Below are 61,015 nucleotides of genomic sequence, written 5' to 3' on the forward strand. Positions count from 1 at the left end.
GATTACTTACGAAAACAGCTTATATCCTATAGAAAACAATATAAGTTTATTTTATCTTTTGTTATAGAAATAACCGATATATAAGTGCTTGTCATGATAAGCGCTTATGATATAAGTTGTAAATTAAGTCATTTATGCAAACAGGCCCATAGTGTATAGGTTATTAGTACATTTGCTTGTGTTTATCTCAAGCAGGGCCATAGTGTATTAGTACATTTCAAATAAGCCAATCCAAACAAGCCCCTAATGTTATACATTTGCTTGTGTTTGATCAAATAACTCAACTAAGAAGCTTATGTATGTTTTTCATATTGATCAGATGGAGTAGCTCCACGAGCGAAAATGAACCAGCAAAGGACTAGACGTTTTAGAACAGCCAAAGACGAAGAAATGCGTGTAAGTATTTCATCTATTTGAAACAAATAAAAAAATTGAGCTTATAAAACAGTTGAATGATTAAGGCTTAATGATTATTTGAATTAATATTTTTTTTGTATTTATAGGAAACCGAGGAAGAGAGACTAAGGAAGGAATTTGAAATGGAAGGCAAACAAGTTCTTCCAAAACAAGAATGTGAAGTGTCAGATTCAAACATAATAACACCAGGGACTGAGTTCATGCACCAAATTTCAAAGGCTCTGAAGAGTTATATCTCTTCAAGGATATCCTCTGATCCATTATGGAAGGGTATTATGGTATGATATAACACAGTTAAGTCACTATGTTTTACATTATTATAAATAGTTTATTGTTGATGTTTTGCTACATTATTAAGTTGGTGGTAGTATTTCATTGTTTATTAATTTGGTTAATGTTTTTTGACTTAGGTAATTTTATCTGATGCTAATGTTCCTGGAGAAGGGGAACATAAAATTATGTCATTCATAAGGAAACAGCGTGGTCTTCCTGATTATGATCCGAACACGGTTCACTGTTTATATGGATCGGTACCAAATCTTAGTTTTTTTTGTTGACATTGCTAATTTCCTCTGATCTTTGAAATGTTTGAGATGAAACTTTTTCTTTTGGTGTGCAGGATGCCGATCTTATAATGCTTGGACTGTCATGCCATGAACCTCATTTTTCAATTCTAAGAGAGGTTATTTTGGCACCATATTTAGTTATTTATCGATAGACTATACATTTAATATTCTATAGTTTAAAATGAAAATGAAAATGAAAAATCAAATACGATGAAACCCTTTACCCTTTTGGCTTTAGTAATGTGATTGTGAATCAAGATGCATAAATTCATAAATAAATACCTCTTTGAAATCTACGAAGCATTAAAGAAAACATTGACATCGGACTCAAATAATAATTTGAGAAGTAATTGAATGTAATTACACGTGTTGGTGTCAGACATTGACATGTGCGAACACACCTTCAATCTAGAATGTTTGTTCTACATATTTTGAAATACATTTTGCTGATGTGGTTCAAAATTAATTCTTTGCATATGCAGGATGTGCCTAACTACTATGAGAAGCTGCAACCAAATGCTCCAAAGCGGTTCAAGGTTTAATCATAGTGATTTTATTTAGTTTATAACTTTGAAGTTGATATAATGATTCTGATTTTGATCTATATGCTTGCTTGCAGCTCTTGCATATTTGGTTGTTGAGGGAATATCTTGAGATAGATATGAAGATACAAGATCCTCCCAAAAACTTCGTCTTTGATCTTGAGCGGATTGTTGATGATTTTATCTTCATTTGTTTCTTTGCTGGAAATGATTTTCTGCCTTACTTGCCATCTTTGGATATTCACGAGGTATTTACAAACATTTTTGCCTATAGTTAGGTTGATTATACGTAGATTATAAATATGTAGTCGCGTATGTTCAATTGTTTGGTTCCATTTTGTTAGGGTGCAATTGATTTACTTATGACTGTTTACAAGAAAGAGTTCAGTAAACTTGGTGGATATCTTGTGGACATAAACAAGGTAACACAAAATAATGTCACAGCCTAATCCCTTATTTATTTTTCTATATTTCCATTAATTAAAATTTTATTTTACGAGTACTTTTTTTTACGTGACCATTATATGAAAACAGTTAGCGGAGAAACATGGTGCTTATCTGAAGCTATCAAGAGTTGAAAAATTCATTCTTATGGTTGGTACATATGAAGAAAAAATCTTCAACAAAAGAACTGCGATTCGAGACAAAAAATTGAGAAGGCTTATTAGTGATCATGAACAGTCAGTAAGTTCATGCGTATACTATTTGAAAAATGGATTAATTATGCATTCATGGACTCATTGGATTCTTTTTTTTTTTATTCAAGAAGCAAGAACAGAATGCATGTGATTACATGGATTTCGACAGTGAAAGCAGTTCAAATTGCGCTCTTCGAATTAAAAAGGTTCAAGCTTCCGACAATGTTTGTCCTCAGTCTGATGAAGTAAGTATTCATATTGGTTGAAATTCTTTAGACTAGAATGTAGTATTGGAGTTTGGTGATGTTGAATTGTTGATAATTTTATTGATCCTTGTTTTTAGATTTTGAAAAACACAAAGGATTTGAAAGAGAAATTAAGCAAATGCATAAAAGATAAAGGAGACTTGTTTAAGAGTGGAGATTTCTTGACTGACAAGGTATTCACTTTTTCCCTCGAGGCCTTTTACATTTGTTCTTAGTTTTTTCCTTGTTCTTCTTGTTTTTGTTATCTGATAAATGGCTATGAACTTATGATGCATTATTATGTTAAAATTCAATTCAATATATGATTGATTAGTAAGTGTCATTACCATTCTTTTTAGATTAAATTGGGAACTGTTGGATTTAAAGAGAGATATTATAAAGAGAAATTTTCTGTGGAAAGCTCCACCGACATTGAGCTAAAAAGGAAAGAAATTGTAAGTTTTTCTCAATAGATACTCTTATTTGGTTTTGTTCATTTTCCTTCTCATTTTCTATGAAACACTTTAGACCGACATGTAAACACCAAGAATAATTTTAAAATACAGCAGTCTTTTGCACAACAACATTCAATCGTGGTGATTAAAAATTGCAATTTAATTGTAGGTTCAAAAGTATACTGAAGGTCTGTTGTGGGTTCTTCAATATTACTTTTCAGGAGTTGCTTCATGGACATGGTAAGTAAATATCAATGTTTTAAAGTAACTGGACTGTATCAAATAGGCGAGACCTCAGAGTAATGTTCAAACCGGCCTTAAACTACTCGAATCTAGACCGCTAAAGTAACTGGACTGTATTAAATTATGGTTGAATTGGTGGAACTGTCCGGTTTGGTTCGGTGTTTAAAACATTAGACAATATAGTTTAAGAACTAGCTTGATTTCTTGTATATCACTTTGGTTTCTTGATTTCTCATGCATTTTATATGTGGAAAATGAAAAATAATCACCGCAAAATACAGGTTTTATCCCTACCACTATGGTCCATTTGCTTCGGACTTAAAGGGCATGGGGCAAGTGCGAGTAAATTTTCAGAAAGGTGTTCCATTCTTACCTTTTGATCAACTTTTAAGTGTTCTCCCTCAAAAGAGGTAATTTTCTTAATTATAATTATGTTATGCTATCTTCTATCAAATCTAATAACATTCTTTATCCATGATAATATTATTTGATTTCACTTCTATGCAGTGCTTATGCACTTCCTAAATCCTATGCACGATTGATGTTGGATGAACAGTCGAAAATATTTGACTTGTATCCTCAGGGTAAGCTTTTAATTTTTCGAAGTATGTGATTCTTTGAACTTGTTTTGTTGTTCTTATTCTATTTTTGTTTTATTTTGTAGATTTTGAAATTGATATAGAAGGAAAGCGCTTCATGTGGCAGGTAATCTCACTCAGACACCGACACGACACCGACACATTAAAACAATTAATTACTTCTATTTTCTCAAGTTATTAATATTATGAATGCCGTGCAAATATATATACCGACAGAAATTAATGATATTTCTCATTTAGGGTGTATGCAAACTTCCATATATGGACGAAAAAAGACTTTTAGCTGAAACCAGAGAACTCAAGAATGAATTATCTGTACGAATTACTCAGCCCTCGATTTTTTTTTAACCATTAAATTTTAGTGTTTTGTGAATTCCCTTTAAATTTCCAACTATGTTAATGTAGGAAAGTGAAGCAAAAAGAAATTCAGTTGAAGTTGATAGGTTGTTGGTTAGTGGCACTACCAAGTTAGCAGAAAAAATTTGCTCACTTAAGTTAAACAAATTGGATACAAGCATAAGGTTTGTCATTGTTAAAATTTGTTGTGCCTAAAAATATGTGCAGCTTCTGCATATATAGTGTTAGAATTAAGGAAGAGTTTAGTTTTTCCTTTTATCTTATTTTTTCTCATATTTTTAGCAGCGACGGCATTGGAGGGGTCATAAGTCTTTGCCACGAGTGTGTCGAGAACAACAAACAAGAAGATATTGTATTGTATGCTATTAAACATCATTTTCATTTTGTTGTTTTATTTATCATTTGGCCTTGATTACATTTTTATATTGCTTTATGCCGCAGCTGTGTCAAATACGAGCATCCTGTTGGCGGTACGAGTCATGTTCAACATCTACTATCTGGTGTAAACCTTCCGGAAAAGGTAAAAATCTTGTTGGTTAGTTATTAAACAAATTAGGATCTATTAAACAAATTTCTGATCCAGAAAATTTGTTAGCTAATGACAAAATTGATTAGGATGGACAAAAGGAAGGATATAAGTAATGTGACCTTATATTACCTAATATTACTAGGGTTTAGGTTGCGATATGGTATCTTGGTCTCTTGTGGTCTTGGTCATTAGCGTAAGGATCTCGATACTTCTTGAAGACCATTCCATTTGTTTTGCAGACTATCATTGAAAATGACATAAATGAGACGGTACTGTGGCACGATCAAAGTCAGCAATATAATCGTTTTGGGAGGTACGGCTTATTTATTTGCTATCTTTCCCGTTTACTTTGTGTGTGGATTGTTATGTGAAAATCCAAAATAGACCAATTACAGTCGGTTTTATGTGGCAGCCGACTGTAGATTGTATTACATTAGACACATAATTTTACCGTCAACAGCTTGTTGCGTCATAAAGCCAACTACAGAAGATTCAATTTAAAAAAATCTTGGACTAACAAAATTGAATATTCAGGTCAAATAATCAAGACAATTGGAGGAATTCAAGCAGAGAAGGAAATGTTTCAAAATTTCCCCCTAACTCGACTAGTTTTGGTGGAAGAAGCTTTTCACGAAATGCACCTCCGGAATCAATTCACAAAGGAGCTGGTGTTGGATGGGGTTCAGGCAGAGGAAAACCAGAAAGGATCGATCATGAGATTCTAAATGAGAGAATGTCGTCGTTTTCTCCTTTTCATAAACAACCTAATGATCATGGAGGATCGTACCATCATCAACGTTCGAGTGCGCCTTTTGGTCGTGGACGAGGTCGGACTCAACAGAATTTCAATGTGTACACATGGAAGAGTGTTTCTTCCAATTCCAACAGCTCATTTAGGCCTCAATGGAGTGATTCAAAGGATAGAAGTCGGTGGTAGAAAGAAAGATATCTCAGAATGCTACCTTTTTGTTTTGTAAAGTGTTTAATGGATGTGGATTTGTTTTTTGTTAAATGACATGGTAAAAGTGAAAACAGTTGGTTTCATTTTTTTACTGAAGAACATTGCTTTTGGTGGTTGAAATGATTATTTTGGCTTTGGGTTGTATAACGTAACAACATTTACTAATTTTGTGCTAATTGTTATTTATAGATACACAAAATTAGTGTTAAGTTTGTATTTTGATTAAACCACAATTAGTGGATTTGCCTAACCCTGCTGCTTTAATTCTTAATTTTTAGACTAACATACTTAAAAAAATAATTCAAAATTTATAACTTATGTTTTTCTACCAATCTGCTAATTGAATTTTTCTAAATATCTATAGCTATATTAAAAGGAAACCAGTTTACGCTACCAAAAAAAAAAAAAAAAGATGCGACTTTTGGTATAAACATTTTTTCTTTCAAATTTACTTTTTATATTTAAAGAATTTTATCTATAATCTTATCATTCTTTATTTAATCAAATATTTGCATTCAACTTTGTAATATCTATTTTTATCAAGAAAAACTTAGATTAAATAAAAATTACATTTATTTGGAAGAGATCAAATTACTTTTTCTTAATAAAACAATTAAAAATTATATCCTATATTTATAATTAGATTAGATGACATGAGTTTTTTTTGAAGAAATCAAAATGGAATATATTAAAACCACAAAGTTATCCCACCAGCACAAGGTGTGCCAGAGAAATAGACAATAATTACATCAATGTTCTATGGACAATAAGATAGACAACATAACAGCTAACCATTACCCAAACAATGAAAAGGGTTCTGGCTCCAATCATAGAATTTATAATAAAATGAAACATAATTAACTTTAAACCACGAGAAGGAAAGAAGCTTAATATTTTCTAACAGCTGATGCATAGTGCTTTCTGTCGCACGAAAAAGTCTAGCATTCATTTCCTTCCAAATTACCCAAATGCTTGCAAACCATAGTAAGTGCATAAAAGAGCATCTAGATATAGCAAAACCTGAAGAAGTACGAAACTGAAGATAATGGTCCGAAATTGTTAAAAGGTTTACCGAAGAAACACCTAACCAATGACGGACAAGATACCAAACCTGCCCAAACATATCACAATGTAAAAATAGTTGATCCGCCGATTCAGTCAAACCGCAACCAGAAACACACCCCCGAACGTCTTCTTGAATGTTATTCCTTCGAGATAAATTGTCCTTTGTAGGCAACCTATCCCGAAACAGACGCCAAGTAAACACAGGCACCTTCAACGGGACATCTTTCCTCCAAATACTAGGCACATCCGCTGTGGACAAGATACCAAACCTGCCTAAACATATCACAATGTAAAAATAGTTGATCCGCCGATTCAGTCAAACCGCAACCAGAAACACACCCCCGAACATCCTCTTGAATGTTATTCCTTCGAGATAAATTGTCCTTTGTAGGCAACCTATCCCGAAACAGACGCCAAGTAAACACAGGCACCTTCAACGGGACATCTTTCCTCCAAATACTAGGCACATCAGTTGTAGATGCAGAAGGCATGACAGTCATATCGGCCAGAAGAAAATGGTATGCTCCTTTAACCGTATAACCTGCTACTGGATCCGGCACCCAAGACCAGACATCATTTTTGTTAACCTGCGGCACAACAAACAATAAAAGCAACCTACACTCCACTAACTGCTCCTCCTCCCAGGCCAAAAGTCTCCTCCTCCACTTCCACTCCTCACTACCCTCACCCCATCACAATTGGAACATTTGAGCTACGGTTAGTAATTTATTATCACACAACTCAAACAACCGACGAAAGCGGACCTGAAGAGGAATCTCCCCAACCCGCCTATCCAGCTAAAATAAGGTGTTTGCACCGTTTCCAACCTTTAATCTAAAGTTGTCAGGAAACCAAGTACCCACCACCGACCCAACCCCATCCCGCATATTGGCAATTTCCTTCCACCACGCCGAGCCATCCCTACCCCGAGCCTAGATGCGCCCCCCCCCCCCCCCCCCCCCACCCACTATACCATACCTATTAGCCAACACATTAAACCATAGCCCATGTCTCTCCATCACCACCCTCCAACATCACTTCCCCAACAAAGCTAAATTAAACTCCCTAATACTCCTTACCCCCATCCAACCTCCTTCTCCAAACAGATAGTATGCCAATCAATCCAATAAATTCTCCTATTATCCTCACGACCCCCCAAAAGAAACGAATAAAAAGAGATTCGATAGAAGAGATGATACCTGAGGGAGCTTTGAAGAAGGAAAGAGCGTAGACAGGTAACGAGGTCAGGATAGACTTCAAATGAACGAGGCGACCACCAAATGAAAAGTACTTACTCTTCCAACTGGACAAACGGGACTTAATGTGAGCGCTAACAGGATCCCAAAAATTCAACCGACGAAAATCACCCCCATAGGAAGGCTGAGGTACATAATGGGCAAGGAAGTGACTCTACAATTCAACACCCCCGCCGCTTCAATAAGCCAGGACCGGTTTACATTCACCCCCACCAACTCACTCTTGTGGAAGTTCACTTTAAGGACAGACATAGCCCCAAAAAGATGCAAAACAGCCCCCATTGCTCTGACATTCGCCTAACTCTTTTCACCCAAAATCAATGTAGCATCAGTAAACTGAAGGTGGGACACCAAAAAATTCCGATCCCGACCCACCCGGTAACCAGTAAAAATGTTATTAGTAACCAAAGCCTCCATCATCACATGAAAACCCTCTGCCGCCAAAAGAAACAAGAACGGGGACAAAGGATCCCCTTGTCTTAAACCTCTAGCCAAGGAGAATTCATCTGTTGGACTTCCATTTACCAAAACTACCGCTGTTGCCGTAGTAACACACTCTCTCATCCATTTCCTCCACAAAGTCGGAAACGACATTTTACCCATTACTTCATCCAAATATTTCCAATCCACCGAGTCACACGCCTTCTCAAAATCAACCTTGAAAAGGAGTAAATTTTTATTTAATTTTTTGGCCTCATCTACCACCTCATTAGCCACCAAAATACCATCAAGGATTTGTCTGCCTTTAACAAACGATGACTGAGTATCAGATATAACATTACCAATAATAGACCTCAATCGATTAGCCAGTAACTTAGCCATAACTTTAATCATTCAACGACTGAGGACACTCTTTTTTAAGGATAAGAGTGATAAAAGTGCTATTGATACCTTTAAGAAGCTTTCCATTACGATGAAAATCAGAAACAAAACACAGCAGGTCTTCTTTCATATCCTCCCAAAAGTCTTTGATAAAACCAAAGTTAACACTATCCGGTCCAGGACATTTGTAACTATCACAGTCCCAAACTGCAATTTTCAACTCTTCGATACTAAACATCTTCTCAAAAGCCGCCCCTTCCCTAACAGAAAGCTTCGGGAAATTTAAATCCGAAGCACTAGGACGCACCACCAAAGGGGCCTTAAAGTGGTCTGAAAAATGATTGAACACCGTTGCACGGACATTATCAACCCCTTCCATTGGGACGCCTCCCACCTCTAACATGGATATATTGTTAATGCGACGTCTTGTTGCCATGATGCCATGATTGATGTTGGCAGCGGCTACAAGAGAAATGAAATCAGCTTGTCCCCTTTTTAAGTGATGGGCTTCGGGTTGTCTAGCCCACTTATTCAAGCCCTGATGTTTCTTTTGTTTGTTTTTTTTCTTTGTTAATATATACTAATATTTTTATTTATTTATCTCTAGGATAAGTAAAAGTGAGTACACACTTTTGTTTGCAATAAATGTTCACGGTTGATAGACTTTTAGCAAATGTACTAAAAATGCATCGAAGTAATAAAATTTATAAGTGCGTATCCACATGGACTGTTTCAATTTCTACTCGGCAAAAGCGTTAAAATAAAGGATGTATTAAATTTATGGGTTGCCCTAGGCAGTTGGATTCGGTTGCATAAAACTTAAACAAAGTATATAAAATGGTTTGATAATTGGATTAAAACAGATGATCAAGCCTTTCGAATCCTCTATTGCTCACTGTGAGTAATTTGGCTCTCTTCTCTCTCAAAGAAATTAACCTAGCTTTAGGACGGATTAACTAAGTGGTTTTGATCAATCTCTTGACTCAAAACCCTTTCCTAAGTTATAACCTTTTAATCTCTTAAACCGATTGAATAACTGTGGAAGCATGGTAAGAACGTTAATCCATAAGTCATAACTCTTAATTTCCTATCTCTAGGTTCCTATGTTGAATTAAACAGAATTACTATTTCAGGATTAAAAGCTAGGGTTAGTAGTCATTCAATTCCTAAGATCAATTTATATGGTTGAAAGAAGCTAGGGTTAGTAGTCATACAAACAATCATAAGAAAAGCATTAAGCACAAATAATTCTGAATAAAGACTAGGTTTTCATTGATGTTAAAGAGAGTTCTTAACAAATTACACCATCACATGGCTTAATCAATCTAAGAGTTTAGCTACTCATAGCTAAACAATCAAATACATAGAAAATAGTGAACATACATAAATCAGAACCAACTATGAGTTGGGTGAGATCCACTGCGTGTTCTGCGGTTTCCTGGTGCCGTTTATGCTCTGTTTAGGTCTCCAAAATCGCACCCTTAATCTCTGGTCGCTTTTGGCTTTTATAGAAAGAATTTTAGGGTTTCAGAAAGCCTACCATCGTGCCACGTTTCGAGACCATCGTGGCACGATTTGCTCATTAATCCTACGTGGCAGCAAATTTACTCAACCATCGTGGCACGTTACACATCTATCGTGCCATGATTTTTCCAGCATCTTCAGGTTAATTCCACGCTTCAAACGTGCCACGACTCAGGTCCATCGTGGCACGATTTCTCCAGTAGCTAAATTCTTGCATTCTTCTCCAATTTGTGCAAAACTTCTCTTTTATGAATCTTGAGCTATTTAACCATGTGTACAAGCATTTATAGAAAGAATTTTAGGGTTTCAGAAATCCCACCATCGTGCCACGTTTCGAGACCATCGTGGCACGATTTGCTCATTAATCCTACATGGCAGCAAATTTACTCAACCATCGTGGCACGTTACACATCCATCATGCCACGATTTTTCCAGCATCTTCAGGTAAATTCCACGCTTCAAACGTGCCACGATTCAGGTCGATCATGGCACGATTTCTCCAGTAGCTAAATTCTTGCATTCTTCTCCAATTTGTGCAAAACTTCTCTTTTATGAATCTTATTTGACTCTCAAAACATTACAAAAAGGACACAAATATGACTAGAAAACTAGTGTTAACGTACTGTCATCAACGGTCCATCCTATGTAATGTTTCAAGATAACCCAATTTTGTCTTTGGCAAATCCTTATGAATCATGAATCAACGATTTTTTTTAATTCTTTAACTAAATTAAATATTAGTTTTTTTTATTAAATCAATGAATCTTAAATAAAGTAATCTTAGGAAATTATGTTAACTTATCTTGTAAACTTCTTTATTAATTTTTTATCGAATCATCTGATTTTATCCGGTTAAATAGCTATATAAATTTATTCTCAAGACCGAGTTATCTAATTGAGTCATCTGAGTTAATCCGGTTCAGTCATGCGGTTCGACCAATGACTCAGTGGTTCGACCATTGACCCATTGACCCAGTACCTCTGCCGAGTCGACGACCGAGCCGAGTTTTAAAAACTATGGTTGGATGCAAAGATCTTCGAGAAGGAGGATGACTTTCCGATGGTCGAAGAAGTTAAGGTGTAGACTTTTGGAACTACCTAAAATTCCTAGTGTAGGTGGATGCAAGAATCTTTAAGAAGGCGGAAGGCATTCTAATGGTTGAAGAGGTTGGGTGGAAACTTGTGGAGCTCTATGGTGTAGTGGGAAGCAAGGGAAAGAGCATCAAGATGGTTGATGGTTAAATTGGCATCATCACTGATTTAGAGTCAAGGTGGTGATTGTTGTGAAAGTGACTCAAATTTGAAGTTTCTGGAAACTGCCAAAATCGGGGCCCAAATTATGCTGTTCGGGGGCCGATTTTGAGTGTTGTTTCAGCCTCTCCATTCGACAAAAATAAGTGGCCAAATGGAGGAAATCGGGACCCGATTTCGTCAGCAGAAAATAAAACAGAAATGTATTTTCGGGATTAGATTTGTTCCGGTTTTTTTAGGGATACTTTTACTATAAATATAGACCTTGTATCAGATGTAAACCTTGAGGTAAAGAGTCTGAAAACAAGGGTTTAGGAACAAACAACAAACTAGGGTTTGAGAGAGATTTCTTTAAGCGGGAGACATTAGGGTTGTGATTGATTCACCTTGGGAAACACTGTTAGGATTGAGTCTCTTGATCACGGGAAGAGATTGGGACTTTGGGTAGAATTAGGTTTGAAGACTTATTCTTGTAACCCTTTGATATCTCTTTGTAAAGTTACGCATTATTATAGTGGAACGGAAGGCTGCTCTCTCCCCCAGACTAGGTCAGTATTGGACCGAACTGAGTAAACAAATTTTGTGTGTTCTCTCTTTCTTTTCTCTCATTGTTTTTCTACTTTTGCTTGTGTTTATAATTGTTACCCAAGTTGATATTGATTGCTTGATTATTTTGCTCCACACATCAAGTATTTTATTGGTGTGATTTTTCAACGAATTCACAACAATTACTAACTTGTTGAAGCTTTATTATGAGAAGAACAAATCCCGAGGCAAGCTTTAGCAAGGAATAGCGCGCAGGAGGAGGCAAAAACTTGGACATTGATACAATAAAAAATATACTCCATCCGTTTCAAAATGAGTGTCACTTTAGCCAAAAAAATTTGTTTCAAAATGAATGTCACTTTACATTTCCAATGCAACTTTATTTTTTTTCTTCCAACTTTACCCTCTCCAACTTTTCTCTCACACAATTTTCAATGCAACTTTAAGTTTGTCTTTTCCTTGTAAAGTAAGGGCAGTTTAGTAAAAGTGTTATATCCAATGATTATTTCATTCCATTTCTTAATATGTGTGTCAAAACTTAAAACGACACTCATTTTGAAACGGAGGGAGTATATATTAGTAAGTAATAAAAAATAAAAACATAAAAATAAAATAAGAGAATAGAGTTTTATCAAATTAGAAAAGTTTCTTGATGTTGAAGAAGAGTAGAGTGTAGAAGTGAGTAGAAGTGTATGAAGAAGATTGAAGAGTTGTAGAAATTTTTCTAAGTCTGAAACATTGCAAGAGAAGGTCTCGTTGCACTTATATAGTGGGAAACATTGACAGGGGTAATCTGAGGGGCTGCCTCTTGCAAATGGTAGTCAAATCCTAGTTGTATCTAGGTGCCAGAACGGTAAGAAAAAAGCCAAGGAAATGAACAATATCTAAGGGGTTTAACCCCTGACATACCAACTTTATCTAACACTTTTCAGTCTCCATTTAGGATGTACAACTTGAATAGGTTTAACAAAGAATGAATCATACTATTTATCTTTGAAATTATCAGACTTGGGCTTGGGTTTGGTGGATGGTGATGGGGGTAAAACTTTTTCTAGATTTAAATAGACTCTACTAAGGGGTATATCATCTAGATTGACAATGTTGTGTGTGGGTGAAGGTGGGTCAAGGTCAACAGGGTCTAAGAGAGAGTTGTGAGAAACATTACCTCTTGCAGAACCAACTTCTGAAGCAACAGCTTCTGAGCCTCCTTGCTCCCTCTTCACTTGCATCTTAGTCTTCAACATCTCACCAATCTCTTTATCAACTAAGTTTTGAATTTCTTTGGTGAATCAGCTATGTCACCAATGACAATTTGCCAAGGGTTTTCCTTGGCTTAGGCCCTGGGAAATTTGTCACGGATTTTATGCCCCTGTCAAAATCCCTGACAAAATGCTATGTTTCTTGTAGTGAAAGTCCCCTCCTCTCAATGTTCTCTATTTTTTCCACTCACATCTTCATTTTCTCAAACACTTCCCTCATTTTTCCTCTAAACTCACAAACAAAACCTTAAGAATTAAATAAAAAGTATTTAATCACATCAATTGATATATTATAATTTTATTTTCCTTTAATTTTTTTCTTGCTTTTGTGTGTGTGCCCAAATCTTTTTATCTGGGTCTGTGCCCAACCATGTGTGCCTCAAATATTGTCTTTGAACTTCTTCATATTGGTCCTCAAAATAGTATTCTTCGATTTCTGGTACTTTGCCTATAATAATTTCATTTTTCAAATTGTTTTGATTGAAAATACCCTTTATACATTATTTTTTTAATCGAAAAAACATTTTAAAGTTAAGATAATTTTTTTGGGGAAGTTTTTGAAAAGGTCACATCAACCGGCGCGCACAGATAAATAATGATGCCAAAAGGGGTGGATTTTCTATGCGCTAATGTTTGGTTTCCTTATCGTCCAAGTCTCTTTGGATTGGTTAGTTTTGGTTCCTTCTTGGCTCTGTTTGGTAAACCCAAAAAAAGAGCTTTTAGCTCTTAGCTTTTAGCTTATAAGCTCATTTGACAAAAAAAACTCTGTTTGGTAACACAAAAGCTCTGTTTGGTACAACGAGCTTATAGCTTATTTCAGGAGCTTATAAGCTATTTTTCAGAAGCTACTTCAAGTAGCTTTTGAGCTTATAGCTTTTAGCTTCTCATTTTTTCTTCCATATTTACCCTTATTATTCAAAGCAAAAGCTATCAGCTAATTTTAACACTTCAACTAGCTTATCAGCTAAAAGCTATCAGCTAGCTTATCAGCTATCAACTAATTTTACCAAACAGAGCCCTTGCATTCTAGTTCTCACCCCAAAGCCAGCATCTGTCTAAGGTCAAGAGAATTACTACTAATTTTTGCTTTCATATAATTATTTATGTTAAAAAATATTTTGATGCTTATAAATATCATAAATTTTACTTTCAGTCCATTAAAAAAGTGTTATGCTTACATCTTTATAAAGTTTTTCAGCGTGAAGTTTTAGTCTTAGTTAAATTTAAATTTGTTTAATTATTCTTAAATTTTTAATGATTTTTTGCAATTTAAATTTATTTAATTATTCTTAAACTTTTAAATGATTTTTTTCCAAGTTTGTTTGGAATCTTATAAGAATTCGGACCTATAAAACATATTTTGAACTTATTTTTTAGGGAGAATTTTTTATAATATTCTAAACATATACGGCAAAAACACATAATTTTTTTTGTAAGTATAAGAATAATTAAACAAATTTAACTACAAGGACTAAAACTCTATGCTGATTTTTTTTTTATAGACTAAAACATACCACATTTTTCTATAAGAACTAAGAGCGAAATTTGATATTTTATTGGATTAAAAACTTAGTAACTTTGTCCCCATGATCCTATCTTAGCTGGTAAAGATATTGTATTAAATATACAAAAACTGAGATTTGAACCTTAAATTATCCACTTATTCATCTTAGAGGTAAAATTTTAATAACCAAACTACTCTTTTTTTTTTGGGACAACCAAACTACTTATTTTTTTTTTTGGGACAACCAAACTACTTATCAAAATAGATATTTAACCCTAATTATTTTCATCTACTTTGTGAAAGAAAATGCGCATTTCACAAATGAAGAAATTGTATACGTGTTTGTCATCATTGATCTACTAAACTAAATATAAAAATTAATGTCCGTTGATTTTACCATTTTGCCCTTATGAGGGGCATTTTGGTCATTTAGAAAATGGTAAGGAAGGACAAACTGGTAATTTTACCTAAGGACTATATATATGCCAAACCACAATTTTTTCTCTCATTTTCTCTGCTCTTCCTCTCTCTAGAAATCCCCTAGAAACAGAACTCTCCTCCCTCCCTCTACTTCTCTCTCGGCCTCCCCCTTTCTTCCAATTCCTACCAAATTCATCAACCAAATCCATTCCAAATCAACATGCAAGCTTGGAAACTTAATCCTGGTAAGATCTTAGCTCAAATTCAAGCTTATTTCTTCAATTTGGCTTTTTCAGGTTTTTTTTTCTTCCCAATTTGAGTTTTAGGGTTCATTCTTTGCTGGAATTCCACCTTCTATCAACTAAAAGAGATGAAAAGAAATGAATAAATATGGCTTGATTCATGGAAGTTGGAAGTTTGGTTAATGGGGTTTATGGGTACGGTGGTTGAACCTCAGAGAGAATAGAAGATGAAATTCTCCCCTTTTTCTACTCAAGTTGTTGTTTTCTCAGCATAATTTTCGTTGGAAATTCATAAAGTATGAATTTTTTCCCTTTTCACTTTCTAGGTCATCTTCATATACATTCAATTCAATGTTATTGTTAATCAAATTGTTAATTATGTTGTTAATGTTGTTGTTATATAATTGATCAATTGAATTGTTAATTTTTTGATTTAATTCTGTGATTTTGATTGTGTAGGTATGAAGAGGGTTAGAGAAACTGTTGAGGAGCTTCTTGATGTTAGTTTTCTTTTCTTCAAATACTTTGAATAAAAAAGTTTTGATTTTTCCATTGTTTTGCTTTACATTGAAAAAAAGTTTTGATTTTATTTGTTTTTTCAGGTTTATGAAGGAAACCAAGGTTGGCCTTTATTGAAGAGGGCTCTTACAAGCTGCTGATTGAAACTATTCTTTGTAAAGAATTCAGAAATTTTACACTTATTTATTATTTTTTCTTCACAATAAGTTCTCATGACTCATAAATGGAAATGTGTAATTATACATTGATTTTTTAACCAAACTGAAGTAGAAATGCAGCAGCTATTCCCATCCCATGAATTTTACAATTCTGAGAGATATCTATGTAATTTAATTTATGTGATTTGTGCAGACATTAGGTGATAACAAGGTGATAGTGAGGAAGCAGATAGGATCAAGGCCACCAAAATGTGATACAAGGTGCAGATTCTGGGGTCACTGTGAGGTTATTGAAGTTCCAGCAAATCCACGAGCAATGACTGAAAAGATCAACCCTTCAACTCTGTCTACAATTGCTTATGCTAGGAGGCAAGATAATTCCAACTATAAACCTTTTGGTTATGATTACTTTATGATAAAAACTTATATTTCAGAAAATTTGGTTGATTACATACAATAAATGCCAACTATGTTCGGCTTTAGGAGCCATCGTCAAGAAATCTTGTGAGTTAAAATTTGGTTGATTCACTCCTCGACTTGAAATTTGCTTTGAAACAAAATCTTATCATTGATTGTCTTTCATTATATATGGTATTCTTCAAAGGTTTATTTAGTTTTGGTTGGGGAAGATCTTTTCTATGTTTTCCTTACCTTCTGCAGTGCAACTAATTTCCTCCTTTCTACATTTTACAGCTGAAACAATAATTTTGATACTCTTTGGATTATGTATAGTTCATAGAGGATACTTTTGGTGGTTCTAACTTCTCTAAATATATAATAGGTAATAATGCTTAAGTTGTCTGCTATATTGTTGAGTTGACAAGGGAATGATAACAAAGATTTGATGCCATTCTTGTGTCTATGATGGTTAAAATTTGGTGATGTTATTGAAAGTTTTGCAAATGGTATTGATTTATTTATTTCTGGGAATGGTATTAAAGATTTGTTGCCTTTCTTATGCGTATGATGGTTCAAATTTGGCAGTGTTGTTAAAAGCTTTGCTTTGATGTTGAAATGAATTTGAATCTTATGAGTTTGAACGTGGCTTGCCAAACTCAGGGGACTACTAGCAACTGTGAACTTGACTTATTAAAATCTAATTGATACTGATGGTTATTTAAAAGCCTTACAAAAGTTACAATGTCACATCTCATGTTTTGTGCTAATCATGTTTGTGTCGTTAACATACTTTGATTTTTGTGGTTTTGTGGTTAATGTTAAGGCAATTCAATGACAATGAGCAAGAGTTTTAGCTATTCAACTGAGTTTTGGAATTTGAAAAAAAAAATTGGTTGATTTGTTAAAAAGAATTTGTTAAAGAAATGCATTTTCACTCTGTAATCTTGTGTGTAGAAGTACTTTTCTGGTATAGCATGAATGCAGATTTTCTATGCAATGAATCTTTGAGAAGCATTTGAATTACATTGAGCATATTGTTGATCTGAAAGGAACCTTAGATTGTGTATGTTTTTAGTGAGTTGTGTATGGAAAATCCTTTGTTCATGCTTTCTGTTGATAATTTTTGGTTTGTGGTGGAGGAGTTTCTGGCATGGAACAAGACTTTTAGTTATTCTTTTGAGTTTTGGAATTTAAAAAAAATATTTGGTTGATTTGGTTGTGTGATTTTGTTAAAGGAATGCAATTACAAACCAATTGATAGAGAAGGATTTGTTAGTTGGTTATGGTGGAATTTTAAGAAATGTTGGTTAAAATTCGTATAGACCTACTGTTAGAAAAATAGTCATAAATATTTGTGCTGGCATCATTTTTGAGTGAAAATTGAACCATTGGAAAATAGACAAAATTTAACACGAAATAGGCTCTGGAAGAACTTAATTTTGTTATTCTATGACTGAGAAAATTGAGTTAGAAGTTTGTGCTGCTGAAGTAAAAATCTGAACTGTTGTTGGAATGTTCTGTCATATCTCTTTGTTCATACACCAGTTTGGAATAGGACTTATACCAGTAGAAAGAAGACAGAAATTAACTTGAAATAGGCTTTGGAATTGCTTAATTCAACTATGTTATGATGGAGAAAACTGAGTTACAAGTTTCAGTTGTTAAATAAAAAATCTGCTCTAATGTAGTTGGAATGTTCATGTTGAAATATTTGGTGCACCGCCCGAATTGAAATGACAAGGATTGAAGCATATGTCTGGAGCTATGGTTTTAAGAGCAAGAGAAGAGAAGAGGGCTGAAGGGATAGCAATGGCAAGAGCTTTGAATTGGAGCATAATCTATTGAGAGTGTTCAGAATAAGTCATGGTGAGTTCCTTTTTAGCTTAGAGCCTTACCTTGGGTAAAATGTGTTTATGAATGAATTGTGAGACAAAGAACATTACTCCCCTCCCTCCCTCCCTCCCTCCCATTTCTCACTCACGGGTCGTTCATGTTTGTTATATGTGCAGAATGTGTAAAGCTCTAATGCCAGGGGATGAAGAAAGCATGAGTGATGAAGCAATATGGGAAACTCTTCGTGTAAGGTAAGTATTCCTCATAGTATAGGGATTAGTCTCTATACTGTTAGTCATCTAGATTCTGTTTTTAGAAAAAGTTATGCGAATTTTTGTGTGAGCTGCTAAAAATAGAGCTGCTAATTTTTGTGAACTTGGCCAGTTAATTTGGAGTTTGAATTCTTTAATCCTTTTGCAGATGTTCCTTTATCAAATGCTCTGTGGAGTTGCTTATTGTCATTCACATAGAGTTCTTCATTGAGACTTGAAACCACAGAATTTGTTGATAGTTCGCCGCACTAATTCAGTAAGGCTTGCAGATTTTGGATTGGCTAGGGCATTTGGCATACCTGTCAGAACATTTACACATGAGGTTTACTATTATTTACACATTTACACATTTGGCATTTGTTTTTTCTTAAAGGGTTTGATTATTGAGCATGCTTAATTATGATTGTGATAAAATTGATGATGTTTTGTTTGTATGCAAAACAGTTTAGCATGCTTAATTATGATTAGTACTAGATAATATAAAAGTGAAAATTATGATTGTAACATACCTGTGGTATAATTCATGCTTTCATTTTTCAAAGAGTATAATTTCAAATGTATGTCTATTCTCTAAAATTTGTTATGTCCTATAATTGTACACACAGTTGATATATGCCTGCATAAATATGAATCTGGTGGTTGCGAAACCAATTAGATTGGAAAGCTTACTTTTACTACTTTAATACTGTCAAGTCTTATATTTTTATATTGGTTATGTGATTTATAGTGATTTTATGAATTGAGCTGTTCAATTTTACAAGTTATGTTGCGTCAATCAGCTTAGAAAGTTAATATCTTAAGCTTGGAAACTCCTTTTCGAGTGGGACCAGTTGCGTTTGAAAGAGGACTTACAGTAGTTTCTTCATGTTTAATTTCATAATTTTATAATTTGCCTATATGTCCCAGTTGCTATTTAAACACAGCTGTTCTGTCATAGAATTTTAAGGTACATGGTTGACTTTAGGTAATCCAAAACTTGAGTTATATGAATCGGCTTGAGAAGCTGTTTTTCCAAGTTAATGTCTATCTTCTCATCAATGTGTATGTTATGTTGCAGAGACAAAGAAACATCATGAAGAGTCTTAATGGTTATAAGGTCTTTGAATAAACAAAAACTTAAGAACACTCTATTAGAACTTCTTTGATTTGAGTTGTGTTTTTTTCTCTTCCATTTTAAGTCTTAACTTTTCTTTATTTTCATGATGCAGGTTTTTATTTCCATTGCATTAATCCTTGGTGATGGACTATACAACTTTATCAAAATTATATATTTTAGTGCCTACATTCTTATGAACTCTGATATATTTCAAGACATGGAATGTATAACAGAAATTGTGGCGCGAATCCTTATAATGGATGTATAATTCTGATTGCAGAGTAATACAGTTCTTTCATTGTTTTTAACTAAGTAGAATTATACAGCAGCACTGCATATAGCAGACAAAATATGTCACACACATGATACTCTTATAATCAGAATTGAAAATCCTTATATACCATGAGCATATAGACCAGTAGTGGTGGTATGTAGCATCTGAAATGTATATTTCTGCCTACTTGAAGTCAATTGATAGCTAATGGTGAACTGATAGCTACTTTTTCTGAATTTGGTTCACACATCTCTAACATTATGTTAAACTTTCTTTCATTCATTCATATAGTAAAAATATCTGCTTTAACTCTTAAGTGAATGAACTTTCAAAGAAAGTCCTTAGAAATCTACCACCTTCAACAGGTTTAGCTTGCTCTTCATTGATAGTTTTTTGGGATATACTTTGGATTGATGATATAGAGTAGATGAAGTTGATTGGGATACAGTGTAAATTAGATGAATAAAAAATATTTGTACGAATTTTTGTTGTTCTCAAGGAAATCTTGATTTCTTTGTTGTTCTGAATGAAATCTTGATTTCGATGTTTATACTGAAAGATAAATTTTAATGTACTCAAATTACTCTTTTTATGCAATAAGTGAAGATTGGTTTAATCTCTATTAACTTTGTACATGCGGTGACGTGCCTAAGACTTTTGAGGCCTTGGGCGAAATTTATTAAGAGTGTACTTTATATTATATCAAGAGCACCAAATTGACAGTAACTAATTTTTCAATTTTTCTTTAATTTTTGATGATCAGGGGCTTATACTCTATGTTTGATATTTTGATGCTACTGAAGCTGTTCCATATACAACAGAGAAGAAAATAGATGTGGTTGTGGAAACTACAGTCTTCTGTCAAACCTGTGACCATTCTGGAACCTGATCTCTAAATAGAGCCAAGCCAATTCCTTCAGCCAAAGTAAGCATCACCTGCAAAACACACAAAGGTCATGTTAGTTACTACAAGGTTTTTCAGACAGACAAAAATGGTTACCTCTATGCACAACTAGAAGGATTCAAGATGCAGCATTATATAATAGATCATCCACTTCACTCTTGCTTCGTGAAGCCTGTTTGGTCTCCTCTTGAAAGTTGCAGTGTTCTCGCGAATGTTAATTACGATTTGAATGGATCTCCACTTCGTTATGAGAACAAGAGATTGCACGGAAGTAGGTATGAGGCTGTTATAGATACGGCTGGTCCCTTGGCTTTCCATCCTCCGGATTGCTCAAAGACTTGCTACTAATGCCTCAAACCATTATGAATTACCCTCCATCAACCATTTTGAGATTCATTGACTATTATTATGCTGTTGCTGTGATTTGTCTTTGTATTAATATAAGTTTTCAATTTTAAATTGTATCTTTTGTTATTTTTTTGGTATACTGATTCACAAATTGCCATGTTAATGCCGATAATTAAATTCATATAATCAAAAAAGAAAACAACAGTAATGAAATGAAACCTCTCATTCTATTAGACACCAAATCAACACAATTCTGCTTAGAATTAGAATTGGCACTCAGCAAACACTTTGTTCCTACCCTAATGGGTTGGCTTAATGGCACTACACTAGGTATGCAATGCCCAAATGTGTACAAGATATTCTCAAGTGAGGTTTCTAGATTGAACCTTGCAAAAAACAAATCCACCTTAAATATTGTGTTATGGTTTATAATTATTTGTCATTTCGCAATCTATCCGTCCGATATAATATTTTGTCAAAAAAGTAGCTAACCCCTGTGCGAAGCACAGGTTTGTACTATTCATTTTCTAAGAAACGAGAATATGTTTTAAATTCAATGAAACCTTTAAATTCAATGAAACCATTTATTTGCAGCATTTCTTTCTATTGGGTTGAGATTGTTGTTTCTTCTTCATCTTTCTTTTTTGTCTCTTGACTTTTTGTTTGTTTGGGGCTGAAATTTCCAGTACGCATCTCGAAACAGGACAAAAGAGCAGCTTGGTTATGTTGTTGAATTTAGGTGTAATCCATTATCTATATTACAACGATGTGTCACAACAATTTTGAATCGAATTTGTACAACTTATTTAAGAACATAGGCATTATTTCCCTTAATTCATTAAGGTGTAATTCATTGAATGTGCTATTTCCCTTAATTTGCTCAATTTTTTCGTGTATAACAAAATCTTTCAAAAACACGATATTTAACCCGTATAAAGCACGGGTTTTTAACTATTTCATGAATCAAGACTTAGTGAGGCTTTGATAAATATTTTTAATGTCTGTGCAATATTCCTTAATTTGCTCATTTTTGCTTTGGAACATTTTTTTTACAAGATATGTTATTCAACCCTTGCTACTTTTCCAATGCACGTTTAGCCTTCTCAATTGTTGTCTTCGCTGCAACTTGCTTTGTATCTCTCTCTACAAAAAAAGTCCTTAACATTTTCATTTGTTACTCGTGATAAGCCGTTTTGAACATTTCATCTTCTAACTCGTGATTCAGGAGTACTCTAAATATTGTGTTATGGTTTATAATTATCTGTCATTTCGCAATCTATCCGTCCGATATAATATTTTGTCAAAAAAGTAGCTAACCCCCGTGCGAAGCACGGGTTTGTAACTAGTTAAAGTAAAAATGAGTAGATAAGCGTTTGTCATTGATTAAAGTAAAAATGAGTCTTCCCTCAAAAAAAAAAAGTAAAAATGAGTCGATATTAACAATTTAAAGATTATTTTCCAGATATTTAAAAGAAAAGTATAAATCATGGTTGAAAAACATTCATTTTTTTTTGTTTTACCGTAAAAAAAATAATATTTCTTTGATATTTTTTTTGAAAGAAATATTTTCTCGATATGGTTGAATGAGTAGTACTAATAACACTCCCTCTGTCCTCGTGAGCTTAGCTCAGTTGATTTGGACAATGCATAAAATATGCAATGTCCGAGGTTCAAATCCCGGCCACCACAAAAAAAAAAAAAATAACACTCTCTCTAACATTTTTTATTTATTTTTTTCCTAATTTTTTTTATTGATTTAAATTAATGTGAGTCTCACACACTTTTAAAATAGATTCAATTTAAAATGGTAGGACATACACTGATTTCTCTTAATAAAGAGTCAATATTAAAGAAAGTGTTAAAATCCTCATGGTTGAATATACTTGAGCACCACAAGTTAATCATTCCACCATATTATTAAAATAATTTTCTTCAGAAACTTATCAAAACTAGCTATTTTATTTTAACCATACTATTGGATGATACAAGTAAAGAAGATAACTTGCGCAGCAAGTTATCTAGTGCAGTTTAGTTTCCAGTTTATATTCAATATAGATAGATCACCATAGCTATCATACACTAGCATTTTATGTATATATATGCTTGTAATCTCTATCATTGATCAATAAGAATCATATTTTCTACATTCATAATACATTTGATACCAATAATGTATAAATAGATAAGTAAAGATAACCATAACCCACAATCACTTATTCTTAAAGCTTATTAGGTTAGGCTATATCTAAACCTAATTTTTTCCCTCTAATTCTCTGTAATTAATGCTAATCCATGAAACCCTAGAAATATTTCCCCCCTACTGTTTGTTGAATTTGAATTTGAATTTCAAATTTTCCTAGAAGTTTGTTGTAACTCCTCCACTTCGTGTGCATTAATTGAGGGATAATGTCATCAGAATTTGTTAGACTTTCCATTATATTAAGCTTCCCAATATTTGTGAATTTTGAATTTCAAATTCTGTTATTAATCACGTCCTTTGGGATATCCCATGCAAACCCATACAGACTTCCACTCCCCACAAATTTAGCTGTTTCCAAAGCTAATTCAAGTATCCATCCACAATTGATATTCACTATAAATGCATGCCATACAGCGTCCTTTGTGCATTTTATTTAGTGATTGACACTTGAGTTTTTCTATTACTAAGATTTGAAAAAGAAAGGTTAGTTTACTTACTGATAAGTATTAGAACTTTGGAGAGAGATTTGAAAAAGATGTCAGTCTATCACCTTTAGTATTGAAAGAATATGTCAATGAATTATATTTCCATGCCTTTCATGTTATCACTTTCCAATTTTGTTTTACCATTCTGTGCAGAAGGTGTTAAATGTAGCAAATTTGGATTTGGATTGGTTTTACATAGTTTTTTGAGTTATTTATTCTATTTCAGCTACATAAATTTTCTTCTAATTTTTTCTTTGTTGTAAAAGGTATAATATTGTTTTCCGTCAAGCTTCATTGATTTATCATAGATTATAAAACAATGATTTAAACTAACTTTAATTGGATCATGTAAGGTTCATTCCATATCAATTTAAGACTTCATGTATCCTTGGTTTCTCTATGCTCAATTGATTCAAATATCCCCTGTTGGTATTTCTTTTAAATTACATTATAGAAAATGTTGGTTTTCTTTTTGATTTGTTTCTTCGTCGACCATTTAGATCATTAGAATTAGAATGACAAACCAATGGGTATATATACATGTTACTTTTTAGACATGTCAATTTATGTAGTTAGGCAATTTATGGAATAAGCTAATTACACAGTTGTTGTATGGCAGCTTTGCTATTGCTTTCATATTGTTGAGTGTTATACTTCAACCTTGAATTTATTCTCCCTTATAATAGCAGCTTTGCCATGCTATAAATTTATAATTTTTTCGAATTCTCATGTACTGACTGAAGTGCTTACATATTTGTAATAGAAAATTATTGCTTTCTTTTATGCCCATCATATAGAGTATATAGTATAGTACCACCCTACAACCAAATGGTTGTAAACTCATAAAAGATTATCTTTCGTTATAGAGCTAAAGAGATGGAAAAAAAATGTACACCTCCGGTCACTATTATAAACAAAAATCAATATTTTAGGTTCATTCATTAAATGATGTATGTAGTCTATGATAAAGACTAGATACATCATTCAATGAATGAACCTATAATGTTGATTTTTGCTTATAATAGTGACCGGAGAGTGTATTCAACACAATTAGGGAAAGAAGAAGTGTCAGAGGGTCTAAAATGTCAAGACTTTGGGAAACCAAGCAAAGAAGGATTGTGCACACTCAAGGTGCAAAAATAAAGGTTTTAACTGCCATACACATACTCCCTCCGGTCACATTTATAAGCAAAAAATCACTTTTTAGGTTCATTCAACACCTAATGTATTTGGTTCATAATATATACCAAATACATTAAGTATTCAATAAACCTAAAAAGTGGTTTTTTGCTTATAAATGTGACCGGAGGGAGTATATCAGAAGTACTTGGATTATTGCAAAGAGTCCTAAAATGCTACTCCCTCCGTCCCTTAATACTTGACACAGTTGACCTTATTTCGCATGTCAATGCATAATTTTGAGCTTAAATATCTTGAATAATATATTAGAAAAAATTATGAAAATTTGATATTTTGAAAATACTCATCGAGACAAATCTAACGACATCTTATATGATATTATTTATCTTTGTATATTAGTTGAAAAATATGGTCAAAGTAAGTTAGGTCAAAATTACACATTTTCAAATGGGTCATCTATTGCGGGACGGAGAGAGTACCATCAAGATTGAAGATTTAAAGTAATCAATGAGCATGCTTTGTCAATATTAGTTATTCTGACATGTCTTTACATTTATGATTTGTCATATTTTGTGTGAGTTATGTAAGAACTGAGTTATCTAACTATTTTGGATACAAATTTGTTATTTGCAACTTTTGTTGGATTGACTTTAATTAAGTATGTTTTGTTTTTAAGCTTGAATGTTGGATTTGATATTCACTTTAGAGTAAATCATGTGAATATGTGAATGCCATTTTTATCTTTTTATGAACAGCAGCGACATCCACTTTGAGTTTTTTATATCAATTCATGTTTGCTATTTCTCACTGTCAATTCATTTTTTATCGTATCAATTGCGGTCCATCATGAATACATAATTGTATAATGTCAGCGAACGTAAAAATAAAAAATTAAAATAAGATGAAGAGTCTTTTAAAAAAAATGAAACAATTTTTCACACAAGTACACATAAAAAGTAAATGATATGAAAATCAATTTCATCTTAATTTTATATATATGATGGTAGTTTTCTATCGTTATTCTCATTAACTTTGAGCATGATGAACAACCAATTTAGAGAATCAAGACATGGTTGGCATTTACCATTGAAAAACATGTTAAGACGAATTTTATAGCGATATTGTATCTCTGATAATCTCATTGGTGTTTATTGATAGACCCATGCATCTCGATTTGGATTCTCACCATTTAAAATTTTCTCAATTTTTTATAAATTTATTTGATTTCACATTATTAATTTCACATTATTATCATGAGTAATGAGTATTTATCTTTGATATTGGTGTTCTTGAGAAAAGGGAATAGTAAGTACTTTTACATTTCCAAAACCGAGAGTGTTGTTCAGTCTCTTCATTTTCTCACCCCACTCCATCTTAATGGGCTGGACAGAAAACATCCGTCCGGCCCGATAAGCCCGTTCAAGTGCGGATCGGATTTAACGGGTGAAGTGGTTTGTTCGGGTGTCTAAACTCGGTTAAGCAAGGGTAGAAACAGTCGGTTGCGGATTGATTTATTCCAATCCTACGGGAACCGAACCCGACCATGTATATCATATATATATATATATATATATATATATATATATATATATATATATATATAATTGGCTTAATTGCTCTTTTAGTCCCTTAATTAATTTTTTGGTATCGATTTGGTCCCATAATTAATAAAAAGTTCGTTTGAGTCCTTTAATTTAATTTTTGTTATACTTATTGGTCCCTTCCGTTACGGGGTTAACCCCAAATGTCTTAGATAGACTAACCTTATAGATTGTCCACCGTAAACCACGTTAATTTTTTAATCTTAACCGTTTAATCTATTTTTTAAAACTAGACCATCGACCCGTGCTCCGCACGGGTCCTACCGACTAAAATATGTACGAATAAGTTATATCATAATAAAAAAAAGAAATATGAAATATTCACATGATAAAAATGTATTCCCTCCGGTCCTATTTATAAGAGAAAGTTGGGTCAACAAAAGTTAATGTATCTAGTTAAAAAGTCAGTCTAGATACATTAACTTTTGTTGACCAAACTTTCTCTTATAAATAGGACCGGAGGGAGTATTACATTAATCATATCATCTTGACATTAATATAGTTTGAAAACTGTACATTTTACATTAGTTATCATACATTACGAAATACTATAAAAACGACATTTAAAGTGACATTCGTATTTTCACATTCATCATCGGTTATCATCAACCCAATTTGCAAGATAGAAGCTGACATGGTGAGCATGGAAGACCAAATATCTGTGTTACTTAGACATTAAAAAACTATCACGGAAATAAAAAGAAAAATTAAATTCATCTTAGCAATAAAAAAAAAAGGTATTGTTTTTTTTTTAAACCTTATCTTTGCAATTTATACAACTCTTATATCTTGTTTTGAATTCTTCTCCACTTCATTTACTTAGACATCTTTGAGTATATCAGAGACAACCCCTAGCTTATTAGCATCCTCAACAACACTCGAAAAATATCTTCATGATCACCCAAAAATGTATTCATGAAAGAAAGAAAAAAAAATTAGTCAACAGAACCATGATAAGAATCTCTATGCTCTAATTCTCCATAAATAAAGCATAATGGGAATCTCAAAAAAAATCTACACTGCCTTATACATTTCAAAGCAGTGCGTGAGTGAATGATGAGTGGAATTGTCTTTAGCTATTAAAAGTTCTTTCCAAAAACTCATCCTAATTTGTAATATAAAGGCTAATTGCACACCTATTGATTCAGTTTACTAATATATATTCAAATAAAAATCCAACCATCATACAGAAAGAGAAAGAAAAAAATTAAAATAAAAAAACCAACCATGATATAGAAAGAGAAAAATCTTGTCAAAAAAAAAAAAGAAAGAGAAAAATATTGAGAACTATAAAAAAAGAAAGAGAAAAATATCGAGAACTATAATTATGCCTTTTTTTTTTGAAAAAAATACTATGAACCTTAATGTTAGTAACAATTCTTTCAAATTTTGATTGATACCTATATATAGGGCTTAAGTTATTTTACCGTCTATGTTATCTATTTGCAACCTTTCAAAAAATTGTTTGCACGATTTTGAATTTTCAAGTGGTTGATTGCTTCGGTACAATTAGTGTACATTGTTTAGTGTGAAAATAAATCGCATAAAATTTTCCATATCACTCTAAACTATGTTAATATAATCTATGTATATGAATCTTTAAAAAAAATGCTTGAAAGGAAATTTTTAAGAGATACCAATTCTATACTATATATACTTGAGGATCGATCTTGGGTAATTTTTTTGCTGTAATACATGTCAACAATATAAATGGTTAAAATAGTAGTGTTGTTTCCTCAAAAAAAAAAAATAGTAGTGTTGTTTGTTTCAATCTAGTATTGCATAGCCCTTCTGAAAATGCAGTTATCACATATATTTCTTATTGCATTTATGGCTGATTTGATTATCAGGCAAACAACAATTACAGTATTAACATGACAGCAAATAGGGTAATAATAGGAAGTCAACCATAGGATCAAGCGTGCAAAGTAAACATTTAACTTAGTTTAAATTTTGTATTTGCCAAACCGGTTTTTTGAGATTCACACTTCATTTTTATTCATTTACATGTATGGTTAAAGAGAATTGATAGGGCTTAATTCTAAGTAATTAGGTTGTATGCCACGCTTAATTTTTTATGTTGACTAATTACCATTTCTTTTTTTGGCAAGTTACACATTGATTTGTATTTAATACCAATGTAAATGCACCTATCTGTTGTTATTTAGTAACTATAGGGGAGCCAATTCATTTATGGCTGATTCGAGTATCAATCATAAGATTAGGGGGTGCAAAATAGCATTATCTGCTAGCTTAGTCATTATGCATGCGTGCCAGCATAATGGAAGTACCAAATGCTCAAATATAAACCAAGAGACAACTCTTAACACGCAGTTATCAAGATATTGATCCATATCAACCTAAAAATCTGAATGTGTGGTCTAGAGTGCATACATATGTTGCTTGTGTTATATTTTAAATTAAATTGAAGGACCAATAAATACAGTTACGACCATAAACCGTAAATAAGATATCATCTAACGGATACACAATACATAAAATAAGTGAAGAAACTACAATAGTTTTGTAGTACGTAGCAGTAAAAGAAACAAAAGGAAATAAGACGGAGAACAAAAGAAGCCACCCAAAAGAAAACAAATCAAACCCAACAATCCTAAAGGGCCAACCACACCCACCTAAACTGAAAAAACATAATGTGTGCCATTCCAAAGCACTTGCAGACCAAAGCAAATAGCAGAATGAAACCCACTATGATGCACACGAATAGTATAAATGCGTCTATGTTGCCACTGCAGCAGTCCATAGGCCAAACACCCGAGAAAACACAGCAGATTTTTTTTTTAAAAAAAAAAACAGCTCCGAATTATGTAGAAAATTACCTCGTCATGCAGTTGAAATGTCCAATCATAACGTATTTGAAGCAAATCTTCCAAGAAAACATCATCACACTAACATTCTCTACAACATACTCAGTAGAAAGAACATTATTATGAAATCTCCAATTTGAAAAATCCAAAAATCAGAAATTGAAAAAGAAACAATTTCAAGGCCTATTCAAACTTGAATGGTTATGTGTAGACATTATCTATGAACGAAATTTGACCTTTTCTTTAACCTATGAAAAGTTCCAAGAAACACTATAGCAACACTAAACTGAAAATGGTGTTATAAAAAAACTGAGATAAGCAACACTAAAATTGCTCATTGACTAAAAAACAAAACAAACCAAACCTTAATTTGTTATAGAAATCTAAAAACAACAATTCAAGAATGCATATCATTGTGAAATTGAAAGTGTGAACAAAATTCAGAAATCAAAAGCTCATGACATAACGTCGTAAATGTGAACATATAACATTCTTTCAAAAATCTTTTCTTAATGGACAACAAAAATCAATAGCAGCAAAATAGTCACTGAGATTTTACAGATAATTTTATAAACCCTAAAAACACAATGATATATTTTTATCATTCCTTATAAACATTAGAACTCAAAGGGAATTTCAAAAACAGATGAAAAACTAAAAGAAGGTGTTAAAGAAACAATTAGGTTAGCTGATATAGAATGTAACAAAAAAAATTGAAAATCCATAAACACTACGAGAAAATGGAAAAGCATCATAGAATTTCAATTAGGAAAAAAGACACGAAAATGGAAAAGCATCATAGAATTTCAATTAGGAAAAAAAATTGTGAAATATAAAAAATATCAAAACTCTAGATGTCAAACTATTAGAATCGGAAGGTCCGCATATGAAGGTTCCAGACTATAACCATCTCTTGTCATCTGAATACATACCAAAATTGAACAAATTAATGGAAAAAATTGAAGAAAATTTAAAAGAAACAGCAGAAAAATAAGACAATTCTTCTTTCAATTTGATAACCTAAATCAGAAATAAGGAAATATATATTTGAGATGAAGAAACCAATTAATGATATTATAAGTTACATGTAGAAGAACCAAAGTGGAAGAGGTTGTGAAGGGAAAGTGAGTGGGAGGCTCGGTTGGAGACATAGGCAACATCTATAACTTTAATGATCGTGATATATTAATTTTAGCGATCAAGAGCAGTTTGAGATGCAGATTGTCCATGGAATGGAGAAGAAAGGTAAAAATGATGAATTGAATTTGAATCAACAGATGAAAGGGTGTAGACTAAAGAGATTTAAGTGAGGAAATGAAAGAGAAGGTACTCACTAAATTTGTTTCTTTGGAAAATGAAGAAAAATTTGAGCATGTGAGACAAAGTCATAAAGTCTGCAGAATTTGTCTACCAGAAATAGGCGTGAGTTAGTTTGATTGTGGGGTCCCGTGTGGAGTTAATTGAGGAGTTTGGAGAAATTAGTGGAGTAGTGATAGGGTTAAGTAGTTAAACCGCATTAATTATGGCAATTTGGGAAATGACAATTCAAATTTTTGCAAGAGATTAGCTTCTTGTGTAAGCTTGGTTAGATAGCTAAGGAGGGAAAACTCATAAGCAATTAGGGTTTAACATTTGCATGACCTAATTAGCTTTTAGAATAAGTATGATATAAACCATTGGATTTTGAAGGTCTATTGTAGGTAATAGTACACTGTCACCACCTGAATTTTTCTTCCTTTCTTCATCTTCCTTTTTCGCGGTTCTTCATCTTCCTTCCTCTTTCACTTCTTCTTCATACATTCATCCAAAACTCATAAAAAATCCAGAAAAAAAATCTAGAAAAACCCAAAAACAATTTGCATCAAATTCAAAAGTTTATCCATAATATATTATGCAAAATCCAAATAAATATCAACAAATCCAACTTCTCCTAAAAAATTCTATGTCATATGAAGTCTTAAAACAAAGAATCAATCAAACACACATCAACAAAACAAAACGCAACGGGATCAAGAATTTTTTTTTATTCTTTTGTGTTTACTCTTTTTGCGATCGGATTGGGATGATGGATCGGATTTGGAGCGGTGGAGGAGAGAGTCTTCAACGGGGGGCTGAAATACGGCGGAGAACCTCGAGTGCCATGGCCAAATGGAAGAGAAATGGGTTGTTGTTCAGAGATGAGAAAATAGGAAGGTGAATTAATTTAGGAAAATGATAACATGTCTTAGGGCATATGATAAGAAATTTAAAATAGAAACAATTGTCTTAAAAGTTGTGCATTCAACTTTATTCAACTTTTAAAAAACAAAATTTTGTTGTTTTCTATGTAAAGTTTCTAATTTTAAATTCCTTAACTTGTGCCCTAAGAACACAAGATAACAAGACCCATTAATTAATTTATGGGTTTATGTTGTTGATGAGATGATGATCATGGTGGTGGTGTTGGTGTTGTTGATGAGATGATGATGATGGTGGTGATGAATTTTTAGATTTTTTATGAGTTTTTCTTTGAATGTTTATTTGTGTTCTTCATATTTTCTTTGAATGTTCATGTTGTGTTTTTCATATTTTCCAGAAAGCAGATGTGGAGAAGATGAAGAAACTAAATAAATTTTCAACTAATACATGTGTACCACACTTAACGTTTTTTATTGGATTAAATATGTTTTTAGTCTCTATAAATATACCAACTTTTTGTTTTAATCCCTCTAAAATTTTCCTTCAACTTTTAGTCCCTCAAAAATTTTCTATCTTCACTTTTGGTCCCTCTTTTAAAGTAAACTCGTATGTAAAATTCATATTTTTTTAATAAAATTTTGCAGAAAAATTCATAATATTATAAGAATCTCTCAAAAAAAAAAGATTTTTTTAACAAAACATGAATTTATTATGAATTTTTATATTTTTGACGGTTAAAAATTCATATTTAATTTATGTTTTGTTAGAAAATTCTAATTTTTTTGGGGAATTTGTTTTACAATATTCTACACATTTCTGCACAGTTTCCTTAAAAAAATACAAAAATTAACTTAAAAACAGGGACGAAAAGTAATGATTGAAAATTTTGTAGGGATTAAAAGTTGAAGGAAATTTTTTGAGGGATTAAAACGAAAAGTTGGTATATTTATAAGAACCAAAAACATATTTAACCCTTTTTTATTAAACCTAACGGAAGGGACTAAAAAGTATAACAAAAATTAAATTAAATGACTCAAACAGACTTTTTATTAATTATGGGACCAAACCGATAAAAAAAATTAATTAAGGGACTAAAAAGCAATTAAGTATATAATTTCACATTGCTTAAGATGTAAGCAAAGCTTCTTGTCAAGTCCAATCAAATGAAAAACTGTCGGTATCTTCTCTTCCTTTCTTACTCCACTACCTAAAGAGAAGTAGACATAGCATTTAATAATATTCTACTCTAACATTGAAAATTACTCTTCTTCTCTTCATTTCTTCAGAAAATAATAACTAGAGTAAAATTCTCTTTTTATCTCACTCACTTCACCATCATCTCATAGACCATTATGCTTCTCACCATTTCTAAACTGCCACTCAATCTCAGTCAAAGACTCTCAATCTCTGTTCTTGATTGTCCCTTCATCACTCTCAACCTCTCATCTTCTTTTACAAGTGCTTCTCCTTTTTTCTAATACACACTTCAACTGTGTTATTGTGATGTTTTTCTGGATTATCTAAAGTACTAACCTTAAACCAGCAAAAGAGAAACATAGTACTATTGAGAAGCTGTGATCATGGGTGTTCCATCGTTTTATAGATGGTTACTCAACAAATATCCAAAGGTGTTTGAAGACATTAACCTTAACACAAACACTTCAAATGTGGAATATGATAATCTTTATCTTGACATGAATTCTATTATTCATCCTTGTTTCCATCCTAATGATGATAGCAACAACAATGTTTGTTACTCTCTCTTTTACTATTTTTCATGCTTTTTTTTTATTATAGTTTAATTTCTAAAGTTAGTTTTATATATAATGTTTTTCAGAGTGCTCCTTCAACAACATTTGTGGAAGTGTTTGCAAATATGTTTGAGTACATTGATCGTCTTGTTACTATTGTTAAGCCTCGCAAGCTATTGTATATGGCTATTGGTGAGACATATTAACACCACCTTTTACTTATTATTTTATGATTTAGTTTTTCTTTACTAGGTTAAGACATTGTTAGTAACATAATGTTAAGAGGGGTGTTATTTGAAATTTTTAACAACCCAAAAAAGCAACAATGTATTCACATTTTAGCAAACCTAAGTGGTTCCCTACAAAATCCGCAAGCAAACCAAGGTGGAGAAATAGTTCTATGACAATTGCTGTTTTAACATCATAAACTTCCTAAAAATACAAGTAAACTACTAAAATACCCACAGCGGTAGTTAACTACCGCTGGGTTTTTTAGTCATTTACTTGTGTTTCTAGTAAGAAGTGAACGTGTGCTTTATCGGTCAAATGTCACAAGTCATCATTAAACACCTTACATTTAATAATTTTAAATAACCACGTATTAGTGTTGGTGGTAGTGTGTTTGGTGTTAGTAATATGGTCTTTTCGGATTAACTTATTTGAGTTTATGTGTTGGCATAAACACTTACGAAACTCTTTCCGAGAACTTATGAAAGCAACTTATGACATGTTTTTAAGGACATGTTTTTAAGCTATTTTCAACTTATTTTCACAAGTTCTCCCAGATTACTTAAAGAAAATAGCTTATATCCATCCTATAGAAAACAATACAAGTTTATTTTATCTTTTGTTATAGAAATAACAGATATATAAGTACTTATCATGATAAGTGCTTATGTTATAAGCTGCAAATTAAGTCTTTTATCCAAACAGGCCCCTAATGTTATACATTTGCTTGTGTTTGATCAAATAACTCAACCAAGGAAATGTTTTTCATATTGACCAGACGGAGTAGCTCCACGAGCGAAAATGAACCAGCAAAGGACTAGACGGTTTAGAACAGCCAAATACGATGAAATTCGTGTAAGTATTTCACCTATTTGAAACAAATGAAAATAATTGAACTTATAAAACAGTTGAATGATTCAGGCTTAATGATTTTTTGAATTAATATTGTTTTTTGTATTTATAGGAAGCCGAGGAAGAGAGACTGATGAAGGAATTTGAAATGGAAGGCAAACAAGTTCTTCCTAAACAAGAATGTGAAGTGTCAGATTCAAATATTATAACACCAGGGACAGAATTCATGCAGCAACTTTCGAAGGCTCTCAAGAGTTATATTTCTTCAAGGATATCCTCTGATCCATTATGGAAGGGTGTTATGGTATGATAAAACACAATTAAGTCACTCTATTTTTTACATTATTATAGATAATTGATTATTAACTTTTTGCTACATTATAAAGCTAGTAGTAGTATTTCATTGTTGATTAATTTGGTTAATGTTTTTTGACTTAGGTAATTTTATCTGATGCTAATGTTCCTGGAGAAGGGGAACATAAAATTATGTCATTCATAAGGAAACAGCGTGGTCTTCCTGATTATGATCCGAACACGGTTCACTGTTTATATGGATTGGTACCAAATCTTAGTTTTTTTGTTGACATTGCTAATTTCCTCTGATATTTGAAATGTTTGAGATGAAACTTTTTATTTTGGTGTGCAGGATGCTGATCTTATAATGCTTGGACTGTCATGCCATGAACCTCATTTTTCAATTTTAAGAGAGGTTATTTTGGCACCGTATTTAATTATTCATCAATAGACTGTACATTTGATCTTCTATAGTTTAACATGAAAATGAAAATGAAAAATCGAATACGATGAAACCCTTTACCCTTTTGGCTTTAGTAATGTGATTGTGAATTGAGATGCATAAATTCCTAAATAAATGCCTATTTGAAATCTATGAAGCATTAGAGCAAACATTGACATCCGACGCAAATTTAACAAAATGAAGTAATTGAATATGTGTCAGTGTCAGACATTGACATGTGTGGGACACACCTTCAATCTTTAATGTTGATGCTACATATTTTGAAATACATTTTACTGATGTGATTCAAAATTAATTCTTTGCATGTGCAGGGTGTGCCTGACTATAATGAGAAGCTGCCACCAAATGCTCCAATGCGGTTCAAGGTTTAATTAGAGTGATTATATTTAGTCTATAACTTTAAAGTTGATACGATGATTCTAATTTTGAATCTATAATGCTTGCAGCTTTTGCATATTTGGTTGTTGAGGGAATATCTTGAGATAGAAATGAAGATACAGGATCCTCCCAAAAACTTCGTCTTTGATCTTGAGCGGATTGTTGATGATTTTATCTTCATTTGTTTCTTTGCTGGAAATGATTTTCTGCCTTACATGCCATCTTTGGATATTCACGAGGTATTTACAAACATTTTAGTTAGGTTGATTATACGCAGATTATAAATATGTAGTCGAGTATGTTTAATTGTTTGGTTCCATTTTGTTAGGGTGCAATTGATTTACTTATGACTGTTTACAAAAAAGAGTTCAATAAACTTGGAGAATATCTTGTGGACATAAACAAGGTAAGACAAAATAATGTTACAGCCTAATCCCTTATTTATTTTTCTATATTAAGTTCGATTAATTAAAATTTTATTTTACAAGTACTTTTTTTTTTTTTTACGTGACCATTATATGAAAACAGTTAGGGGAGAAACATGGTGCTTATGTGAAGCTATCAAGAGTTGAAAAATTCATTCTTATGGTTGGTACATATGAAGAAAAAATCTTCAACAAAAGAACTGCGATTCGAGACAAAAAATTGAGAAGGCTTATTAGTGATCATGAACAATCAGTAAGTTCATGCGTATGATATTTGAAAAATGGATTAATTATGCATTCATGGACTCATTGGATTCTTTTTTTTTTATTCAAGAAGCAAGAACAGAATGCATGTGATTACATGGATTTCGACAGTGAAAGCAGTTCAAATTGCGCTCTTCGAATTAAAAAAGCTCAAGCTTCCGACAATGTTTGTCCTCAGTCTGATGAAGAAGTAAGTACTTATATTGATTGATGTTTTTCACACTAGAATGCAATATTGGAGTTTGATGATGTTGAATTGTTGATAATTTATTGATCCTTATTTTTAGATATTGAAAAACACACAAGATTTGAAAGAGAAAGTAAGCAAATGCATAAAAGAGAAAGGCGACTTGTTTAAAAGTGGAGATTTCTTGACTGACAAGGTATTCACTTTTTCCCGATAGGCCTTTTACATTTGTTCTTAGTTTTTTTCTTGTTCTTCTTGTTTTTGTTATCTGATAAATGGCTATGAACTTATGAAACATGATTATGTTAAAATTCAATTTAATACTCCCTCCGTTTCAAAATGAGTGTCGTTTTAGGTGTTTACACACATATTAAGAAATGCAATGATTAAAAGAAAATGAATGGTTATTTTACCAAATTATCCTTATTAACTATTGGTTAGTTTTAAAAGTAATACTTTGGAAGTAGTGTGCAGAGTATTAATTGGAGGGTAAAATTGAAAAGAAAAAGTTATTATTGCATTGGAAACTGAAAGCGACATTCATTTTGAAACAAATTTTTTTGGCTAAAGCGACACTCATTTTGAAACGGAGGGAGTATATGATTGATTAGCAAGTGTTGTTACCATTCTTTTTAGATAAAATTAGGAACTGTTGGCTTTAAAGAGAGATATTATAAAGAGAAGTTTTCTGTGGAAGGCTCCACCAACATTGAGCTAAAAAGGAAGGAAATTGTAAGTTTTTTTTTCCTACAACGTCTTTCTTATTTGGTTTTTTTCTTTTTCCTTCTCGGACTCTATGAAAGCGTCGACATAGAAAATAGCTACTACACTGACACGTCGATAATAATTTTAAAATCAAGCCTTGTGTTTTGCATAATATTATCATTCGGTAGTGGTGATGAGTGATTGCAATTTGACTGTAGGTTCAGAAGTACACTGAAGGATTGTTGTGGGTTCTTCAATACTACTTTTCAGGAGTTGCTTCATGGACATGGTAAGTCAATAATATCGATGTTTTAAAAAAATGAATCGGATATCAATTAGGCCAGACCTTGATTATTTTCAAACTGCCTTAAAATGTTCAAACCTAGACGAAACTTGATCGAGCAGAGAAAATAACCGAACCGTATTAAATGGCGGTTCAAAGCGTAACTGGTTGAACCCTCTTGTTTGGTTCAGTTTTTGTGTCATGCATTTAATGTGTTGAAAATGAGAAATAATCACTGCAAAATACAGGTTTTATCCCTACCACTATGGTCCATTTGCTTCGGACTTAAAGGGCATGAGTCAAGTGAGAGTAAATTTTGAGAAAGGTGTTCCATTCTTACCTTTTGATCAACTTTTAAGTGTTCTCCCTCAAAAGAGGTAATTTTCTTAATTATAATTATTTTATGCTATCTTACATCACATCTAATAACATTCTTTAGCCATGATAAATATTATTTGATTTCACTTCTATGCAGTGCTTATGCACTTCCTAAAGCCTATGCACAATTGATGTTGGATGAACAGTCGAAAATATTTGACTTGTATCCTCAGAGTAAGCTTTTAATTTTAATTTTTTCCAATTATGTGATTCTTTGAACTTTTTTTTGTTCTTAGTCTGTTTTTGTTTTGTAGATTTTGAAATTGATATAGAAGGAAAGCGCTTCATGTGGCAGGTAATCTCACTCAGACACCGACACCGACACGACCCTGACGCATATTAAAACATTTAATTACTTCTATTTTCTCAAGCTATTGTGAATGCTGTGCAAATATATATACTGACAGAAATTAATGATATTTCTTATTTAGGGTGTATGCAAACTTCCATATATGGACGAAAAAAGACTTTTGGCTGAAACCAGCGAACTCAAGAATGGATTATCTGTACGAATTACTTAGCCCACAATTTTTTTTAAACATCATATTTTAGTGTTTCGTGAATGTCCTTTAAATTTTCAACTATGTTTTGTAGGAAAGTGAAGCAAAAAGAAATTCAGTTGAAGTTGATAGGTTGTTGGTCAGCGGCACTACCAAGTTAGCAGAAAAAATTTGCTCACTTAAATTAAACAAGGTGGACACAAGCATAAGGTTGGTCATTACTCAAAATTGATGGTTCCTGCAAATATTTGCAGCTTCTGCATATATATATTGTGTTAGAATTAAAGAAGAGTTTAGTTTTTCCTTTTTTTGTCTTATGTTTTCTCATATTTTTTTAGCAGCGACGGCATTGGAGGGATCATAAGTCTTTGCCACGAGTGTGTTGAGAACAACAAACAAGAAGATATTGTATTGTATGTTATTAAACATCATTTTCATTTTGTTATTTTATTTAGCATTTGGCTTTAATTACATTTTAATATTGCTTTATGGTACAGCTGTGTCAAATACGAGCATCCTGCTGGTGGTACAAGTCATGTTCGGCACCTCTTATCTGGTGTAAACCTTCCAGAAAAGGTAAAATCTTGTTGGTTAGTTATTAAACAAATTTCTGATCAAGAAAATTTGTTAGCTAACGAGGGTTTAGGTTGCAATACGCTATCTTGGGACTCTTGTGGTCTTGGTCATTAGCGTAACACTCTCGATACTTCTTGAAGACCATTCCATTTGTTTTGCAGACTATCTTTGAAAACGACATAAATGAGACGATATTGTGGCATGATCAAAGTCAGCATTATAATCGTTTTGGGAGGTACGGCTTATTAATTTGCTATCTTTCCCATTTACTATGTGTGTGGATCATTACGAAAAATCCAAAATAGACCAATTACAGTCGGTTTTATGGGGCAGCCAACTGCAGACCGTGTTGCATTAGACACATAATTTTACTGTCAACAGCTTGTTGCGTCATAAAGCCAACTACAGAAGATTCAATTTTGTAATAATCTTGGACTAACCAAATTGAATATTCAGGTCAAATAATCAAGACACTTGGATGAATTCAAACAGAGAAGGAAATGTTTCAAAATTTCCCCCTAACTCAACTAGTTTTGGTGGAAGAAGCTTTTCACGAAATGCACCTCCAGAATCAATTCACAAAGGAGCTGGTATTGGATGGGGTTCAGGTAGAGGAAAATCAGAAAGGATTGATCACGATACGATCAACGAAAAGATGACGTCGTTTTCTCCTTTTCATAAACAACCTAATGATCATGGAGGATCTTATTATCAACACCAACGTTCGCATGTGCCTTTTGGTAGAGGACGAGGTAGGACTAGTCAGAATTCGAACAATGTGTATGCATGGAAGTGTGTTTCTTCGAATTCCAACAGCTCATTTAGGCCTCAATGGAGTGATTCAAAGGATAAAAGTCGTTGGTAACATGGTAGAAAGAAAGATATCTCAGAAGACTTACCTTTTTATTTTGTTGAGTGTTTTTTGTTAATTGATAAGGTAAAAGTGAAAACAGTTGGTTACTGAACAATATTGCTTTTGGTGGTTGAAATGATCATTTTGGCATTGGGTTGTATAGCTGTTATGGATACACTAAATTAGTGTTAAGTTTGTATTTTGAAATGAACAGTTTTATGAAGCACATGCTTGCTTTCAAAACACTTGATTGCGTGTCCAGAGGATCATAACAAACACGTACATCAATATAAGGCGCACACATGACAATTCGAACCATTGAAGTTAGTAGAGTCGAACAAAGTACCGAAAATTCGACTCTAAAACTAGATTCATTAATACTACTCCTATCTCATTAGATTAAAATCATCTTGTATCAAAACAAAACTAAGGAATTGCATAAAAAATTAAGATTAAAATCATCTTAATTATGACATTTGTTTTATAAAAAATGTTTAGTTGAGTTGAACTTCATGATGACTTTTAAGATAAGAGCAGGTTTTCGACGTATGTCTAGTGATGCACTTACACATCACTCACTAGAGGAACATTGACGATAAATAAACTCTTAACCAAATTAGAGAATCTTCCCTAAATTATAAATCTCTGTATTGAAAATTGTACCCTGAAGTAAATAAAATAAAAATAATGAAGTTGAGTACATATGGTGGTTATGTTGGGTAGCAGTGGAAGAGGAATATAAAGTTGGACTAAATATTAAACGTGGGTGGGATTCGCGCTGATTCCTAATCCTAATCGAACAGAGGCGGTTTTTATTATAAAAAACTAGATTTTTGACCCGTGCTCCGCTCGGGTTTATTGTAAAGGGATTGACATACGAATAATAAAATGCAATATATAATAGGTAACGGTGAAAAAATAACACGTGATAATCCATAATAGACAAAATAAAACACTTCATAAAATATATGACATCAGAAAATATTATAAAAGAAAATTCGGTAATCCTATCAATAATTCAGGTATATATAACCAAGTTTACATGGAAATTAGGGTAGCCGAAAAAAAAGTATAAAATAGAAGGCATCAAACGTGATCATTGATATGCTCATAGTTTCTAGAATAAACGTGCAACATCAAATAAGTGTAGAAAATATTTTCTTCAACGAAAAAAGGCAAGAGGATAGGAATGAAATTGGTGCGATGCATTTTTTTAGATGAAATTTTTTAGGTTCAATAATTGCAAATCTAATAAAGCAAATGAACAGAAAAAAAAAAATTAGATTAAGTTGCTGCAGACGTAACAAAATCAATAAATAAGGATGAGCGGGAAAAAATCAGGTTAAGTTGCTGCAGACGTAACAAAATTAATAAATAAGGACAGACCAAACTTCATCCATTGTCTATTTCATTTTGGTACGATCCAAGTTTCTTTTATTAAATGAAAATAGAATTTCAGTTTTCTGACAAAATTAGGATTTAATTAATTAATTTACAAAAACTAGTATTTTCTTCGTATAAAATGTTCACACTATCAACTAAGAAAAAATATTTGACTTTCTCATAAAAAATAATATATGAATTTAATTATATCTATTTAAATCTTACATATAATAATATTTGACCAGTCAACATAATACATTTTTTATTGTAAAAAAACGTTATAAATTTTTTACGTTAATATTGTGTTAACATATTAAAATTAAACTCTAAATAAAAAGTTTGTTTGTTTCATTTGATTTTCTTAAAATAATAGTTTTTTTATTTTCAGTTTCTAGTAAATTCTCTTAATCATATTTAAAATACTATCCGACATTATATGTAATCATAGAAATTCTAACCAATATTTTCACAACGTTGTGAAATATCGGTTTTAATTTATAAAATCTAACCCAACTAACAATATAAATATTTTTAAATCGAACATTTTCATCTAATTCAAACATGACACCTCACAATTATAGTGTGACTTTTGGTTATGTTTGTCATTTCACCTTGAAAAATAGTAGCCCTTCTATTAAACTTGATAGTATACAACTAAACAATTAAACTTACGTGGTTATGAGTTTTACTAAAAATGAATTATTTTGAAAAAACCTATTTCGACTTCTAGGTTGAATAAATTTTGCAAAAATTTACTTATCTTTTCGACCAAATTATTATCAGATCTTTTTTTTTTCGTTTTTTTGTCAAGTAATTTAGTGGTTAGAATTCATTTTTAAGGTGAATAAGTTGGATGTCCGAGGTTCAAACCCCAACCCATGCATAGAATAATGTACTACACACAAAAAGCCCATAGAGTTTTTTTTTTTTTTTTTTTTTAAACAAAGGGTTTACTGTTTACACACAAAAAAGAAAATAATAGTGTAATAATAAAATAATAATTTAATTGAGTCAAAATAATAATAGTAATAATAGTAATAATTGTTATTGAATTGGGAACGAATTATTTATAAGCACTTCCCTCCACATCAATATCCGAACCAAATTCCCTCCATCATCATATCATCTTCTTCTCCCTCTACCTCTTCCCTTTCTCTCTCTCCCGCTTTTTCCCACTTTCCAAACACATACATAGATCTCTCTCTCTCTCTCTCTCTCTCTCTCTCTCTCTCTCTCTCTTCCCCCATTTCCTTCCATCGCCGGCAGGTGGATGTCGGGCACCCGAACTCCTCCCACCACCGCCTTGCCGGACCAGATCATGCAGCAACGTCAACTCCCTTTCTCCTCCATGAAACCTCCCTTTCTCTCCGCCGGAGATTATCACCGCTTCGCACCTGATCACCGCCGGAATCAAGACCTAGAAACTGAAGCTATCGTTGTTAAAACTCCTGTGAGTTTTCTATTTTTTTTTTTACAATTTTTTTTTTTACGTTTTTTGTGATTTTTTTTTTTTGGTTTTTAGTTTAGTGGTGTAAGGTGATTTAAGGAACTAGGGATCTATTGAATTTTAGGGTTTAATTAGTATTTAGTTGTTAATTTGTTGGAATTAGTTGCTGAATTAGTTCTTAGAGTTGAATATTAGTTAGGTTTTACTAAAAGAGGTATTTTTCTCTCTTCAAATTTAGTGCTTGAGGAAATTTAATTATATTGAGGAATCTAACTAAGTTATGCTAGTGTCCGACACGTGTCAGACACTAACACTTGTGATTAGAGTCAATTATGTGATTTTCTTAAATAAGTACGGGTGTCGACATGTTAGTGTCGTGTCAGGTGTTTGTGTCTGTGCATAATAGATGAAGAGTGTGTGGGTGTGTTTGTTTATTTGCAGCTTATGGCACAAGCGCTTATCATATAAGCGCTTTTGCATAAGCTTACATAAGCTGTTTTTATAAGCTTACTTATTTTGATAGAAAAAGAAAATAAGCCGAAAAAAGCTTGTGAAAATTGTCATAAGCTGTTTTTATACGTTCTCCCAAACACTCTCACAAAACTTATGCTAGTAGATAAGCTCAAATAAGCCAATCCAAACTGGCCCTTAGTCTTTAGGTTTAGTACTTGATCAATGTATTGAGGAACTTGAGAGGATGTGATTGTAAGCTGGTCAATTCTAGGTGGTAAGAATCATGTTGCAATGAAAATAATTGGTCTATTCTAGGTGGAAAGGATTATATTGCAAGGAAAAGAATTGTTCTATTGGATGCTTTAAAATGCTCCTGAAAAGCCCCATTTAGTTTATGAGCTTACTTCTTTTGCCTGGTTGTTTTTAAATGAGGTTTCTGTCTGGTACAGAGATTTTCCGTACGAAATTTGGCAAATAATACTTGGTTGAAGGGTATTATAGAAATTTTTTATGCGGATAAAAAAGTACGTTGCTTCAAAAACCGCGTTTCGTTAGTATTTTAGTTTATTTTTGTAGTCTTTCACTTTTTCCTTTTTGAATTGAATCATTTTAGTCAACTTACTAGTGTTGCTGTTTGCCAAATACATACGTTTTTAGGAAACTGACCGCAAATGAGTCATTCAATCATTATCTTACTCGTTAAGGAATTCTGATGGTATGTTGCACATTAGACTATGATCATGTGAAAAAATGAATTGTGCATAACTTTTCCATTTCTCATAAATGCAAGTAGGGTGCTTCCCTTTTTCTTATTCTTTGCAAAATCTATTGACATAGTTAAAAGTATTGGGTTATGCTTGTGTTGTTATTTGTAGATATTATAAGTAAATTTCTTTCTTCTAATTGATGTGAAGCTATATATTTATGGTGTTATTAAAAATGCCTAATTACATTGAATTGTGGCTTTGTGATACGGCTGGAGGCCTTGGCTGCGACGCTAAATGCAAATGCAGCGGAAATCGAGGCTGCATTTCATGGTGGCGGCCGAAACAAGGGTCTTACTGCACAAACCCATTCACTCTGGCCATGAATTGGAAGTTTCTTGCCATGAGCTGGTGTTTTTCAGTAAGAACACCGACAGAAAAAAAGTAAAGAACAATGGATTAGAAGGAAGAAGAAAGTATAAACAAGAAAGGAGGGAAAGAAACTGCAATGTGGGGCTGTCTAATTTTTAATATCAGGAAGGGAATATTTTAAATTTAGTGTTTTCAAAATTGGGCTTTAAGTTAGTCTAATGGTGGGCCACACTCCTTTTTGTTTTCTTTTCCTACCTACGCCCCCTTTTCTACCTATAAAAGACTAAAATACATCCGATCTTACTTCTTCTACCCCTCTTTCCCTTCTCCTCTTTTTAATAGCGGCTATCCCGCTCTCCTCTCAAGCACTATCCCAGTTGTACAATCGGTTGCTTTGCACCACTGTCCGAGATCAACAACGTTGATTTATGGTTATGAGTTATTTATGAAAATACGATTTTTACTATTCTAACTTACTCTATATAATCTTTTTTTTAAGCCACGGTATCCCCACGAGCACCTGCGGAGACTAATCCATAATATTTTCTATTGATTGTATATTCATACATTTCAGCAATTGAAGCGGAAGAGTGTAGCAGCTGATTTTGAAGCTGATTCAGGTGATAAGATGACTCCTGGATCCACTGCAGCAGCCAATAGTTCTGTTCAGACGCCTGTATCTGGAAAGGCGGGGAAGGGAGGAAAATCCTCTAGGATGACAAAAAGCAACAGAACTGGAACTCAAACCCCTGGCTCAAATATTGGTGAATATTATTTTCGAAACTTTGTTAAGTAGGATTCTACATTTATCATTTTCCTAATATATTCAAAGAAAATAAATATTTTAGTTGACTATTAGATTTCTATCAACTAACATACACCATCTTTCCTTTAATTATCGATTTTGGGTAGCAAAAAATTATATTTTTTATATAAATTTGGCAGGTTCTCCTTCAGGAAATAATCTCACCCCTGCTGGTCCATGTCGATATGACAGCTCATTAGGTATTACCTAATTTTTCAGTTTTGATTAGTTAATTGTTGATCATCGGTGGTTTATTGTTATTCAATTCTTTATAGTGTAAGTTACACATTAAACACCTGTATTTTCACCCGTTTTCAAATAACCTCCACCAAACCTTTTTTTCATGACACTCAGTCACTTAACCTCCCTCAACTCTGGTTTAAGTTGAAAATGTTGATTTTTAGTAACTTTAATGTCGACCATTGTTTACTTTACACATTACCCTCCTAACTAAATATAATTTGGTGGCAGGTTGAAAAAATGTTAAACATATATTTAATTTAATTGAAAATTTAATGTTTTAAGTTGAACCAATGTTTAGGGGGGTTAAATGGCTAAAACAGGTTAAGTGGGTTTGTCCGAAATGCGTGAAAGTAATGGGGGTAAAGTGTAATGTACCCTTTCTTTAAATGTTTTACTGGTGAGTAAAGTTTGAAGGTACATTTTCTCACCTATATATCATATTGTTAAAAACAAATAGGTCTGTTGACAAAAAAGTTCATCGAGTTAATAAAACAAGCAGAGGATGGTATTCTTGATCTAAATAATGCTGCTGACACATTAGAGGTAACATTTTCTTCCTGTCTAAAGATTCCTTGGTCATTACTGGAATGTTTGAAAATTTCATGAAGCTTTTGTGTCTACAGGTGCAAAAGAGGAGGATATATGATATTACAAATGTTCTTGAAGGGATTGGCCTTATAGAAAAAAAGCTCAAGAACAGAATTCAGTGGAAGTGGGAGTTCTTTCTATTCATCAGTCATTGTTGCCATAATTTTATCCAAAATGTTGAAACACTTTTACCAATTCCTTTGATAATTGACCAGGGGGCTGGATGTTTCAAAACCAGGGGAGGCCGATGATAGTTTTTCTAGTTTACAGGTTAGGAAGGATGAATTTTTTATCTTTGGAAATCACATGTAGACGATTTTCTTTAAAAGTTAGAAAGACGGGCGAGATATTCATGTTTTCCTGATCTGTAAATCATTTTATGTGTGACTGCTTGTAAAGCATACTTTTTTATTTGGTTGAAGTAAATTTGCAGACTTTCTGACTTATATAATTTATGGCATATAATAGATTTGATGGTAGTATTAAATCCTTATAAATGTTGGTGTTTGATTTGTTTTTGTTTCCCATATGCAGGCAGAAATTGAAAATTTAACAATTGAGGAACGCCGGTTGGATGAACAAATAAGGTTTGGGTGTTTGCCTTTGCTGATTCTTCTTTGTTGCATAATTGCAGTTTTTGCCTGTTGTCTATTAACAGTTTATTTTATTTGTTTATTATTGCAGGGAGATGCAAGAAAGACTACGGAATCTCAGTGAAGATGAAAATAATGAGAAGTAATATTTATTTTTCCTAAATCCATATTTTGGTCATTTAGCCGTACTTATATGTTCATAATTTTATTTAATGTATTTTTTCTTTAATCTCTTTCCACTCTTAAAGGTTTCTTTTTGTCACTGAGGAAGATATAAAGAACTTGCCCTGCTTCCAGGTTAGTTTCCCTATCTATGAATTACAATGAATATTTTGATGTGGTGTTTCTGTTTCCTTTGCTTCTTGTATATAAATTTATTTTGGATTTTAACTGGTTATTTTTTTCCTATTGCCAGAATGAAACCTTAATAGCAATTAAAGCTCCACATGGTACCACTTTGGAAGTACCTGATCCTGATGAGGTAATTTAAGAGGATATGAGAAGTTGCGTAGAAGTAATCAATACATCTGTCTTTCTGAATGCAAATTCCCTTTTTCCTATTAGGCTGTTGATTATCCCCAGAGAAGATACAGGATAGTCCTGAGAAGCACAATGGGCCCAATAGATGTTTACCTTGTTAGGTATGCTTAATGTTTTTGGGTGTTTTGCTAACATTTGCTTCAAGGGTCGTTTAGCTATTACAATGGCATGTCAGATGACAAGGCCATATGAAGCGATGATGCTTGAAGCTTGCGACATGCTATAAAGTTGACATTCTTGATCTCACCCTTTTCACTGCCATTGTAGTCAATTTGAAGAGAAGTTTGAGGAGATCCACGGTGTTGATGTTGCATCCAAATTTCCACCCAGTCCAGAAGTTAACAAAGTTAACAAGGATCCATCAACTGTGGTCCCAGAAGATAAAGGGAAGGAAATAGAAGTGCAGAGACAAGATGGTGAAGGGCCTAGTACAGATCTTACCAACAATCACGACTTCGTGAGTGGGATCATGAAGATTGTTCCTTCAGATGTTGCTGTAAGCATCACCTCAGTCTGTGGGATATTTGTTTTTTGTATTTGCAATTTGTTAGGAAAGAGTGTATCTTATGTCCACAGAGTACCAAAATCTGAAGCGTGTTATCTTTCAAAATACATGAGTTATTGCATGTTTTTTGTTTTAAAGGTTCTAGCGTTGTTTCTGATAAGAAAAAAACCTTGGAGCTAATTTGAAATTGTGATATCTTTTTGCAGACTGATGCTGATTACTGGCTTTTATCTGATGCCGATGTTAGCATAACCGATATGTGGAGAACAGAACGTATCCTCTCTAGACACCTTAGTCTCCATTTCATTCATTACACACACACACACACACACACACACACACACACAAAAACAAACACGCCAAAAGAGAAGGGGTTTGGAAGTTCCATAATTTTTTTGTAATTTCCTTGATATATTTACAGCTGGAGTAGAATGGAATGAACTCGAAGCACTTCAAGAAGAATATTGTATGGCTCGTGAGCAAACTACAACCCCAAATCATGCTTCAAATATTGATGAACGGCCTTCTGCATCCAACCCTACTGTAGGATGAAGCCTCAAAAGGATTTATTTTGAACCTGAAGAGAAAGTGGCGTTCTTTCTCCAACTGAGAACCTATGACATCCACCCAGACCTGCGAGGTTGGATTGAAGGTTTCTAGAAGATACGTTCTCAATGTTTCATCAAGAAGCTTGTCCTGAGGAGTTGAATGGCCAGTCAAATGGCTAATTGTACAGTTAGAATTTACATAATCCAAGTGACTTTGTACTTCTAGAGGAAAAAAAAACGTGGCTTTTGTGAACCCAATTTTGTATATTGTAATGGCGGGGCATTTTAGACTACTTAGCGCGACGTGTATGTTTGAAAGGCAATAAAAACACATTTCAGATTGCTAATTGAAGTAGAATTTCGCTCTCAGGCAAAGCGCTGGTCAAATAAAAAGTTTCATATGACATTCTATGGTCATTCTGTTTCTTTGAACCCTCGTTATTAACTTCTACTTTCTACGCGTTCCTCTTTCTTCATGTTGCAATATCAGAGTCTCTAACCATTCACACTAGTAAGCTACATAAATTCTAGCAAGGGGTGCAAATGTTGGATGCAACCATTCAAATCAATTATAGCAATAGCAGTAGATAAAAATTATTTATTATTTAACATGACTTTAGCTATTGTTGACAATTATATGGATTTACATGTCCACGACTGTGGAAACAATATTCCTCTGGCAATGGAGATGAAAATATGATTACAGGTAGAATTATACTACAATCAAACACTGGTATTTGCTGCTACCACTATTAGCTACTTATCTTTATCAGCTTTCTTTCCAATCCAACCAGCTACGATTGGGGTAAGAGCTACTGTGGGTGGAAACCTAATTGGAGATGCAGCTTTGTGTGCAGCATATGCCAAAGCAAAGGTACCGACTTTTTCACCGGTAGCATCAGTAGTGATTCCTACCTGCAGATATACAGACATAATGTGTTAATTCATAGAAGTTACTTTGTTTTCATTATACTTAAATCCACATTGGGTTATGTATGAGCACTGCACCTTCTGAAGCAAAGTTTGAACATCTACTCCAGCATTGATTAATACATAACAAAGAGCGAAAGAGATCAATGACAGACTAATGGAGGTGGCTAAGTATGCTCCTCCATATTTTGCCAGCAACTCCTTGGCTTGATCACCTTTTGATTTCTGTTGTTCCCCTTCTTCCTTTGAACTGAAAATCTGCAAAAGACCATAATTTTCATTTTACACAGAATGAAAAGCGCGGCTTTGACTTTAGGGTTAGGAAGTGTCTCGTATAGTCTACGGTAAACTAATGATTGAAAATCGTTTGGAGCTCTACCGACACGATGACACTCCCATAAGTATAAAACCCATGTCATTATTCATCCTCTCCATTAAAACGATAACCCAACTGGTTGAGTCGACAAAAATCAAGGAAACAAATTTCACTACCTTAAAACTCAACTTATATTTCTGATAATTTTTAACAAATCAACACTGATTAAATTACTATCTCAGCAGTAAAATTGTCGGAAATTCAAACTTCTACTTTAAATTGGCGACACAAGTAGTCGGAATCGATATGCAAACATTGGAACTCAATCTTGATTCAGTACAGAACATTTCTTGAAGGTAAAATTTCACCCACAACACATATTTTGCTCCCCTAAAATCAGGGAAAGATACAGTATGCTAAACCAAGAAATGGAAATAAAACCTAAAATAAAACTCGTAAACAAACACACGAAATAACTGATAAAGTGATATCTCTTGTTTTAAACGCAACATTTAATCTGATACAGCCCAAGTTCTACATGACAAGAAAACTACTCATTTTGTCTAACTTGTTCAAAGTTCAAACTAAATTCTTTCTTTAAAAGGTTTATTTCCTTTCCCTGCAAATTTCGGCAATAAAATCCTATCTTTGAATATCCTTTATATATACTTTTTAGAACAGATTTATAGAGTATAAAACAATACACTCTTTGCATTTAAAGCAATAAAAATGAAGGAAAAAAAAAAAGGTTGCATGCTAGCAAATGATACATAAACAAGAAGCAACCCAAAAAGATGAATTTCTCACTTAGGTTAATGAAATTGAAACTTTATACTAACCACATAATCATAATTAAACCAAAATAAACAAGAGAAAGAAATGGGCACCTTCCAAAGACCAGCTTCAAGACCATACTTCTTGGTCACTTCTTCAGGTGAAGAATTCTTTGAGGAGCTTTTGATTTCCTCAGTTTTCTCTTTAACAGCTCTAACTCTCAACACTTTAACATTAGATTTACGTGACTGAATGGAAGCAAGACTGCAAAATCTTGAACTCTTCTTGTTGCTCAGAAAAGAAGCACAAGAAGGTGATGGTAGCAACAAAAACGTTGTCATTGTTGGATACTTGGAGAATCTTGTATCAAATATACTCAAAGCATGTGTTTTTTGATTATCAAGATTGTATAGGGTTTTGTGTGAACTCACTTGAGCCAACAGAAAAAGAAAGAAAGAACGATAACGATGCAATAAAATATCAGTTAATTGTGTCGTTCATCTTACTCCGTTGCTTGCTTACTTGTCACAATGGGGAATTCTCCTTTGTATATATATCATGGGCTTTCCAAGATAAGCCCAACAAGAGAAAGTGGCTAGAAAATTGCTCTTTACATTAAAAATTGTTCTCCCACACCTCAAAATCACCTAAATAACCCTAACGATAGTTAACTATCGTTCGTCTGAACTAAATGTTAAGAACTGAATGGTAGTTAACTGCCGTTGGGGGTATTGATGGTAATTTTGAGATGTGGGAGAGCAATTCTTCAAGTGGGAAGAGCAATCTTCAAGTGGCTAGGGCAAGTAATGGGCTTTCGAATTTGGAATCTATATATACTTTTTTTAGAATTTCTTCTCCCACCCTACTCTTCTCTCGCGTACCCTCAAAAGTCCCCATTTTATCCCCGTTGAGATTTATAATCCAAACTATTTAACGTATTTGACGTTTTTTTGGAATATATAATCGTAACAATGTTTGGACCAGTTTTGTGTAGATTCGATTAATTAGTTCAACATAATTTCTTAAAATGACATAATTTATAATTGACAATCAAATTTATTATTTCAACACAGTTTATTAATTGAACACAAATTCATAATACATTTACGTTAAAAGAATACTTTTTAGTACAAACATGTTTGACATCTAAAGCTAAATATGCAGCTAAAGCAAATGGAGAAAGAAGATGGGAATAACCCCATCTTCGAACTGATCGAGAATAATGGAATACAAGATGATGGAGTAGGAGAAGGTGAGAACAATCCTGATCCAAACCGATTTGAAATATAAGTTGATGTAGGATAACTTACTTTGACCAATCATACTAACCCCATAACTACCGATACATATGTCTCTATTTACCATTATACTATCTGCGTAACGATGAAACCATGGCATCATAATCATCCCCAAAAGGAAAATAAGAATGAAAAGGAAGTAAGGTGAGGTGGAGTGGAAACTTGTGAAGAATTAAAGGCTATTTATTGCCACAATATAAGCATCGACCGTAACGACAAACAAAGATGCATGAAACATGTTTGTGCATATGAGATTAGATGATAAACATGCATAATATGCAAGAAGTCAGACAAACTTACTGACCAAACCAACATCCACAATTTTAACATGTTTCAAATTATATAATCTGAAATAAGTAGTTGACTGGTTCACATTATATAATTTGAAACGTCTCTAAACTGTGTAAAAACTAGAACATTTGGGTGGATGGGGTGCACATTTCAAATGATATAATTTGAACTAGCCAAATACATGATTTTTCTGTGTTTCACATCACACCAAGAGTTTTGTGTGATCCACGACACACAAAACCTTCTATAAATTAACGTGTTTGGTTCATTTACAAACAACACCATATAATCATGGACACGTATTCGGTATATATGAATACTAAGCTAGCTAATAAAATGTATTATAACAGGGGAAACCTAATCCGTTTCGGGTCAGTGTTGATGTTACACTCTCTGACTTGAAGGACCATCTACATCGAATTAATGGTGTTTCAACCACAAAGATATAAGAATAACGACCAGTGTTAAGTATCGTCGTACATCAATCAACTTAGATGCGTGCGTTCGGTTCACCAAGATGAAGCTATAGAAAGACAACGATGTGAGAACATGTTCACTATAGTTGATCAACATAGTTTGAAGAGGCTAATTGAGTTAGAAGCTTCTTTAGCAATATATTTTCATGGATAAATTAGATGGAGAATTTAGTTTGGTTGATCCATCATATTGTTTGTGCCTAAATTATGTTGTTGTCGAATTTGATTTAATGACATATTTTTCTCTTTTATGTGTTATGAACACGTTCAGATTATATACTTCGAAACGGGTCAAGCCCCCAAAGCATAAGTTTTTACCTAGTCTGAGCACACTTTGAATTATATAATCCGAACCAATCAACTACTTATTTCAGATTACATAATCTGCAACATGCTCAAACTATGGACGGTTGCTTGGTCATGGAGGTTTGGCCGGTGACTGATTTGTTTCATCCAATTTGGTCATTTGACAGGTGTCATTGAATGTCGTGCAGTTGATGCTTGTATTGAGGCTATAAATAACCTTACATTTTTTCAAAAATTTCATTCTAACTGATGACTAAATTTGGTAAGTGCACCATATCATTTTAAGAAAGTAGCAAGTAAAATCGTCTCCATAGAAATTGTTGTTTCAACTAGACAACTAGTTAAACTTATAATATTCTAACCATGTTTATAAAAATTAGAGTAGTGTTATTTGAACAACCAATTTGGTTGACAACTTATTTGACAACCATCATTTACAAAGAAAAAGTAGGTACTTGCACGGAAACCAAAACAATAGAGAGATAAAGTAAAAAAATAATGTGAGTATGAGAGAGAAAGTTGTCATAAAAGTTGTCACCAAATGGATGTTCGAATATCATTTCTCTAAAAATTTATTCAAAAATGTGAAAGATACACATGATTGACTTAAAAACAAAGACTAAAAATTATAACGAAAAATATTTGATGGACTAAAACTTAATAAAAAAAATTAGAGGGACTAAAAATCAAAATTAATTTTTCTTTTATAGAAAACAAAAACTTATTTAACCCTAAAATGTTCCGGATCATCCATGTGCATGCTTGAATTGCAAAAACAAAGCCATCACGAGTGCATTTGGTGGGTTTGCTGTAATGGATTAAATGTATCCCTAGTACATGCAAGAGAAAATTGGTGACACTGTCTGTTTGGTACGATGTTTACAAAACGGTTTGATGGAAATCACGATAAAAAATCACGTTAGTGTAGTAGTTTGTATTGAGAGCTTCTAAAAATCACGATAGAAACGTGTCAGGAAGCATGTAAACGTGTTTTTATGTGCTGCAAAAAGAAAACCAAATGCACACTTAAGTAGTTGCGTTGGAGCTTTGTATTTTAATGTTCCCTGTAAAGTAGTTCAGTTCCAATTTGTTAAATGTTCTACATGCTAAATATGTTCATACTATGATGGATTAATGCTGAAAAACCATATGGCAAAATCTAAGAACAAGATAAAGTCATATATTACACGTCAAAACTCAAAACTAAGACGGCAAGACCAAGTATTTCTCTATTAAATAAAAAATTAGCAAACGGCTAAAGGAAGACCAGAGATGTGAACTTCTGATTTTTTTTCTTTCTATTTTAGTTATAAAAATTGCCACACTATCATTGTTTTTAATAAATTTTAATCGTGTTGTAAATTTTAAAATTCAAAAATTTTGTAGCAATACAACAGGACTAGAAGCATCAATTACTTGTGACAATTATATGGGACAGATGGAAAACCAACACTTTCGTACTATAGTTTTTTGAGTTGATAGTCAAATGTGATGTATGATTTTCCCTCAAAAAAAAAAAGTGATGTATGATTAATAATAATAAAAATAAGCCTAAAAACTAATCATAAAAAAATTAATATTCTTTAACTAAATTTATTGCGAAATGATATGAAATTATTTTCACAACTGGCAGAAGTTTAATTTAAGTGGCATTATGTTAACAACTATAGCAGCTAGTGGCAAGTAGTTGAATGAAGTATCATTTTACTTGTTTTAAGGTGCTACAAAAAATAATGCTTATGAATCACAGAACTTATGTACCATAATGCTTATGCACCACAGAACTTATGTACCATAGAACATGCTATTGAAAAAAGACTTTAATCTTCCATCAGTGTGGCAGATTATAACTATTACCTAATCATTTATTTGACTGACTTCAATTTATGGTGTAACTTTTTCTTTGAATTCATGAAGCGGCAGATTTTTGTATAATAACATTTGAAGTCATTTTATTTTTTGATGAAAAAAAAATAAATATGAAGCCACCTTTTACATTACAATATGGGTTTTATTTGACTAAACTAAACTTTACCATATGGTTGAAGCTATTTAACTTAGGGTAATGTTAACCAGTGCCCCAGGAGTCAAATGTGGTAAGATGTACATTGAAACTTATGCTGTCAACTTTTCAAAAGCATGAAAAATGTTACTTTCATTTTAAAACTTTCTTTTTTTAGTTTCCTTAATCAGTGCTCTGGAGGCAATGGTTAACATGACCCTTTAACTTAATAAGAACATCTTTAATTCGTACTTCTAATATGACTCAATATACGACACAAAACTTCATGGACTAGGAAAAAAACGAAAGAAAAGTCTTGTTTCCTTGGAAGCCAACTTTATTGACACAAGCTTCTTTTTGTAGTCTAAGGTAATTTACCTATCATATAATTACGGAAAAAGTTTACTGTGAATTAAATAACGTAAGGACAGCATACAAGAGTTACTTGTATCATTCCATTCTTTGTAGATTAAGATTGAACTAGCTAGATACAATAGCAATTGGTCCAATTCAAATATTTAATCATATAAGTAGGAAAATTAATTTAAGTTATTAAACAATAAGCTCAATAATCTCATTATGACTAATTTAATTTCTTTCCAAAGATTGATGAAATGATTAATCCCTTATACTCCTAGCTACGTCAAGACAAATAATAATACCCTTCATAAAACTAAACCACCCTCTAATGTAATTTTTCACCAAACATTTTGGAAAGAGACCCATCTAATATCATTAGTCCATTAATTGTACCAACTAATCATCATCTATATATTATTAATTTTCCAAAATATCTCCAAAATTTCAGAAAATTAATCAGATTCATCCATATATTTATATTTATTGGAATTATAATGTTTTTTTATTTTGAATTATAATGTAATTAAGTTGATAATATGTATTTGAAACTAAATGAATAATATCGTAGATTCACTTGAAAATAGATCCGGACAAAGGACAATAAATTGTTATATGTTGGGACCAGAGTTCGAACTCCGAATACTCTATTTATTCACCTATTTCACATTAAAAGTTGAGATCTAGCCACTAGACCTCGACAAAAAAAAAAAAATCCGGACAAAGGGCTAAGAACTGAATTAATATTTCTAATTTCAAAAACATATTTTATATATAATATTGATATTTTTCTTGAGGTAATATATAATATTGATATTGTGTATGACTAAGTTAATAGGACAATTTGAGAGACGAAATTAAATATTCACTCATTTTCAATCCAACTCACACTAATTTAATTTCACTCTATCTTTTTCTAATATCATTAGTATATATAATGCTCAACTCATCATCACATAGTTCGAAAAGGAATCCTACCAAACAAACACACCCTCTACCTTAACATATCCATCTTTCTAACTTTTTTTATTTTTTGAAACACCTCTTTCCAACTTTGTTGTACTTTCATTTCTCATAACACCAAGATTCAAAATCTACGTTCCATCTCTTTTTCTACACCATATTATATTTACATATTTGTGTGTGTGTGAATACTATTTAGAAGGTTATACTATAATAATGTCTTCCAACAAGAAAAACCTTATAAGAACATTTTTCACATCAAATGGAAGTTGTGGATGTGCAAAAACAAAAGCAATTGAAGTACACGAGCCAAAGCCAACTCAAAAGGCCAAATTTTCTATTAATCAAAAGATCACAAACCCAAGTAGTAAGGGTTCTTCAACTACAACTTCAGGTGAAGGATATGGCCCCGTTTGTAGCATCGACGATAGTGATGATTTCTCCACCACGACGTTCTCGGATGTTAGCACAACAAACAACTACTCTGCACCCAAACAAAGCCCACTAATGAACACGGTGGCGGTAGAGAAGGACTCTGAGGATCCGTATCATGATTTCAAACATTCTATGCTTCAAATGATCTTTGAGAATGAGATCGATTCAGAAGATGATCTTCAAGATCTTCTCCGGTGTTTTCTTCATCTCAATTCTAGTTGTTATCATGGTGTTATCGTTAAAGTCTTCAATGACATATGTCATGAAGCTTTCCCGGACAAGGTTGGTAGCACTGCTGTCAAACCTTCCGAGTAAAATTAGAAAAAAGTGAATTAACAACGAAGATTAAAGACCGAAAAAATGAAAAGATGAAATAAGTTTTAAATTGTGGCGTCTCTAATCTTCAGAGACAAAACTAGAGATGATTTTCATTTTATCGTCTTTATATTTTCGTTGTTAATTCTATTTTATTTAATTGTATGAATCTTACAAAAAGTGTGATCAAGATCAATATGACAAAGAATGGATGGTGGTCAAAGCAATTCTTGCATCAATATATAAATTGAAAATTCTAAATGCATTGAAATAATAATGAAAAGGGTTTATTTTGATATGATTTTGAATTTTTTATAACCTGTGTTTGCACTAGTTAGGCCTGGTTCACGCATTGAATTAAAAATAATTGGCTCAAGTATATTGTTTCATTTTTTTTAATTTTGTGTGATTACGTGTGTGAGGTTGAAAGGAGTTGGACTTGATATTTTCTTCATTTGTTTCAATTGCTTTTGCAAGTTTAACACAAGCATTTAATTGAAGTAATTGTGCACTATTCAATGTATATGAATCGAGGTGGTGGTTACTGGATCTACCCTCATTTTTGTTGAAATGTGTGTGTTGTTACTTGATTGGCTTATTTTATCCAATTGCATCTAGACTAGAATAAGACTTGCAAACTAGACTAAGACTTCTTAATTTATACTCTATTCCACAAAAATTGTGATAGTTTGTCATTTCACATAACCTAAGGAAAATTTATAAATGAATTAAGAGTAAATTACACTCCCCTCCCCTCAAAGATGCTTGAATTACACTTCCCTCTCCTCTTATGTTAAAATATACACTTCCCTCCCCTCATATTCAAAATATATTAGAAAACTTTTCACTTCCCTCCTCTAAGAGAAGCTTGAATTACATTCTCATCCCCTCTTAAGTTAAAATCTACACTTTACTCCCTCAATATTTTTTTTTATTTCTAATAATCTTGCAAAAATATAAAAATCTAACACACTTCCAAAAAAAAATAGTAATGCGGGTCTATTTAATATAATAAAAAATTGAATACATATTTTTTGCTATTTTTTATTCACAATTTCATTAACATGTATTTTTAAACTCTATTTTAAAATATGAAACAACCCAAAATAAAATTAAAATATGTGAAAAATTACTAAAGACAATAAAACATGGTTATTTAAAAGTTAATTTTATACTTTAAATTATAAAATCAATAGCAAAATATTTAAATTGACATTTAAATTATAAAGAAATGAATTAATTTTTCTTAAATGGTGGGTTCAAAATTAATATATATCATAAAAATATTTATTTATGTTAAAATAGATTAAAGTGTAGTGCATATTTAATTATTAAGGGAGGGGGTTGTAATTCAAGCATCTTATAAGGGAGAGGAGTATAAATTTTATTTTTTAAGGGAGGGGAGCGTATATTTTAACATAAGAAGGGAGGAGAGTGTAATTCAAGCATCTTTGAGGGGAGGGGAGTTTAATTTACTCATGAATTAAATATAAATATAAAGTAGAAAATAAGTGATACAGATAATATTAACTAGAAGACGGTACATCGATTGTCATGTAGTGAGAACTGAGAAACAAATACAAGCAGATATACTGCACTTGCTTCGAGTTTCCTCGAAAGAACAAGTAGCAAATATTGTAACCAAATCTCTTCATCCAGGATCGTTTAATATATTGCAGAGCAAACTTCGAATACTTGACATAGATTCAAGCTTGAGGGGGGTGTTGATTGTGGAATTGAGGTGAGATTAGACAGTTGCTTGTATAGCAAGTTAGTTAACTAACTAATTGCCTATTAGCTCACTGTCAACTAGAGTTTGATGTGATTCTAACTAGAATTGGTTAGAATTGTTTAGACCATAGATGCTATAAATAAGTATTATCACCACATTGTGTAATTTAGATTTGTGATTTTAATCAATACATTTTTAGCTTTACTTGTTATAATTTTTAAAATGAGCGTGAGAGAGACCAAGAGAGGTGATTCTTCGCGGCTCCGCCACGAACAATCACGTCGGCATTCTTTTTCGCCGGCAGTGAGGACTAATGGGGGGGGGGGGGGGGGGGGGGGAAAGGGGGCCAAGCAGGGTGCCAGATATTGGGGGGGATGGGGATGATTGGACTGTGGTGAGAGTGCGGAAGAGGAAAGCGCGAGGACAGGTGGTTCGAGGACAGGATGGACAGCGGGACAACGAGCGGCATGGAGGTTCAGAGATATGGCAGCAACATAGGTTTAGGTCATCTTCTCGACAGATTTTGGCGACTGAATTTGATGAAGTTCAAAACCCTAAGCAGGGTGCGATTGCAAGTGATCATCACAGTGTACGTACTAGCGTTTGGGATCGGCTTGGACAGAATTCTAGGGTTTTTGCACCGATTTTGCAACCTGTTCCAGCTGCAGTACGCTCAGGTATTTTAGGTGGTGGTGCAGCACAGAAACAATCTTCTGAATCGGCTGTTGTTCATGGCACAATTCCAGCAAACAGCAAAAGTGCATCAAATCCACAACGGTATGTTACATTCTATTTCACTAATGTGCCAGATATGATCCCATATTTTTACGTTAAAAAGGCTTTTGAGGTGTGTGGCATCATGGACAATTTATTTTTGTCGAGGAAGAGAAACAAGCAGGGTCATGTTTATGGTTTTGTCAGATATGTTAATGTTAGGGACTCAGATAAATTGCTAAAGGCTTTTAACAATGTAACTTTCGGTCAGTTTCGTGTGTGGGCGAAGGTTGCTCGGTTTCATCGCAAGCCCTTGGGAGAGAGTGTGTCGAGGGAGTTGGAGGATGTTAGGGGAGAGGGAGCCTCGGGGAAGAGGAAGGTCAGGTTGGATATTGCAGTTGTTGAGGGAGAAAAAAGAGAGCCAGTGAGAAAATATTCAGCAGATGGAAGACGAGGGTTTGAGGTGAGGGAGCAGGTGACTTTGGATAAGGAGATTGAGAGGGATGCTGATGGAGAGGGAGGTGCTAGGAAGGTTATGGGGATGAAGGAGATTAACGTAAGGAAATGTACTTCAGTTCATGATAAGAAGGCTGATGTTCTCATGTCAGAGGCACAAGTGGTTGGTAATGGAGGTAGGCAATCTGTTTCTAAACTGGTTCGCACTTACAGATCACATTCCGATGATTTATCTTGGGCACGGAAGGGTGTGGTTGCAACAGTATTGTATGGTGAAGCCATTCCGGTAATTCAAACGCGTATTATGGATGCTGGTTTTAATGACTTGGACATCATTCCGATGGGTGCAGATAAAGCTTTTATCAGGTGCGTTTCGAACACGGATGTCATGCAAGTGATAGATAATGCTCGAGATTTTTTCAATTTATTTTTCTCTCAAATTGTCAGCTGGAAAAAAGATATTGTTAAATTCGAAAGGGGAGCATGCGTTCGTATATATGGCATTCCCATTCATGCTTGGAATGCATCTTTTTTCAAGTTGGCTATTATGGATTGTGGCAGATTTTTAAGGTTGGATAACAGTACGGTTGCCAAAGACCGATTTGACTTTGCACGAGTTTTATTAGCAACATCTTCACTGGATGTTATTAATTTTACGAAAAGAATTGTGGTAGATGGTGTGTTGGTAGATTTAAAAGTCATTGAGGAATGGGGATTTGCACTAGGTGAGGATGCTTGTTTATTAGAAGAAGAAGAAGAAGATGCAGATTCCAAGATATCAATTCCAGACAATAACTATGATGATGAATCACCTGAAAACCGCGATTACGTGGCTGATCTAGTTAACAATTTAGCCGAGGATTGGATTGAGAAAGAAAAAGAGAACGATGTTACACTTTCTAACAAGACTCCGTTTGGTTCATTACAACATGATGGGAATATTTTGCCAGACATGAACCATGTAGTTCAGCCCGAGTCTGATCCATTTCAGACTGAAGTTCTTCCGAATGTGTTACTGCCACATGCAGCTCAGGTGATGGTTAATTATGACTTAGATGCAAAGGAAGTCAGCAAGCAATCCTTTGATAAAGTGGTGCAAAAGGTGATCAAACAGGCTGAATGTGAAGAGTTAGACAAGGGTAACCGAACCAACATCCAAAATTCTTGTGTGATGGTTAATTATGACTTAGATGCAAAGGAAGCCAGCAAGCAATCTATTGATATAGTGGTTCAGAAGGTGGTCAAACACGCTGAATGTGAAGAATTAGACAAGGGCAAACGAACCAACAACCAACATTCTTGTGAGATGGTTAATTATGACTTTGATGCAAAGGAAGCCAGCAAGCAATATATTGATAAAGTGATTCAGAAGGTGGTCAAACAGGTTGAATGTGAAGATTTAGACAAGGGCAAACGACCCTCCAGACAACATTCTTGTCCTCCGAAGGCGGCTCGATCCGTTACATCAGGGCCGTGGAGCCTTGAATGGCTCAAAGATCATGTTCATGGTGAAGCAGGGGTGATGTCTTCATCCAAACTTGTTTCAAAGCAAAGGTCGAATTCTCAATCAAATGCATCCATAGCTACGGTGGTTAGGAACTCTATTATTAAAAAGAAAACAGGTGGCAGTTTGAAACATCCAGTTCATAATTTAAA

The 61,015-nt window shown here is 33.1% G+C and overlaps 6 protein-coding genes across 19 annotated transcripts in view; 5 read left to right on the top strand and 1 right to left on the bottom strand.

Moving 5' to 3' along the window:
* Positions 1-5,802, top strand: part of LOC146929957 (5'-3' exoribonuclease 3-like) — a 6,701-nt gene extending 899 nt beyond the window's left edge. The window contains exons 3-23 of the mRNA XM_085701642.1: positions 320-396; positions 504-695; positions 828-947; positions 1,037-1,099; positions 1,466-1,519; positions 1,603-1,773; positions 1,870-1,947; positions 2,060-2,209; positions 2,292-2,369; positions 2,507-2,602; positions 2,768-2,863; positions 3,033-3,103; positions 3,388-3,516; positions 3,614-3,690; positions 3,771-3,811; positions 3,946-4,020; positions 4,111-4,226; positions 4,345-4,419; positions 4,504-4,582; positions 4,831-4,904; positions 5,126-5,802. Of these exons, the coding sequence (XP_085557768.1) occupies positions 320-396; positions 504-695; positions 828-947; positions 1,037-1,099; positions 1,466-1,519; positions 1,603-1,773; positions 1,870-1,947; positions 2,060-2,209; positions 2,292-2,369; positions 2,507-2,602; positions 2,768-2,863; positions 3,033-3,103; positions 3,388-3,516; positions 3,614-3,690; positions 3,771-3,811; positions 3,946-4,020; positions 4,111-4,226; positions 4,345-4,419; positions 4,504-4,582; positions 4,831-4,904; positions 5,126-5,528 (2,315 nt within the window). The 3' untranslated portion in view covers positions 5,529-5,802. The remainder of the gene's footprint in view (positions 1-319; positions 397-503; positions 696-827; positions 948-1,036; positions 1,100-1,465; positions 1,520-1,602; positions 1,774-1,869; positions 1,948-2,059; positions 2,210-2,291; positions 2,370-2,506; positions 2,603-2,767; positions 2,864-3,032; positions 3,104-3,387; positions 3,517-3,613; positions 3,691-3,770; positions 3,812-3,945; positions 4,021-4,110; positions 4,227-4,344; positions 4,420-4,503; positions 4,583-4,830; positions 4,905-5,125) is intronic.
* Positions 5,803-15,251: 9,449 nt separating this feature from the next.
* On the top strand, positions 15,252-21,462 carry LOC146929958 (EPIDERMAL PATTERNING FACTOR-like protein 2). 10 transcript variants are annotated; one of them, XR_015006236.1, is made up of 11 exons: positions 15,292-15,444; positions 15,526-15,737; positions 15,901-15,941; positions 16,044-16,115; positions 16,312-16,487; positions 16,812-16,899; positions 18,206-18,383; positions 18,527-18,601; positions 18,771-18,944; positions 19,680-19,718; positions 20,756-21,462. XR_015006236.1 is itself a non-coding variant. In XM_085701633.1 (10 exons), exons 1-4 carry the CDS (start codon positions 15,420-15,422, stop codon positions 16,813-16,815), a joined length of 246 nt encoding a protein of 81 aa, XP_085557759.1. In that variant the 5' UTR covers positions 15,252-15,419; the 3' UTR covers positions 16,816-16,899; positions 18,206-18,383; positions 18,527-18,601; positions 18,771-18,944; positions 19,680-19,718; positions 19,831-19,999; positions 20,756-21,462. The 10 variants fall into 10 exon arrangements, 5 of the variants coding, with proteins under 5 accessions (XP_085557759.1, XP_085557760.1, XP_085557757.1 ...); XR_015006235.1 differs by having other exon boundaries at positions 16,044-16,062; XM_085701633.1 differs by lacking the exons at positions 15,526-15,737; positions 16,044-16,115 and adding an exon at positions 19,831-19,999 and having other exon boundaries at positions 15,252-15,444.
* An 11,475-nt stretch (positions 21,463-32,937) lies between these two features.
* Positions 32,938-40,058, top strand: LOC146929959 (5'-3' exoribonuclease 3-like). 4 transcript variants are annotated; one of them, XM_085701637.1, is made up of 23 exons: positions 32,938-33,424; positions 33,514-33,619; positions 34,434-34,510; positions 34,620-34,811; positions 34,946-35,065; positions 35,154-35,216; positions 35,576-35,629; positions 35,711-35,881; positions 35,971-36,048; positions 36,171-36,320; positions 36,402-36,521; positions 36,619-36,714; positions 37,155-37,250; positions 37,442-37,512; positions 37,755-37,883; positions 37,982-38,058; positions 38,139-38,179; positions 38,316-38,390; positions 38,479-38,594; positions 38,723-38,797; positions 38,882-38,960; positions 39,122-39,195; positions 39,417-40,058. In XM_085701637.1, the coding sequence occupies exons 1-23, from the start codon at positions 33,257-33,259 to the stop codon at positions 39,823-39,825; spliced, it is 2,637 nt and encodes an 878-aa protein (XP_085557763.1). In that variant the 5' UTR covers positions 32,938-33,256; the 3' UTR covers positions 39,826-40,058. The 4 variants fall into 4 exon arrangements, with proteins under 4 accessions (XP_085557763.1, XP_085557765.1, XP_085557766.1 ...); XM_085701639.1 differs by having other exon boundaries at positions 38,726-38,797; XM_085701640.1 differs by having other exon boundaries at positions 36,405-36,521.
* Positions 40,059-42,293: 2,235 nt separating this feature from the next.
* On the top strand, positions 42,294-48,341 carry E2F1 (E2F transcription factor 1). Of its 2 annotated transcripts, XM_085701644.1 has the most exons (15): positions 42,294-42,392; positions 42,423-42,646; positions 44,747-44,936; positions 45,118-45,177; positions 45,678-45,763; positions 45,844-45,932; positions 46,024-46,078; positions 46,343-46,395; positions 46,493-46,543; positions 46,650-46,698; positions 46,817-46,882; positions 46,966-47,042; positions 47,209-47,437; positions 47,653-47,719; positions 47,868-48,341. In XM_085701644.1, exons 2-15 carry the CDS (start codon positions 42,467-42,469, stop codon positions 47,996-47,998), a joined length of 1,383 nt encoding a protein of 460 aa, XP_085557770.1. In that variant the 5' UTR covers positions 42,294-42,392; positions 42,423-42,466; the 3' UTR covers positions 47,999-48,341. The 2 variants fall into 2 exon arrangements, with proteins under 2 accessions (XP_085557770.1, XP_085557769.1); XM_085701643.1 differs by having other exon boundaries at positions 42,294-42,646.
* Positions 48,342-48,578: 237 nt separating this feature from the next.
* LOC146929961 (FAM210B-like protein) lies at positions 48,579-50,518 on the bottom strand. Its single transcript, XM_085701645.1, has 3 exons — positions 50,128-50,518; positions 49,003-49,182; positions 48,579-48,909 (listed from the first exon to the last, which is right to left on the bottom strand). The coding sequence occupies exons 1-3, from the start codon at positions 50,353-50,355 to the stop codon at positions 48,751-48,753; spliced, it is 567 nt and encodes a 188-aa protein (XP_085557771.1). The 5' UTR covers positions 50,356-50,518; the 3' UTR covers positions 48,579-48,750.
* Positions 50,519-55,716: 5,198 nt separating this feature from the next.
* Positions 55,717-56,755, top strand: LOC146929962 (uncharacterized). Its single transcript, XM_085701636.1, has one exon. The coding sequence runs from the start codon at positions 55,924-55,926 to the stop codon at positions 56,455-56,457; it is 534 nt and encodes a 177-aa protein (XP_085557762.1). The 5' UTR covers positions 55,717-55,923; the 3' UTR covers positions 56,458-56,755.
* The last annotated feature ends 4,260 nt before the right edge of the window (positions 56,756-61,015 follow it).

The sequence above is a fragment of the Medicago sativa genome, chromosome 4 (genome assembly GCF_051527215.1).
Source record: "Medicago sativa cultivar Bolivia chromosome 4, Bolivia_mono, whole genome shotgun sequence".
Lineage (NCBI taxonomy): Eukaryota > Viridiplantae > Streptophyta > Magnoliopsida > Fabales > Fabaceae > Medicago > Medicago sativa.

What these genes read in the sequence shown, in the direction of transcription:
- LOC146929958 (XM_085701633.1), top strand. Translation starts at nt 15,420, where the DNA reads ATGCAAGCTTGGAAACTTAATCCTG. An exon ending in AGCTTGGAAACTTAATCCTG is followed by an intron (nt 15,445 to 15,900) that starts GTAAGATCTTAG and finishes TTGATTGTGTAG; the next exon opens with GTATGAAGAGGGTTAGAGAA. An exon ending in CTGTTGAGGAGCTTCTTGAT is followed by an intron (nt 15,942 to 16,311) that starts GTTAGTTTTCTT and finishes TGATTTGTGCAG; the next exon opens with ACATTAGGTGATAACAAGGT.
- LOC146929959 (XM_085701637.1), top strand. Translation starts at nt 33,257, where the DNA reads ATGGGTGTTCCATCGTTTTATAGATGGTTACTCAACAAATATCCAAAG. An exon ending in ATTTGACTTGTATCCTCAGA is followed by an intron (nt 38,059 to 38,138) that starts GTAAGCTTTTAA and finishes TTTGTTTTGTAG; the next exon opens with ATTTTGAAATTGATATAGAA. An exon ending in AACTCAAGAATGGATTATCT is followed by an intron (nt 38,391 to 38,478) that starts GTACGAATTACT and finishes TATGTTTTGTAG; the next exon opens with GAAAGTGAAGCAAAAAGAAA.
- E2F1 (XM_085701643.1), top strand. Translation starts at nt 42,467, where the DNA reads ATGTCGGGCACCCGAACTCCTCCCACCACCGCCTTGCCGGACCAGATC. An exon ending in AACCCCTGGCTCAAATATTG is followed by an intron (nt 44,937 to 45,117) that starts GTGAATATTATT and finishes TAAATTTGGCAG; the next exon opens with GTTCTCCTTCAGGAAATAAT. An exon ending in CGATATGTGGAGAACAGAAC is followed by an intron (nt 47,720 to 47,867) that starts GTATCCTCTCTA and finishes ATATATTTACAG; the next exon opens with CTGGAGTAGAATGGAATGAA.
- LOC146929961 (XM_085701645.1), bottom strand. Translation starts at nt 50,355, where the DNA reads ATGACAACGTTTTTGTTGCTACCATCACCTTCTTGTGCTTCTTTTCTG. An exon ending in TTGAAGCTGGTCTTTGGAAG is followed by an intron (nt 49,183 to 50,127) that starts GTGCCCATTTCT and finishes GGTCTTTTGCAG; the next exon opens with ATTTTCAGTTCAAAGGAAGA. An exon ending in TTCAAACTTTGCTTCAGAAG is followed by an intron (nt 48,910 to 49,002) that starts GTGCAGTGCTCA and finishes GTATATCTGCAG; the next exon opens with GTAGGAATCACTACTGATGC.
- LOC146929962 (XM_085701636.1), top strand. Translation starts at nt 55,924, where the DNA reads ATGTCTTCCAACAAGAAAAACCTTATAAGAACATTTTTCACATCAAAT.